This window comes from Bos taurus, chromosome 20, assembly GCF_002263795.3.
Source record: "Bos taurus isolate L1 Dominette 01449 registration number 42190680 breed Hereford chromosome 20, ARS-UCD2.0, whole genome shotgun sequence".
NCBI classification, from domain to species: Eukaryota; Metazoa; Chordata; class Mammalia; order Artiodactyla; family Bovidae; genus Bos; species Bos taurus.
The window spans coordinates 22,465,759-22,527,336 of NC_037347.1; the positions used below are offsets into that span (position 1 = coordinate 22,465,759).

At 41.1% G+C, this 61,578-nt stretch overlaps 1 non-coding gene across 1 annotated transcript; it reads left to right on the plus strand.

Annotated features, from left to right (window-relative positions):
- The first annotated feature begins 44,756 nt into the window (after positions 1 to 44,756).
- TRNAC-GCA (transfer RNA cysteine (anticodon GCA)) lies at positions 44,757 to 44,828 on the plus strand. Its single transcript has one exon. It is a non-coding gene; the product is annotated as a tRNA-Cys (tRNA).
- Positions 44,829 to 61,578: the final 16,750 nt, after the last annotated feature.

Consider the following 61,578-nt stretch of genomic DNA (forward strand, 5'->3'; position numbering starts at 1 on the left):
CCTTTGCCTCAATAAGCTCAGTTCTGTAACGGTACCTCCTACCTTGGTCAACCCTGGCCTACAAGGGGAGCCACCTCTAAGTTTTCACCCCTCTTGCTAGTGTATCCTTGTTCAGTCGCTAAGTCACGTTTGACTCTTTTGCAACCCTATGAACTGTAGCCCACCAGGTTCTTCTGTCCATGGATTTTCCAGGCAAGGATACTGGAGTGGAATGCCATTTCCTACTCCAGGGAATCTTCCCGACCCAGTGATCCAACCCAAATCTCCTGCATCGGTAGGCAGATTCTTTACCACCACAGCTTGACAGATGGTGTGTTCTTTGGGCCATCCTGTGGTAATCTTCTAATGAGTCTTCTGGTTGTGTTTAATATATCCATTCCAGCATGGCCACTTCCCTGGGCTTCTTAATCCCTTCCTCCATCAACCACCATGGTAATTCTGGATTCAGCTTTACTTAGCATGTCCAACCACCTTTTCCAAACTTCTGGGAGCCAAGATACTAGTAAGTTTACACTATCTCCTGGTTCACTCAAGGTGTTGAATCCTGTTTCTCAGAAAAATAATCCCAAGTAAGCGTACCATTCACTATCCAATTTTATGTCTCAGCCCTCTCGATCAAGGACCTCAGAATCCAGTCCTGCATATCCTCCCACGGACCTGCCAGCAGACGCAGGTTAAGTTTTGGTGCTTCTTTGTGGTACTGTTCCTGTTAGTCCCTTTCCTCCCTTATCATCTTAGCACCGAATGATCTTTGGGTGACATGACTCCAGGTCTCCCACAATCTTTCTCCCAGTTTTTTATTTATTCTAAGCATCAAACAGTAATTTCCTGAAGAAAAACATTGCTGGTATTTGCTAAGTTTGCTGAGAGTCCTGGAACTTCCTCCAAGGGACGAAGTCAGTCAGGATAGATCAAACAGTGCTTTGGTAATATAACTCCCCAAATCTCACTGGCTTCATGGAACAAAGATTTATTTCTTGCTCAGGCTGGGGTTTAACTCAGGTCAGGAGGCTTTACTCAGCATGTCCTCTCCAGTGAAAGACTCAAGGATTCAGACTTCTTTCCTTGTTTGATTATGGTATCTGAACGTGGGGTTTCCAAGACCTCCATGAAGGAGAAAGAGCAGGCTGGAGGATGGAAGTAAATGTTTTTACTGACCAGAGTAACAAATGGCTTAATTATTTTCATCCATATTCCCTCAGTTCTCAACTTGTCTGCAGAAGAAGCCAGACAATGCATTCTTTCTGTGTGTTCAGAAAGATAAATTAGTATAGTGAACATATGATATTTTCTTTGTAACAGAAACCAAGCTCAAAAATTCCCTATCTTCCTAAAAAAAAAACTTCCCCATTCCATATTTGCATAAACTTCTCATCTTCCCCAATTCCATATTTGCATAAACTTCTCTTATTTATAATTGAAGTTCCAAAGAAATGAATGCCCTTATTAATGACTGAGATTTGGGAAACCAGGTTCAATCTGTGAGTGTGTATGTAAGTGACCATCTCTGAGCACACTCCAAAATTAAATATAAATTAGTGGAATTATTTGTGTGTCCTCTCAACACTATTGATATAGCCAGCTGAGAGTCTTTCTTTCATTATACCAAGGGGATGACTCCTTGTTCTTCAAAGTCAACTTCTAATTCCTCAAGTTCTATAGAGCCCTGGTTGATAGGGCTGTTTGAGGGCATGTGTGAGATTGCATCTCTTTTTGCAGATTCGGGAAATAATAGGGGAAGGGGCAGCCTGACACTCTCTGGGTACAGTGAAACAAAACAGGATTTGTACATTATTGATATTTCTGTGACTTCTTTTTCTATCTATGGACTGGAAAGTTGTAGGAACATTTTAGATATGTTCATTGTAATCTGGGGGGGATGTTTTACTATTTTAAGTTTTTACACTTTGTAGCATTATAGGTAATTTTAGAATCAAAGAGGCATGAATTTGAGCCATAACACAAGCACTTAAGTTTTTTTGGTAAATTGTTTACTCTTTCTGAACCTCATTTTCTTTGCGAGTAAAATGGGGTTGATAATACCTACCCAAATAGTTGGGAGGAAAATGCAATAATGTACATACAGCATTTAGAACAATATCTTTGGGATAAGTCTTGACATATAAGCTATAATTATTATTTTCTTGCATCTATTTTAGGCTTCAATAAGGCAGGGAGCAGGCCTTACACCCCCCACAATGGCTAGAATAATGTCAGGAACACTAAAAGCACTGAATCAATATTAAGATGATTTAAGATATCTTCAGGAGTGCTTTGATTTTTGCTGTTAGAAATGCCCTGTACAAATTCAAGACAGAATAAGAATCACATATTCTTTTGAGGGTATGCTGTTGATTCCCTGTCAATAGATTAAGCATTTGGAAGTGGTTTGATAGCAGTGTGGGTTGTTTTTTTTTTTAATTGAGTCAACTCTGCTTGCTGTCTGCCCTTTGTGAACCTATGAAGGGCAGGATGCAAGATGGCAGGCTGGGGCGAGTGAAGAGAAACCGCTATCAACAGACACAACTGTGTTACAATGTCCTAATAAAGGGCTAATTAGTTGCTATTGATAATTCAGGTATCTATAAGGAGCTAAATGCCTGGGTGAGAGATGGAAGTGCAATGACAAAAGCAGAAATATAGGCAGCAGAAAGCATCACTGTTCCAAAAATATTCCACCCAGTATGAATGCTATCTGCACTGCAGGAAGGTTAATTTTATTTCTACCTTTAATTGAATGAAGCCTTAAGAACACTGGGGCTTCGGCTTAGTTCTGTCAGGGTATATTTAGTACTATAAATCAAAATCCAACAGAAGCTCTTTTTATAGAACAAAGATAGGGTGAACAAAGCCACTGGGTTCACAGATCAATTCAAAGTAGCATGTTTTATATCCTGGCTATTGTAAATACTGCTGTAATTAACATTGAGGGTACATGTGTCTTTTAGATGGAGAAGGCAATGGCACCCCACTCCAGTACTCTTGCCTGGAAAATCCCATGGATGGAGGAGCCTGGTGGGCTCCAATCCATGGGGTTGCTAAGAGTCGGGCACGCCTGAGCGACTTCACTTTCACTTTTCAGTTTCATGCATTGGAGAAGGAAATGGAAACCCACTCCAGTGTTCTTGCCTGGAGAATCCCAGGGACAGAGGAGCCTAGTGGGCTGCCCTCTATGGGGTCGCACAGAGTCCGACATGACTGAGGAGACTTTGCAGCAGCAGCAGCAATGTCTTTTAGAATTATGGTTTTCTTAGGGTATAAACCCATGGGATTGCTGGACCATGATAGATTTCTTCCTTTCTTTTTTTTTTTGAAGAATCTCTCTACTGCTCTCCATAATGGCGCTATCAGCTTACATTCCCACCAGCAGTACAAGAGGATTCCCGTTTCTCCACACCCTCTCCAGAATTTAATGTTTGTAGATTTTTTTGATAATGGCCATTCTGACCAGTGTGAGGTGATACCTCATTCTAGTTTTGATTTGCAGTTCTCTAATAATAAACGATGTTGAACATCTTTGCCTGTGTTTATTGGCCATCTGTATGTCTTCTTTGGAGAAATGTCTGTTTAGGTCTTCTGCTCATTTTTTGATTGGGTTGTTTGTTTTTCTGATATCAAGCCATATGAGCTGATATATTTTGGACATTAATCCTTTGTCAGTTGCTTCTTTTGCAATCATTTTCTCCCATTCTGAGGGTTGTGTTTTCATTTTGCTTATAGTTTACTTTGCTGTGCAAAAACTTTTAAGTTTAAATTAGGTCCAACGTGTTTATTTTTGTTTTTACCATTATACCTGGAGGTAGGTCAGAGAGGCTTTTGCTGCAATGTCAGAGAATGTACCACCTATGTTTTCCCCTAAGAGCTTATAGTTTCTGGCCTTACATTCAAGTCTTTAATCCATTTGAGTTTATTTTTTAGGACACATATACTTTTTAAAACAATTTTTTTAAGCTTTTTTTTTTACCATAGAAAACCTTTTCTTGTAAACTTTTATTTCCTTTCTTGTGGCTAACAGATACTTAGTGTTCCCTGTCATTATTACTCTCCTAATTAATACTTCAGATATAATCAACAATATGTATAAAAAATCGGGCTGAATTTTTTTGGGGGGTATAACCACTGACGTAGGAGAGAAAACATTGGGCTGATAGTATTCACATCTATATCTTATCCACTGATTTATCCAAGTCATCTAAGCCCTGGGTGCCTCAATTTCTCCATCTATAAAGTGGAAATTGCTTACAGATGTTAAAAATATAAGAAGAATTGCTTATGGATAAAATTATGTAGCACTGGTAAAATAACTTTTCACAGTGCCCCTTAAGTATTTTCTGTTCACAAAAGACATTGTATACACCCATTCCCTCAACTGTTTCTTCTTGTTACCCAAATGAAAATCTCATCAGAACCCATAGAGAGAGAGATGCCACTTTTGAATAATAAGATTACAAGTTTTAAAAACACAACATTACAAAGGAAGTGATTCACATCAGAAACAGATATTTTAAACCGGAATTCTTGGATTCTAACCTCAAGATAGAATCCAAGAATGTCCAACCTCAAGATGTCTGTTCAGATAATGGGTTCCCAGTTTGGGGTACAAGGAGGCAAGCAGCTACTTTGTTCCTCTCTTGAAACTTCATTGTCCATTTGGGACTGGAGCGTGGAGGTGTGTGTTGAAAGGGATCTAGAAGGGTAATGAACAAAGAAGTCCCACCAACTAAGCCACAATGATGGGAAGGGGCCCCAGGGCTTAACAACGTCCTCTTTGGAAATGCCCAGCACACAGATGCAGCAATCTCCATGCCAGCTCTCTCTTGCCTGAGGCCCTTTGGAATGCCAGATGCCAGGCTCTCTTCCTTCCCAGAGGCTCCCAGCATTGCTATGGCCTGCCGGATGTGGGGCTGAGGCCCCGGCTCTGAATCAACTAGGTTAGGTCTGTCGTTGAGATTGCTACGTTCTTCCAATCTCATCTCCCTGACTCCCTGCTGCAGTTTGCCTCTCCCCACATTCATGGTTACTGTCATCGATCTCTTAGACAATGACATAGAAGCACAGTGACAATTTTTCAAATGAAAGTGGCACTGCAGCATAAAACATTTGGTCCTCATCACGAGTCTTCTTCCTTGTAGAACATCTGCTCAGTAACCACATGCTACAGGACTGCAGAGTCATTATCCCTAAAGAACACACATTCAAGCAAGACAAGTATTTATGTGGGCTGGAGTCCACTCTGGTGGTTCTCAAAGTGTGACTCTGGAACCCCTAGGGGTGTTCCTGAGAACTCTGCAGGGAGTCTGCAAGTTCAGAGCAATGTTTTATTAAAAACTTGCCTTTTCAACCACATTGACATTGGCACTGATGACACAAAAGCTGTGGTGGGTAAAGGTGAGAGTGCCTTAACAGGAATCAGAGCAGTGGCACCAAACTGCACTAGCTGTGTTCATTTTTCACCATCATACAGTTAGTATGACTTTTTCATATTCTGTGTGATGATATGGGAAGCCTGCTTTATGAAGCACTTCTGTCATCAATGACAGCATGTTGTCTTGGAAAAAAAAAAGAATGTATGCAATTGTTTGAATTAGAACTTTATTTTGGAACACTATTTTTACTTGAAGGAATGACTGACAGACAAATCATGGATATTCAAATCCGGGTATTTGGCTGACATTATTTTCCAAAGTAAACAAAGGGAAAATGCCACTTTCAGGAAAACAAATAGTATTTTGCTAATGATAAAATCTGAGCTTTGCCAATTAAAAATAAGTTTTAAATACTCTGAGATTTGAAGCAAAAATTGTAAGTCTAATACTGTGTCCATCACTAAGCTTGATAGCGTCCCAACATCTAGATTTTATGAGAACAGTGTTACTATATATTAATATGTACATTTTTGTTATCGCATAAAGAAATGTCTAATAATTTGGAAGATTTGCATAATTTTAGTGAACTAACACTTCCTAAACAATGTGTAGTGTTACATTATAACATAGGTAAAAGATCCATGAAAGTGCATAAAATCAATGAATTTTAATGTACCAGTATGAAAAGTTTATTCATGCAGCTTTAAATTCCACATTGCAACTAATCTTCAGATGCTATAATATCAAAAAAGGAATATCTACAATTACCAGCAAAAGCTACTGATGTTCCTCTTTTCCAGTTGTATCTGTGAATGAGTGTGGAACTTTTTCATTACTTCAACCAAAAAGTGTCAGAACAGTTGTTCTGAACTCAGCTGTATTATATTAAGCCAGACATTAACACTGACAAAAATGTGAAACGAAGCCACTCTTCTCACTGATTTTTTTGTTTGTTTTGGAAAATAGTTTTTTTTTTTTTTTACTATAAGAGTATTTATATTAACATATAATGGGTTTATTTTTAATGAATAAATATTAAACATTTTTCTGTTTTAATTTTTACATGGTAAATATTGACAGATATAACTTGCCTAAAAACAAGCTCTTTGGGGTTTACAGTAATTTAAGAGTGCGAAAAGATTCCAAGACCAAAATTTTTGACAAGTCTATTAGAATAATAGACTATTAGAGTAATAGTCTATTAGAATAATCTATTATATCTAATAATCTAATAATACTAATAATATTCTAATAATACTAATAATATTCTAATAATACTACTAATAATACTATTAATCCAATAGTCTATTGGAATAATAGTCTATTAGAATAATCAGTTGAATTTTACAAGGTGATCATGAAGTTTGGAAATATGGTGAGTATAATAATAAATGATCTTTGTTTTACAATATCTGTGTTTCCTATGTTTCCTCATCAGTTAAGCACTGGCCAGTGCTCTGTGCAAAACTGCCATGAGCCTGTACATTAACCCAGTATTTCCATCAATCTCTGCTCACGCATCTGTGGTGAGTGGCCTCGAGATGATTTCTGACTCTGCTTTTCATTAAATAAACCAGTGCCTTTAGCATAACCCCAAAGAAGTAATTAAGGTAGCTCAATCTGTAAATAAACTAAAAAATATAGTATGTTCCATATCTCATGGCCTTGCTGTAGCTTTGACTCTTCTCAGGATGCAATTTTTGTCTGCCATTTTCTCTCCATATTTGTGAGGTTAAAGAAAATTAACGGAAATGTACTTTAGGCCAACAAAGGTCCGTCTAGTCAAGGCTATGGTTTTTCCAGTGGTCATGTGAGGATGTGAGAGTTGGACTGTGAAGAAAGCTGAGTGCCGAAGATTGATGCTTTTGAACTGTGGTGTTGGAGAAGACTCTTGAGAGTCCCTTGGACTGCAAGGAGATCCAACCAGTCCATTCTGAAGGACATCAGCCCTGGGATTTCTTTGGAGGAAATGATGCTGAAGCTGAAACTCCAGTCCTTTGGCCACCTCATGCGAAGAGTTGACTCATTGGAAAAGACTCTGATGCTGGGAGGGATTGGGGGCAGGAGGAGAAGGGGACGACAGAGGATGAGATGGCTGGATGGCATCACTGAGTCGATGGACGTGAGTCTGAGTGAACTCCAGGAGTTGGTGATGGACAGGGAGGCCTGGCGTGCTGCGATTCATGGGGTCACAAAGAGTCGGACACGACTGAGCGACTGAACTGAACTGAACTGAGCTGAACTTTAGGCCCTGTAATTGCTTTTCTTCTGTTTGATATTTTTTGGTCATGTTTGTAATTGCTAATTTGAAAAGAATGATCACTCATTTTCCTGTATTGTTAGGAAGCCTCCTGGTCCCCTAATCTTAAGATAAATACATCTTTCGAGCCTTCAGATCCTGAGAAATATGTGCTCTGTGAATCCAGAAGAGTCGGCCATTAGCCTCTGACAAGCAAATTGCCCCTGAATTATGTTTAATTGAGGAATGTCTTTTTGAAATAGTGACTCCATCAGTAAAACCTATAATTTAAGACTACAATGGGATTGAAATATATTGGGCTTTATGTTTTCTGACTTGATACTATCAATATTTTTGAGCTCTTTCCTCCGTTAACCTACCCAGTGTGTGAGCTCTCTGACACTCACACGGCAGGTGGATAGATGATTCTTGATTCAGCATGACCTCCTTTTGAACTATTAATATTTCCCATGTATATAGAGTTCTTCTACTTGCCAATGAAGTATCAAGCCCAGGAAGGAAGAACCTAGTTTTTGTGCAGAAAGTAAGTCATTTGGAAGGGAATTCAATTGCCTTAGAAACAAAAACATGCTGATACCATCCAAGCCCCAGCTTTTTATTTCCCGGCCCACACTATAGCCAGCCATTCTTCAGAAAGAAACTTCAGCACACCCTTAGATTTTAGCCCTCCTAATATTAACTACCTTGAGTGGCTAAACTGAGCTGAGTAATTCAATTGAGGTTCTAGTGAACTTTTACTTAAATATTGCAGACTCTGCCAAATATCAAAAAAATTTTGACAGCAATTAGTAGCAGGCCCATATGTTTCTAATGACTGCTCCAAATGAGCATGAATAAAGACAGGAGGAGAATGACTGCTGTAAGAAAGGGGCATGCTTCCAACTTACTGGAGTTCTACTTAGTATTTTGGTGCAGCCCTGTTTGACACCATTCATGACTGGGATTCGCAATTACAATTAACACTAGCAATTGAGCATCACGGTGGAAAGAAACTGCTACTTACTTTGTGGCTTTGGATATATATTTTTTATTTTCTGAATCTGTGTTTTCTGTGGGTTTTTTTTTTTTTTTTAAAGGTAGAGTTGAGGTTGTTGTTCAGTCGCTAAGCTGTGACCTCACGGACTGCAGCACGCCAGGCTCCTCTGTCCTCCACTATCTCCTGGAGTTTGCTCAAATTCATGTTGGTACAATATTATAAGTTTCAGGTGTACCACATAGTGATTTGAGTCCGTTTTCTTAACTGTGAGTTGATGATAGTCATACCTGTCTCACAGGGTTGTTATAAGGATTTAATGAGAGAACTCATGTGAAGCGGGTAGAACAAGCCTTGGCACAGAGGAAGGGCACCATAAAAGTTAGCTGTACATATGTATTATTATAATTATTCTGTTTGGAAGAGCCAACAACCATTGACCTAGGATATTTGTCAACATTTTCAGTTTGGACTAAAGACAATTCATGCCTCCAAAAGCACAGGCTGATGAAATATTAGTGAATGTTACACATAGCCTTACGTTATTTAAAACTTTCCTGGATTTGAAAAGAAAACAAGCTCATAGTGGGATGATTATGCTTGAATTTGCTTACTCTTAATCAACTACACTCACTCAGAGAATCTCACCATTTGATTCTGGGGGTTCCCAGGTGGTGCTAGTGGAAAAGACACCGACTGCCAGTGCGGGAGACATGGGAGGTAAGGAGAATTTGATCCCTGGGTCAGGAAGACTCTCTGGAGGAGGGCATGGCAACCTACTCCAGTATTCTTGCCTGGAGAATCCCATGGACAGAAGAGTCTGGTGGGCTACTGTCCATAGGGTCGCAAAGAGCTGGACATGACTGATGTGATTTGGCACACACGCATGCACCACTTGGTTCTTAAGAGGAGTCCAGGAGGCCAATGGTTAACTGGAGGATACAAAGGATCTCTTTTTGGCAATGGGGTGGATCACATTTAAGCCCATTCTGGGAGTATTATCTCCTGAAGCTTTAATTCACTTAACTAGATTAGCACCTAGCAGCCCACCAGACAGAACAGATCCTAAACAATTCTGGCAAGAAATCTTCTTTTGGGGTTTTTTTCAGTTCTGGACAGTTAATCAGTCTTCTTATGGTAGGTGAAATTATTAGCTCTCAACCTAGGATTATCCTGGAATTTACAAAATAAAGAGCCGGTTTAAGGACCATATAATTAAGTGAAGTAACTTGCCATCAGTGGAAATGTATGCTAAAGCAATTCCTATTTCACAACTCGTTTGGGGAAGACGGATTAGTATGTCCTAAAGTATGCATTTATTATAGATTTTGACAGCTGAGTCAAAGTTTCCAGTTTAGGATTTTTAAACATGTAGTCCTTGTGAAGTATCTTCAATAATTGTTAGGGTTTGTTTACTTTTGCTTTACAGTAATCTATCAAACAAATTATAAGATGACAAATTTTTCACCTAAGAATAATCAAATCTAGCTTCAATTGTCTATCTAGAAGTACATAATTAAGAAAACTTTTAAATGGAAGATAATATATGTAGAATGTTATCATTCTTTCTGTCCTTGCTACTCGAAATGTATCTGAGGACCAGCAGAACTGGCATCACCTGCGAGCTTTTTAGAAATGGAAACTTACCTCAGCCCAACTAAATCAGAATTTGCATTTTGGCACTAGTGGTAAAGAACCTGCCCGCCAGTGAAGGAGACTTAAGAGACAGGGTTTGATTCCTGGGTCAGGAAGATCCCCTGGAGTAGGAAATGGCAACCCTGTCCAGTATTCTTGCTTGGAAAACTCTATGGACAGAGGAGCCTGGCAGGCTACAGCCCACTGGATCGTAAGAAGTCAGATATGACTGAAGTGATTTAGCACACGACCCAGACCAACTGAATCAGAATTTGCATTTTAATAAGATCTCTAGGTAATTTGTATGCATGCTAAATTTGAGAAGCATTGTTTTAGATCACAGGAATCTAATCAAGTAATTAGAGAGCCAACCTTCAGCCTCTCGTACCTTATTATATATTCTCATCATTCTACCTGCAAGTGAGGGTCAGAATAATTTTTTTTAATTTAATTTTATTTAACGTTACAATATTGTATTGGTTTTGCCATATATCAAAATGAATCCGCCACAGGTATACATGTGTTCCCCATCCTGAACCCTCCTCCCTCCTCCCTCCCCATACCATCCCACATGTATACCTGTGGCAGATTCATTTTGATATATGGCAAAACCAATACAATATTGTAAAGTTAAAGAAAACTGTTATTTTGAAGTTTATAAAAATTAACAGCTGAGACAATTCAAATACACATAAAAGTACAGAAACTAATGTAATAGACCATCGTTAGATCTACTGAGTTTTAAAAAGATTTTAACTTTAGCATTTTGCCATATTTGATTCATCTCTCTCCCACACTAGAAAAAAATTATTGTGATAAGTATACATAACACAAAAATGATAGGTTTAACCCTTTTGAGTGCATAGTTAGCGACATTAAGTACCTTTACATTGTTATGTAACAGCACTTTCCATATCCAGAATTTTTCCTCTCAAACTGAAATTCTGAACCCATTAAACAACAATTCCCCCAGCCTTTGGTAACCACTATCCAAACCTACTATGCTGTACACCTGGAGAAGGAAATGGCAACCCACTCCAGTATTCTTGCCTAGAGAATCCTGTGGATGGAGGAGCCTGGTGGGCTGCTGTCCATAGGGTCGCACAGAGTCGGATACGACTGAAGCGACTTAGCAGCAGTAGCAGCAGCATCCGAACCTAGACAGCACATCACTTTGCCAATAAAGGTCCATATCGTCAAAGCTATGGTCTTTCCAGTAGTCATGTGCAGATGTGAGAGGTGGCCCATGGAAAAGGCTGAGGGCAGAAGAACTCATGCTTTTGAACTGTGGTGCTGGGTATGACTCTGAGACTCTCTTGGACAGCAAGGAGATCGCACCAATCAATCCTAAGGGAAATCAATCCTGAATATTCACTGGAAAACTGAAGATAAGGCTCTAATACTTTGGCTACCTGATGCAAAGAGCTGACTCATTAGAAAAGACCCTGATACTGGGAAAGACTGAGGGCAGGAGGAGAAGGGGCGACAGAGGATGAGATGGTTGAATGGCATCACTGGTTCAATGGACATGAGTTTGAGCAAGGTCTGGGAGATGGTGAAGGACAGGGAAGCCTGGCATGCTACAGTCCATGGGGTGGCAGAGAATTGAACATGAATTAGCAAGTGATTAACAATAACATCTTCCTTTATGATTTGGTTCTTCTAGGTAACTTACATAATTGGGATCATACAACATTAGTCCTTTTGTAACTGGCTTATTTCATTTAGCATAATGTTTTCAAGAGCTACTCATGTTGCAGCATGAATCAGAATTTCATTCCTTTTTAAGGCAGAATAATATTCCATTATGTGTGTGTACACATTTTTTTAATCCATCTGTCCGTCAATCAACAATTTGGTTGTTGCCATCTCTAGGCTGTTATGAACATTAGTGTGCAAGTAACTGTTCAATCCTTGCTTTTGCTTTTTATTGAGGGATAAAAGGCAATGCCAAAGAATGCTCAAACTGCTGCACAATTGCACTCATCTCACATGCTAGTAAAGTAATGCTCAAAATTCTCCAAGCCAAGCTTCAGCAATACGTGAACCGTGAACTTCCAGATGTTCAAGCTGGTTTTAGAAAAGGCAGAGGAACCAGAGATCAAATTGCCAACATCCGCTGGATCGTGGAAAAAGCAAGAGAGTTCCAGAAAAACATCCATTTTTGCTCTATTGACTATGCCAAAGCCATTGACTGTGTGGATCACAATAAACTGTGGAAAATTCTGACAGAGATGGGAATACCAGACTGCCTGACCTGCCTCTTGAGAAACCTGTATGCAGGTCAGGAAGCAACAGTTAGAACTGGACATGGAACAACAGACTGGTTCCAAATAGGAAAAGGAAGACGTCAAGGCTGTATATTGTCACCCTGCTTATTTAACTTCTATGCAGAGTACATCATGAGAAATGCTAGGCTGGAAGAAGCACAAGCTGGAATCAAGACTGCCAGGAGAAATATCAATAACCTCAGATATGCAGATGACACCACCCTTATGGCAGAAAGTGAAGAAGAACTAAAGAGCCTCTAGATGAAAGTGAAAGAGGAGAGTGAAAAAGTTGGCTTAAAGCTCAACATTCAGAAAATGAAGATCATGGCATCTGGTCCCATTACTTCATGGGAAATAGATGGGGAAACAGTGGCTGACTTTATTTTTGCGGGCTCCAACATAACTGAAGATGGTGATTGCAGCCATGAAATTGAAAGACACTTACTCCTTGGAAGGAAAGTTATGACCAACCTAGACAGCATATTAAAAAGCAGAGACATTACTTTGTCAACAAAGATTCGTCTAGTCAAGGCTATGGTTTTTCCAGTAGTTATGTATGGATGTGAGAGTTGGACTAAAAGAAAGCTGAGTGCCGAAGAATTGATGCTTTTGAACTGTGGTGTTGGACAACTCTTGAGAGTCCCTTGGACTGCAAGGAGATCCAACCAGTCCATCCTAAAGGAGATCAGTCCTGGGTGTTCATTGGAAGGACTGATGTTGAAGCTGAAACTCCAATACTTTGGCCACCTGATGTGAAGGGCTGACTCATTGAAAAGACTCTGATGCTGGGAAAGATTGAGGGCAGAAGGAGAACTGGACCACAGAGGATGAGATAGTTGGATGGCATCACCGACTCAATGGACATGGGTTTGGGTGGACTCTGGGAGTTGGTGATGGACAGGGAGGCCTGGCGTGCTGCAGTTCATGGGGTTGCAAAGAGTCAGACACGACTGAGCGACTGAACTGAACTGATAGAAGTGGAATTGTTGGATTATTTGACAATTCTAAGTTTAATTTTTTGAGGAGCCAACATGTGGCCTTTCACAGTGGCTGCACCATCCTACATTTCTACCAGGAATGCATCAGGTTCCAGTTTCTCTGCATTTTTCCTAATATTTACAGTTTTGTCTTATTTTTTAAAATAACCATCCTGATGGATTTGAAGTGGTATCTCATTTGTCTCATTTGCAGTCCCCTATGAAGCGACTTAGCATGCATACATACATTGGAGAAGGAAACGGCAACCCACTCCAGTGTTCTTGCCTGGAGAATCCCAGGGATGGGGGAGCCTGGTGGACTGCCGGCTACGGGGTCGCACAGAGTCGGACACGACTGAAGCGACTTAGCAGCAACAGCAGCAGCAATGATTAGTGATGTTGAATATGTTTTTATGTGCTTGTTGCTCATTAGTATATCTTCTTTGGAATACTATCTATTCAAGTCCTTTGCCCATTTTAAAATTGGATTTGTTGTTGACTTGTAAGCATTCATTATATTTTATAGGTATTTATCTCTTATCAAGTATATGAGTTATAAATATTTTCTCCCATTCTGTGAGTTGCCTTTGCACTTTGTTGATAGTGCTATTTGATACACAAAATTTTAAATTTTGATGAAGAATAATTTATCTTTTCTTTAGTTGCCTATGCTTTTGATGTCATATCCAAGGAGTCATTGCTAAATTTGATGCCATGAAGCTTTCCCCCACACTTTCTTCTGAGAGTTTTGTAGTTTTCATTCTTGTGTTTAGGTCTTTAATCCATTTGGAGTTAATCTTATATAGTTAGCTTTATATATAGTATAAAGTATAAATCCAACATCATTCTTTTGCACATAAATATCCAGTTTTCCCTTTTCTTTCATTGAAAAGACTATCCTTTCCCCTCATTGAGTGGTTTTGGCAACTGTATTAAAAATTATTTAACCAAATAGGCAGAGATGTTTATTTCTGGGCTTCCTTTTCCAATCTACTGGTTGATATGCCTGTCTTTATGCCAGTAGCATACTGTTTGGATTACTGTGAAAAGAATTTTAAATCTATCTAAAGATGAAAAGAAGTATAAGTAAAGCTCTCCTCATCTCTTTCACCCTTCCCCAGAGATAAGCATTTGTGATGTCGATGTGTGTAATTTCTATGAATGCTTTGATACATTTATTTCATGTTTGTAGGTACTCATAGCTTATTTTTTATGCTTTAAGTTTTTGCTTAGATAGTAGTGCTGTGATCTGAGTACTTGCGAGACACTTCCCTCAAATGCACATGGAAATCTTAATCTCCCAGGATGATGGTATTAGAAGGTGGAGGCTTTAGGAAGTGATTTCATCTAGAGGGCAGAGCCCTCACAAATAGAATTAAAGTGGCTCCAGAGAGGTCCCTGGTCCCTTCCATGTGAGATCACAGTGAAAGTTTGGAAATCTGGCACCTGGAAGAGGTCTTTACCAGAACCTGGTCATGCAGGCAGAATAATCTTGGACTTTCCAGCCTCCAGAACTGTAAGAAATACATTTTGGCTGTTTGTAAGCTACCCAGTCTGTGGTTATATTGTTGTAGCAGCCTGAATGAATTACAACAATTAGCACACTCAACATAGTCTTTTTCAGTTTGCTTCTCTTCATTCAACAATATTCTGAGATTTATCCATGGTGAAATGTGTACATCAGTCCATTCACTGTATTCATTATCATTCTTCTGTATTCACCCTGAGTCAAAACACTTAAATCCATTTCTCTCATGAGGGCCAGTTAGGTTGTTTCTAACTTTAAAAAAAAAAAAAACAAAAAAACGGTACTGCCATGAACATTTTTGCATGCATCTCATAAAAACGAGAATTTTTCTAGGTTAAAGAACTAGAAGTGGAACTGGTATCATAGAGTAGGTTGGGAAATGATATTTTTAAATAACGTAATCTGGACACGCAGGACTGAAGATAAGCAGGAAGGCTCTACTTATGGGAACTATCACTTGTTACTTGGTTAGATTGTATGTGTCATTTATACTAGATTTATTCTAAGGGCTGATGCTTTTATTGTAAAGATCTGATGATAGATGAGTCTGACCATCTGTCATCGTCGTTTGGTTTCACGGCTGAAATCTTTGAGGAAGCAGGCCTTCTAACGGATCACTGCCATCCTTGACCTTACAACGTCCCAAAGTAGATCGGTACTTGTTAGACAACTTGAGATAACGATATTCTATATCCACTCAAATGGGTTTCAGACTCTTTAAAGGCTAAAGAGGCATCTTCAATTTTGAAAAATACTTTTTTAATCAGCAATCTGAATTAAGATAGAGAGGATGTTATAGAAACGGACAACTCGGAGACTGTTGTCAACTGATATCAGTTATCATCTTACTTCTCCAAAAATGTGTTTGGCAGAGGAACTGACTGAAGGATCTTAATCTTAGCCTTTAACATGAAGTTACTGTTCTGGATGCTGAGCTGGCACACGCGACTGTGCTCTCACTTGGATGGTTGGTCAAATAAGAAGTGATCAACTATGCACCCACCTTTAGAATCAGCCTCAGCCATGGGTTCCCTGCAAGACTCATTTTAAACTTCATTAAACACCTTTCTGTTAAAATCACCTCACACTGGTCAGAATGGCCATCATCAGAAAGTCTACAAATTATAAATGCTGGAGAGGGTATGGAGAAAGGGAATCCTCCTACACTCTTGGTGGGACTGTAAATTGGTACAACCATTATGGAGAACAGTATGGAGGTTCCTTAAAAAGCTTAAGAATAGAATTACTATATAATCCAGCAACTCCACTCCTGGGCATATATCCAGAGAAAACCATAATCCAAAAGGATACATGTACCCCAGTCTTCATAGTAACTCTATTTATAGTAGCCAAGCCATGGGAACAACCTAAATGTCCATTGACAGAGGAATGGATAAAGAAGATGTGGCATGCATGTGCATGGAATATTACTCAGCCAAAAAAGAATGAAATAATGCTGTGTGCAGCAACTTGGATGGACCTAGAGATTATCATACTATGTGAAGTGTCAGACAGAGAAAGATATATATCATATGATATCACTTATATGTGGAATCTGATTAAAAAATAAAACAAACTTATTTGGGATCATTGCTGATCCCATTCCACATCAGGCTGTTTTTCATCCCACAAATAGGTAGACCTGTCCATGATGCAGAAGACCATCTTCAGAGACAATGCCTCTGTTTGAACTAGAAAGCATATTACCAAGGTTGCTTGTTTGAGCCAGAAGGCCTGGAATTGAAGCCTGGCCTGTCATTCACTATTTGGATGGTCTTGGGCAAGTCTCTCAGCTTGTATGAACTCTCAGTTTCCTCATCTACCAAAAGGTGATGACAAACCATGCGTACTTCAGAGGACTGTTACAAGGATTTGACAAGATGGTGCATGGATAGTGGTTGAGGAGCTATAAAATCTGTAAAGTGTCACCATCAATGTTTCCCTAGTGGTCACTGAATGCTCTGAGTGAGAATAGTGCACTGCTACATACCGATTATGTTATAGGTATGAAATGTCACGTTCTGTTTCTTCTCTTCTCTATTTTCTATGAGATTTTAATTTTAATTTTTGCCCACTTCAGTTTTCCTAACCATGATGCAATTCATGGACCTAACCCAGACAGATTTGATAAGGAATTATATTACAAATTGGGGCGATGACCTTGGGAAAGCAATCTGTCTGAGGAGTGGAGGTTTTTGTATTTTTGTTTGGCTGAAGTTTAACCAGTTGTTTCAATAAGACATTCAAGGGTTTTGAGATCAAGGCTGTAAAGAGTCCCCAACTGTTCATCCTGTGAAATCCAAGTATTTTTAGGTCTTGGCTGAGGGCTGTGCTCGGATTATAACCAGTTACAGCAATTTTTGCCTAGGCATGGATTGTGATCCTGACAAATATAAATTGTATTAATCCTTGATGTTATTCATTAGATGTGATGAACGCAAAGCTCTCGTGAGATGAATGATACATGTATCATATAAAACATGACAGAGGATAAAAAGCTCCACTGGCACATTTTGATATAGCTAGTTTGGAGAAATCAAATTTGCCAACCATCCTCCCCCACCCACACTCACCAGCAAAGATCTATGATTCAAAACAGGATTTCCTGTATGCTACCAGAAGCATCAGTGACTTTTTTTTTTTTTTGGTTGGTTTTTCCTTTGGGCCTTGCAGTCTCTTGCACACATTTTTCCTGAGCACCACATATATTATACACAGGTCCTGCCTTTCAGAAGGGCACCTGGCCAAACCAGCCCGCTCTCACAGGTCTATGGGCGCTCAGCAAAAGGGGCACCTCCTAATTTGCATCAAGTTGTATGGCTTGCAGAGGCTCTATCTTCTCAATGTCTGTTTTATCTGCATTCTCCCCATCCCCTAGTTTCCAACCTCAGGCTTTTAAGCTCCCTCAACATCCTTCTAGTAACCCTCTTACCTTCTGTGCCTCTCCAGCAGTCCCCAGGCCATTCCGAAGCTCCATCGCCCTCTTCTAAAACCAATACCTCTTATAAGATATATTCAAGTGTATTTTTAATAGCATCATTCAAAGCACATGAGATATAACCAATTTTGTTGGTTCGGTGTGTTGATTTTCATTACTACAAAAACAAAAAGAGGAAAGCTAGGTTGAGTTGAAATGTAAAATCATCAAAAGCAAAACAGGAAACAAATGTTTGCTCAGCCAACCATTTCCTGCTGAGGACGCTGTGCAGAACGTGGCCTGTGAAGGGTTCACTGTGCAGCCTTAAACAGATTGAAGTGATTCATGGGGGGAAGTAGCACCCAAGCCAAGGCCTCGTGGAAGGTATGTGGAGCTCCAGACCTCTGAGCTCCTGCGGAAGGGCAGGCTCTGAAGGCCCCTGTGTCTGTGTGGAGGGGTTGTCTTTGGAAGCTATCTTTTTAACAGGATGAATGTGAAAGCCACTGGGAAGGGAGACAAAAAAAAAAAGGCAGCACAAACTGCCACTTGAGCTTTGCTTCCTGCCCATGTCGCTCTAGCTCGTTGCTGATGGTTATTCTTAGGCCTCCTTTGCTTTCAAAGGTTTCCTCTTTTCTATTTTTGGTAGCAGAATATGGATTTAGATCTGCGTTACTCCTCTCAACTACTAATCCATGCCCCAAAGAGAGTAGGGCTGCTGCTTCTTGTTAGCGATCAGTTCTCTTCTTTTCAGCACCTCTAAATGATTTTTAATATTAAGGACACAGATTTATGGGAAGGAGTCACTGAGTTTTCAAACTGATTTGTAGTCTCCTAATTTGCACATTCCTTTCTCCAGCAGGGGCATCTCAGAGATCATCTCCGGTAACGGGGGCTTGACTTCGTGATGAGTGAAAGAATCCAGGTTGGTAAAACAGATAGCCATCCAGTGACGAAAAAGTAAGCAAGGATGCTTTGCCTGGGAGTAACACGTAACTGATGAAGCACAATCCCACTATGGAAGGAAATAATTGATGCCTATGCAATATAAGATTGGCCTAATCTATATGGACTGCGACAAAAAGCTACAAGTTTTTGGAATGCTCCGGAAAGCTGAGGACCTTGCCCTGTGCAAAGAAAGACACGTTGGGTCAGAGCAACATTTCTAGTATCACAGGTGTTTAATTTCGTGCTCTCTGATTCTAATTTTTGAATCACTTCAGTTTCTCCTGATTTCACGACCACCTAACTTTGCTCGAACATGAATAATAATCTTGCCTGGGTTGTCTTTTATAGCCAGATAACTCAACTTTTCTATTTTTAAAAGAAAAGAAACATCAAGCCCTTGAGTCCTCTCCTAAAAGTATGGGTCCGCCTCCTTGGCTGAAGGCAGAGCTGGGGCCCAGGAATGCTGCCCCCTGAGTCCAGCTGCCTCTGCCCACGTGGTCTTCCTCAGGGTGTCCCTCAGGGCTTTAAAAGGGTGACAATCTTCTGCTTGAGGAGGATTACCACGGCAAGCTGTAAACCGAAGCATCAAGCCGGCTGCTCCACCACCCCAAGGTTATCCACACACGTCTGGTTTGACCTTCACAACCCTTTAGAAACCAGGAACCCACACTCCACGAATATTCTACTTGTGCCATAGATTTTATTTTGTTTTGCATAGAGCAAAATGAACAGAAACATGTTGGGGTTGGGGGCAGGGGTGGAATTTTGAGAATTAATTCTAGGCACTTTACAGATGGATAATTTGACAAGGAAAAAAAAAATTCTAGGTCACATAGTGCGTTTCCAGCACCAAAGATGGTATTTTAAAATATATTTTACATAATGGGTTCAAGCAGCAGGCAGCATTATCTGCTAAGCGGCTGTGCTGACAGCGAGCTAAAAAGCTACATAATAGAGTTAAAAAGAAAGCCTTCCCTGAGTTTTCTCCAGAGCATTTTTACCCTGAGGAATTTTTTTAGGGGTTATTTTAAATGTGTCCCAATGTCAGACTTGTTCAGAAAGAGAGCATTGTGTATCCCAAGAGAATGATGCTTTGCTGTCCTTTTTTTTTTTTTTTTAAAGTAGAGCAAAATGCTAACTTTTAATAGATCATCTAGTCTTTTCTGTACAGAGTATGTCCTCCCTCAGAATTCCTATGCAAATATTCAAACTCCCGGACCGGGAAAAGGTTAAAAGGAACTGAAAAAGTCTATAGTGCCTCTTTCTGAGACGTACTCCAACACTTGGCAGGATGAGGTGTTCATAGCAGGTGCTGGATTTGCTATAAATGGACAATTTATAAACAGAGCTGACAACTGGGAAAACAGAGCAGTGGGGAATGCTGGCATTCCAGGGGCCAGCGGTTGATTTCCTATCAGATGGTCCTCAGCATGGAATTATTGATAGCCGCTGCTCTGAAAGAAAGCCAGTTGGCTGACGCATAAAAGGGTTGTGCCTCAATGCCTGCCTGATCTGCTGCTAGATATTTTAAATAGGTCAGTGCAAATTAGCTTCTTCAGGTTGGTAGTTCCTTAATTAGCAATTTAATTGCAAAGTCTCCCCCCACCCCACCTTGAGTGAATCTAACGCTCTTCCCTCTCTGTAAGGCCTGATCACTGGGACCCGGGAGAAGTCGGACTGAAACAAAAGAGGAGCCTGAGGGCGGCGGCGGAGGACTCAGAACAGTCTAGCACCCAAGGCCAACACAGAAGCTGGCTGAGGCAGGCCCTCTGTGCCTGCGAGGGCAGTGTCCTTGGCCATGTGTCCTGGGAGAGAAAAAAGCGGGTCTTAGAGTGGGCCTTAGAGTCTTAGGAGCTCTTAGACTTCCCTGCTGGCTCAGACGGTAAAGCGTCTGTCTACAATGCAGGAGACCTGGGTTCGATCCCTGGGTCGGGAAGTTCCCTGGAAAAGGAAAATGCAACCCACTCCAGTACTCTTGCCTAGAAAATCCCATGGACAGAGGAGCCTGGTGTCCATGGGATTGCAAAGAGTCGGACACGACTGAGCTACTTCACATTCTTTAGAGCTCTGAGCCCTGCCATTTCTCTTTTGCTGTTTGTCAAGGGCTGCCAGTACGCTGGGGCATTCCTGAGACCTCTTAGCAAGGTTCTGCTTTCCAAGGATTCCCATGGTACATTCCAAGAATCACATGGTAATTTCCAGTGTTGTTTTTTCTTTTTTTAGGAAAAGTTTCCCCCCATTGAAAAGTTTGGTGGTGGTTCCAGGCTAGTCGGCACTGGCTGGTGTTCCTCTTGCACCGGGGCAGAGTTCTGCTCAGGGCTAGTGGAGCGGCCATACCTGTTCGTTCTAGCTGTGTGAGTGGTTTTTCTCCGAGACGGTTGTTTGGCAGGGTCTCTACTTTTCTGCCAACCACACCCTATTTTTTCTGTCCAGAGGAAAGGAGCCAAGGGCCTGATCCTGCAAAGACCTTTGACTTCTTTACAAAGAGTGAAAATCATGTAGGCCCGAGGTTCCGTTTTTGAGCTGAGTGAACATTCTAGCACGAGGGTTGGCCTGGACTGGACGGGCTGGATTGAAGCACAGGGCCCTGGGGGAATGTAGGGGAAGGATGGTTTGGTGCTACCTCGTGGTGAACACACCTGGATTCAGAGGCATCTGAGGCAGTGAGGCGGCTGAGGCTTTTCTTAGTGGTGGGAAGGCTTGTCTGTCAGTGTACACGACCGAGAATCTGGCCTCCGGGAACCTCAGCTTCATCCCTGTGGTGAGCTCTCTGTAAACAGGTGACAAATCTTACTGAGCATCTGTTTACAACTGCCCCAGGGACAGGAGGTACAAAAAAGTACAGACATTGTGCTGCCGGCCAGATTCTGATGAGCTGAAGGAGAAACGCCATATTCTTGTGAAAAGATAGTAAGTTGGGAGCAGCAGGGCATGTATTAATGGAAGCTGTAGCTGGCAAGGGAAGGTTCTAGAAGTGTCCAGGAAGGTGTAGGGGCTGGTAGCTGAGGGTAGGATTGACAAGAAAGATAGGACTGAAGCAGGACCTTGGAAGTTAGGAGTGTTTTGGCCACTGGAAATGTGAAAGGGAGACTTTCCAGGTGGGGGATTCCATCCTGAGAGCTCTGGTGGAGCAGACAGCTCCCCCTGGCTTGGGAGGAGAAACAAGAATATCCTGGGAGGTAAGGCTGAAGGATCACACAGACCTGGAGGTCAGACAGGGTTTGCAGTTTCTCTCGCTCAATGTGTCTGATCAGGGAGGTATGTGAGGAGAACAGGAGGTCAGGAAGGTGAAGGCGGAGGAGATAGCGGTACCCACTGCAGGAGGACCTCACCGGGTCCCCTCTCAAAGGGGCCAAGGCTTAGTCCGCAGAGGTCTGTGGACTGTGAAGGGAGCCCTGCCAAGCTGCCATGCATCAAGCGGGCCCTCTTCCTCCCTCTCAGCCCCTGCTCACCATCTGACGGGGTGAGGGCCACACAAGCTTCTGCTCATGGAGTTTCCCCACAAGCCCAGAGCCAGAGTGAAACAAAGGCAGATTCATTTTTTTGTTGTTGTTTAAAGTTCACTGCTTGACTCCTGGATTCCCATTAGTGTTGCCTTGATTGATTTCAGGCCTTCCTGGGCATTTGGATAATTGCTTACTTTCATAGCTAACTCAGAAGGTCATCTTTGAGATCTGGGAGCATCTGCTCAACTTGGCAGACAGTTCAAGAAAAAGCCACAGATCTGGGGTGGAGATGGAGTCTGCTTTGCTCAGGAAGAGTTCGCCTACCTACCCCCCTACCCCTGGGAGGAAATGAGGGTGAAACCCTTTTTTCTGACCCTATCCCCCATTTTCTGACATGTCAATATATGGCCTATAGAAAAAACAGCTTGGGCATCACCTGGGTAATACTTAAAGATACAGAATCCGAAGCTCCACCTTAGACCTACTGGGTTGGGATCTGTGAGTTTTGAAAGATCCTGAGGGATTCAGCCGCACGTTAATAGTTTGAGAAGGGCTAAGGTTCACCTGAAGAGCTTTTGAAACATTCCCTGGCATATTGCCTACCCCAGACACACTAAATCAGAATCTCTAGGGGTGAAGCCCTGATACTGATGATTTATTTTTAAGTTTCCAGATGATTCCATGAGCAGCCTGAAAAACATTGTTCTGAGCAAGCTGCTCTGTTTGCAAGAAACCAAATTCCCCTGAAGTTTTAAAACAAAACGCCACTAACCTTTTAGTCACTGACCCAGACGGAGTGAAAATAATGTTAACTAAGCTCAATATTCAGAAAACGAAGATCATGGCATCTGGTCCCATCACTTCATGGGAAATAGATGGGGAAACAGTGGAAACAGTGGCTGACTTTATTTTTTTGGGCTCCAAAATCACTGCAGATTGTGACTGCAGCCATGAAATTAAAAGATGCTTACTCCTTGGAAGGAAAGTTATGACCAACCTAGATAGCATGTTGAAAAGCAGAGACATTACTTTGCCAACAAAGGCCCATCTAGTCAAGGCTATGGTTTTTCCAGTGGTCATGTAAGGATGCGAGAGTTGGACTGTGAAGAAAGCTGAGCACTGAAGAATTGATGCTTTTGAATTGTGGTGTTGGAGAAGACTCTTGAGAGTCCTTTGGACTGCAAGGAGATCCAGCCAGTCCATTCTAAAGAAAATCAGCCCGGGTGTTCTTTGGAAGGAATGATGCTAAAGCTGAAACTCCAGTACTTTGGCCACCTCATGCGAAGAGTTGACTCATTGGAAAAGACTCTGATGCTGGGAGGGATTGGGGGCAGGAGGAGAAGGGGACAACAGAGGATGAGATGGCTGGATGGAATCACCGACTCAATGGACATGAGTCTGAGTGAACTCCGGGAGATGGTGATGGACAGGGAGGCCTGGCGTGCTGTGATTCATGGGGTTGCAAAGAGTCAGACACAACCGAGCGACTGAACTGAACTGAAGCATTTATCCAGAAGCTGGTTAGGAAATTCCTTGCCAAGATCAGATGTAACCACTGGGTTCCCTGAAAGTGTCAAGACTGGAGCTTGATAAAATTCCTAGTCTTGAGTATTCTCTCCTGGCTTTGGAGGGTGGTTCCATGTAGAACCTGGAAGACAGTTGTCCCTGTTGCTAAACTTGATATCTAAGGAGACAGTTCCCAGGCCTGTGCCCCAAGGAGCCATGTTCCCTGTCTACTGATAGTGGAAACACACTGATGAATTCAGAGGTATTGATTTTTCATGCACATGCTCACTTTCAGGAAGCACAAAGATTTAAAAGCAGTTTTCTACTAACCGTCAGTGCTAGGGTAGATGCCAAATGTTAACAACCATGGTACTTATCTCAATACATTTGCTTTCCCATTGGGGCTTTTCAATTACTTAATGCCGGGGAGCTGAGAACCTTCACTGGTAAATTTCAATGAATCTCAGGGCAGTCCCTCATTTCCCTATTTCACACTCCCCCCGCACATTTGTTATAATATCAAGGATCTTCCACTGATAAATTCCAATCCAGAGCCATCTTGATCAAGGCGTGGAGGGTATTAGCAATTCTGTTTCCTCTTCCTGACTTACACCTGGCTCCCCCTGATCATGGGATGGTAGTGGGTCTGAGCATTGTGGTAAGAGCTGTGGTCTTTCTCCTCATGCTTACTTTTCAACCTTGGAATTAGGTTTGAAGTGTAACTTGATTAACTGGAGACAATATGTACTCCTTAACCCTTTCCAGATTTTTTTTTTTTTCTGAGCTAGATCCTGCTTTGCACCAGGACATCCTAAATTGGTGTGCTGGTACTTGTTTGTCTGGGGTCTCTAGGTGCTATGTCCACTCAGCATCAGAGCATTATGCATACTGGTATGTGCTGAGTTTGAGGTCATCTTGCCCCTTTGCACAATATAGTTCTGGCTGCTGGCTGCTACCCTTGAGGGCTCACTTTCTGCCCAGCCATGTTCCCTTATCTTAGGCTCCTCCCTCCCTTGGTTTTCCCTGGGCATTAGGATCTCAGCATAGCTCACTGCTCCTGCACCACTCAAGATACCACAGTAGCAGCACCTTCTCAAACAAGACTGTGGGGACAATGCCACCAGGACCATCATCCTCAACAACAACAGTAACATTATTTTTTGCTGATGAAAGTGAAAAGTGAAAGTGAAGTCGCTCAGTTGTGTCCTACTCTTTGCCACCCCATGGACTGTAGCCGCAGGCTCCTCCGTCCATGGGATTTTCCAGGCAAGAGCACTGAAGTGGGTTGCCATTTCCTTCTCCAGGGGATCTTCCCGACCCAGGGATCAAACCCGGTTCTCCCACATTGTAGGCAGATGCTTTACTGTCTGAGCCACCAGGGAATTTTTGCTGATAAGGAAACAGATTTGGAGATGAACCAGATAGGGGTGGTGAGACGATTCGAACTGTCTCACTTCTAGTCTGAAACATTTAAGGTTTCTCTGTTGTAACACTGCAAGTCAGAATGACCGTGGAAAAAACTTGAATAAATTGAAATCCAGCATTGGTGTACACCAAAGTGGCATTTATGTTTGGCTTTGTGCTTAGTTCATTATATATATTTAATATATATGCATGTGAGTGTGTATATATCAATATATTTATAGAAACATACTGAAATACATGCATATGTATACACATATCTTAGAGAAGGGAATGGCAACCCACTTCAGTATTCTTGCCTGGAGAATCCCATGGATGGAGGAGCCTGGTGGGCTACGGTCCAGAGGGTCGCAAAGAGTCAGACATGACTGAAGCAACTTAGTACATACATATACACAGATATATATATATATATATATATATGGATGTACATACATATACACAAATATATATATATGGGTGTACACACATATGCACAAATATGTGTGTGTGTGTGTGTAAGTGATAGTCGGTCAGTCATGTCTGACTCTTTACAACCTGTGGATTGCAGTCTGCCAGGCTCTTCTCTGTCTATAGAATTCTCTAGGCAAGAGGAGCCTGGTAGGCTGCAGTCCATGGCATCGCTAAGAGTCGGACACAACTGAGCGACTTCACTTTCACTTTTCACTTTCAGGCATTGGAGAAGGAAATGGCAACCCACTCCAGTGTTCTTGCCTGGAGAATCCCAGGGACGGGGGAGCCTGGTGGGCTGCTGTCTATGGGGTTGCACAGAGTTGGACACGACTGAAGTGACTTAGCAGCAGCAGCAGCAGCAGCAGCAGGCAAGAATACTAGAGTGGGTTGCCATTCCCTTCTCTAGAGGATCTTCCTGACCCAGGGATCAAATCTGGGTCTCCTGCATTGCAGGCAGATTCTTTACTCTCTGAGTCACCAGGGAAGCCCATGTCTGTGTGTGTGTGTGTGTGTGTGTATACACTGAGAGCAGAGTAGGTTGTTTGTGAAGTGGGCACCAAGTCCAGGAATAGGCCCTGTGGCTTCTACTAAAGGTAAAGAACTGCTTGCTAACTGCCCTGTGAAGCTCCTAGGCTGCCAGTCCAGGTGGCTCCTTCAGGGACAGCAGAACACTTATTCCTCTCAGGGAGCATATTCATGAGGAAGATCAGAGGATCTGAGACATCATTGCTGTCTATAAAAAATTTCATAATTTGCGCCTTGCTGTGCTCCTAGGCAGTCTCGTTCTGGTGCTTAAAGATGGTATGCCTTCTGTCCAGACAAGTAGCTTCATGGACTATTAATTATGGAATTAAAAGTCTAAGCCTTCTCATTTTAAAAGATAATAAAATGTTTTAAGGTATGTTGCTTATAAACCTCTTTTATTTTCTATCTTTCCATTTATTCCCATTTTATTGCCTTTTACTGTGGGCTGGCTGACTGGCCAAGCCAAGCTAATTACTGCCCTATTGTTTTTGAAAGACTAGGTAACACCAAGACTATTAATGAGTCCATAAACTGTGGCTACAGAAGAGCCTGGCTGCTTTCTTCTTGCCCTGTCTCTCTTGTTAGATGTGTTGTTCTGCTATGGCAGATCTGAAGGAGTGGGCACCGAGATGCTGGCTGTCAACATGACTGAGGGCCCTGGTGGATAAAGAAAATATCAGAAGGGCAGAGACTCCAGGGACCAGGAGAGTGAGACGGTCAAGGGGAGCACCATAATGGGAGAAAGGAAAGGGGGAGAATTCCAAACGGAGAATTCCACCCTATATTCATTAGAAAAGTGTCCTGGCTCTGATCAAGACTCATGGCCTACCCCAAAGTTGAGTCAGTGTTAAGTTGACTCTTACACACGCCTGAATTAGAATGAAAACTGGCAGTTACACAGTGTCTATGGAAAATACACATGCTTCAGGGTCAGGGTAGGTCTCTCTTCCTATCTTCTCATTAAATCTAACCCATTTTTTAAAGTGAAATAAAATCTTGTAATCATTGACTCGTTGTTTTTAAACTTTATACAGACTGATCATCTGTTTTTTGTTTTTTGTTTTTTTAGAGGAATAATATAGTGCTTAACACATTGTCGTCATCATTGTTCGTTGCTCAGTTGTGTCTGACTCTTTGCAAACCCGTGGACTGCAGCATTCCAGGCTCCCCCGTCCTTCACCATCTCCTGGAGCTTGCTCAAACTCACGTCCATTGAGTCAGTGATATCATCCAACCATCTCGTCTTCTGTCATCCCCTTCTCCTCCTGCCTTCAATCTTTCCCAGCATCAGGGTCTTCTCCAATGAGTCAGTTCTTCACATCAGGTGACCAAAGTATTGGAGTTTCAGCATCAGTCCTTGCAAGGATTGATTTCCTTTAGGATTGATGGTTTGATCTCCTTGCTGTCCAAGGGACTCCCAAGAGTCTTCTTCAACTCCACAGTTCGAAAGTGTCAGTTCTTTGGCACTCAGCTTTCTTTATGGTTTAGCTCTCACATCCATACATGATTACTGGAAAAACCATAGCTTTGACTATGAGTACTTTTGTCAACAAAGTAATGTCTCTGCTTTTTAATATGGTGTCTAGGTTTGTCATAGCTTTTCTTCCAAGGAGCAAGCATCTTTTAATTTCACAGCTGCAGTCACCATCTGCAGTGATTTTGGAGCCCAAGAAAATAAAGTCTGTCACTGTTTCCATTGTTTCCCCATCTATTTGCCATGAAATGGTGGGACCGGATGCCTTTATCTTGATTTTTTTGAATGTTGGGTTTTAAGCCAGCTTTTTCACTCTCCTCTTTCACTTTCAATTGAAGAGGTTCTTCAGTTCCTCTTTGCTTTCTGCCATAAGAGTGGTGTCATCTGCACATCTGAGGTTATTGATATTTCTCCCAGCAATCTTGATTGCAGCTTGTGCTTCATCCAGCCCAGAATTTTGCATGATGTACTGTGCATATGGTTAAATAAGCAGGGTGACAATATACGACCTTGATGTACTCTTTTCCCAATTTGGAACCAGTTCCTTGTTCCATGTCCGGTTCTAACTATTGCTTCTTGACTAACACATAATGGTATTTAAACAATAATAGAACAAATGAATTGTTGCTTTCTTGATAAGAATTGCTTTCCCTTGTTGCTTTCCCTAAGAGTTATGTTGGCTGTATCTTTATTTTTAGATTTATTTTTAAAATAAAGTGTATTTTTTCATTATAAAAGTAATATAGTACGTACAGAGTAAAAAATTTTTTTTAATTATCCCAGGTCTCACAAACCACCTCTGTTAATATTTTTGTGTGTTTTCTTGCAGATTTTTCTGTCAATAGGTGTTCTGGGTTTGTTTTTTGGTGGTGGGGGTTAGGTAAGTGGAATGTAAGATATACACAGTTATTTTTTAATTTCATTGAAATTGGTTTGGAGGCTTTTGCCATCATTTTTGGAGTCCTTGGCACGTTGTAAATATCTGTTCTGAAAATTTAGAATAATAGAGTGAGAGCTGGAACAGAAAGAATGCTCTTTGTTAAAGAAGTGAGATGTAGAGAGATTTGATCTCTCATTAGCTGAGTGTAGAATCTCATCTAGGCCTCTCAGTCCGTCTGGGAGTCCTTCAAATAAGAATCCTCATAGTGTAGTCACAGCAAGGGAGGTAACCAGAGAAAATTAAGAATGGCCTGCAAAATATCTTGATGTGAAATAAGCTGATTCCTTAGAGAAACTGAAGTGACCTCAAATAATAGCAAAATGTTCATAAGAGTGCATGTTCAAGAGATGGAGTCCTGGATCCAAGTGCTAGGTCCACCAAATACTAGCTTAGTGGCCTTAGGTTTCTTTAATAATTTCATCACTGAACAAATATTTATTAGCCACCAACTATGGGCCTAGTACTCTTCTGTGCTGGGGATATAGCCGTGAACAAAGCAAAGCCCATGAGGCTTATAAGCAAGAACGGTAAGACAAACAAGAAAGATGTAAATGTATGATGCGTCAGGCTAGAAGTAAGTGGCAGGGAGAAGATAAAGCAAGATGAGGAGGAGATTGAAGGGAGTGCCAGGGAGGGATTTCTATTTAAGAAGGAAACACCTCACAGATGACATTTGAGGGGAGATCTGAAGGAAGTCTTAGTATCTTTCAGTCTCAGTTTTCTAATCTCTAAATGGGATAGTATCTCCCTCACAAAGTAGCACTGAGAATTAGAGAATGCATTAAAGCAAAGTGCTCTATTTAATGGCAGCCATAGTAATTTGTTTCCTCCTCTGTTAAATGGAAAAACTAAATAGATTTGTAAAGGCCTGGGTGGAAATAACACTCCTGTGATTATTGGTCTTTGACTTATGTGATAACACATGCTCTTGTTGGACCTAATTCTCATTCTCTGTTTACTTTTAGCACATCTGCCAAACTGCCCACCTGGTGGGCAGGTGGAGATCTTAACGCACAGCTGAGAACAACTAAGCCACCCATGAAGGATGAGAATACACAGTTTAATTTCCTATGCAATGCAACTTTTCATTGCAACCTTTCAACCAAGGTTCTATCTAGAGGGGGAAATTAAGATACTTCTCTTCAGATTTATAAGGAAGTTTCAGTGAGTACAGATGAACCCTTACTTGAAGGGATAACATTAAAACTGGTTAAATTTTGAGTAGACAAAGTGTATAGTGGTGTTTATGATGAAGAAACTGAAAAAAAAAAAAAAAACAACAGCTAAGGGCTTTACTGGGTTGGCATATCTAAAGTTAATGCTTTATTTAAAAACCATCATTTCAATATTTCCATGGTTCCACAAGACTCTGGAGTCTCTGTGTTTTTCAGCCAATATCTGAGTAATGATTTTATTGTATTTGAAAGTGGATTAAAGTGCTTAAATCTGTATGAAAATGTTCTTTTATCAGGATATGTGTTCTTTAAAAAGTGATAGAAAATTAATTGTCGTCTAAAGCAAGCATTTGGAGAATTCCTCCCATGACTTTTGAACTTTATTTTGAATGAGGACTGGTTTCCCTAAACCCTGTGTTATGCCTTTGGTCAGCAGCATGGGTCTAAACCTTACTGAGAGGTAGTTACATCCATGAGTGTTTTGACTTCTTCATTGATATTATGCTAGATCTTTTCATTATTACGCCAGCAAATTTGGAAAACTCAGCAGTGGCCACAGGACTGGAAAAGATCAGTTTTCATTCCAATCCCAAAGAAAGGCAATGCCAAAGAATGCTCAAACTACCGCACAATTGCACTCATCTCACACGCTGGTAAAGTAATGCTCAAAATTCTCCAAGCCAGGCTTCAGCAATATGTGAACCGTGAACTTCCGGATGTTCAAGCTGGATTTAGAAAAGGCAGAGGAACCAGAGATCAGATTGCCAACATCTGCTGGATCATGGAAAAAGCAAGAGAGTTCCAGAAAAACATCTATTTCTGCTTTATTGACCATGCTAAAGCCTTTGACTGTGTGGATCACAATAAACTGGAAAATTCTGAAAGAGATGGGAATACCAGACCACCTGACCTGCCTCTTGAGAAATTTGTATGCAGATCAGGAAGCAACAGTTAGAACTGGACATGGAACAACAGACGGGTTCCAAATAGGAAAAGGAGTACGTCAAGGCTGTATATTGTCACCCTGCTTATTTAACTTATATGCAGAGTACATCATGAGAAATGCTGGACTGGAAGAAACACAAGCTGGAATCAAGATTGCCGGGAGAAATAGCAATAACCTCAGATATGCAGATGACACCACCCTTATGGCAGAAAGTGAAGAGGAACTCAAAAGCCTCTTGATGAAAGTGAAAGTGGAGAGTGAAAAAGCTGGCTTAAAGCTCAAGATTCAGAAAACTAAGATCATGGCATCTGGTCCCAACACTTCATGGGAAATAGATGGGGCAACAGTGGAAACAGTGTCAGACTTTATTTTTCTGGGCTCCAAAATCACTGCAGATGGTGACTGCAGCCATGAAATTAGAAGACGCTTACTCCTTGGAAGGAAAGTTATGACCAACCTAGATAGCATATTCGAAAGCAGAGACATTACTTTGCCAAAAAAGTTTGTTTAGTCAAGGCTATGGTTTTTGCTGTGGTCATGTATGGATGTGACAGTTGGACTGTGAAGAAGGCTGAGCGCTGAAGAATTGATGCTTTTGAACTGTGGTGTTGGAGAAGACTCTTGAGAGTCCCTTGGACTTCAAGGAGATCCAACCAGTCCATTCCGAAGGAGATCAGCCCTGGGATTTCTTTGGAAGGAATGATGCTAAAGCTGAAACTCCAGTACTTTGGCCACCTCATGCGAAGAGCTGACTCATTGGAAAAGACTCTGATGCTGGGAGGGATTGGGGGCAGGAGGAGAAGGGGACAACAGAGGATGAGATGGCTGGATGGCATCACTGACTCGATGGACGTGAGTCTGAGTGAACTCCGGGAGTTGGTGATGGACAGGGAGGCCTGGCGTGCTGTGATTCATGGGGTCACAAAGAGTCAGACACGACTGAGCGACTGATCTGATCTGATCTGATCATTGTTGTGTGGGTGCTCAATGGCTTCAGTCATGTCCGAGTCTTTGCGGCCGCATGGACTGTAGCTCGCTAGTATCTTCTGTCCATGGAATTCTCCAGGCAAGAATACTGGAGTGGATTGCCATTTCCTTTTCCAGGGGCTCTTCCTGACCCAGGGATCAAACCCACGTTTCCTGCAACTCCTGCATCGGCAGGTGGATTCTTTACCGCTGAACCACCTGCGAAGCTAACTCATAGTCAGTGTCTGTTTGAGAACGCACCTTCCCTGACCATTTCTTTCTTGGCCTCTTCACCACGAGCCCTCCTGGAACACCACCTGGTCTTTAGTAGCTAAAAATTATTTGAACCTAAAGGTTTTTCAGCCTGTATTTGTAGAAATTTGTAACAGAAGGAGATCTCAATACATTTGGGCTACTTTTTTTTTTTTTTTAAACTTAGTGAATCTAAGGGGAAAACAAAAAAAATGCTGTTTTCTCAGTGGTACTAGAAACACCTAGTGTGCCTCTCCCGTAGCAATTAGCGAGGATCCCCAAGACAGAAAACAATATACAGCAAAGACACAAGACAGACATGAATTTTTTTGGTTGCTTGATCTTTGTATCTGGTCAATTTTATAGTTTGATGTAGGAGTAAAGGCAGGCTTGCACAGTGAGAGCCTGTGATGTTTTAACTTCTGTAGCAGCAGCAGGTTCATATGATACTTCCTGTTTTCCTTTTAAATTTATTTTATTGAAGTGTAGTTGATTTACTGATGTGTTAATTTTTGCTCTACAGCAAACTGACTCAGTTATACACATACACAGACACACACACATTCTTTTTTTTTATTCTTTTCCTTTATGGTTTATTACAGGATATTGAATATAGTTCCCTGTGCTATATGGTAGGACCTTGTTGTTTATTCATTCTATATATAGTAGTTTGTATCTGCTAATGCCAAACTCCCAATCCATCCCTCTGCCTCCCATCCCACTGCTAACAACCACAAGTCTGTTCTCAATGTCTAAGAGTCTGTTTCTGTTTTATAGATAAGTTCATATGTGTCATATTTTAGATTTTATATGAAAGTGATATCATATGATATTTGCTCTTCCTGACCTACTTCACTTAATACGATAATCTCTAGGTCCATCCAGATTGCTGCTGCAAATGGCATTATTTCATTCTTTTTTTTAGTAGCTGAATAAGATTCTATTGTACATGTATATCATATTTTTTTATCCATTAATGGCATTATTTCATTCTTTTTTTTAGTAGCTGAATAAGATTCTATTGTACATGTGTATCATATTTTTTTTATCCATTTATCTGTCAGTAGACTCTTAGGTTGCTTCCATGTCTAGGCTATTTATTGTGAATAGTGCTGGTATGAACATAGGGGTGCATGTATCCTGTTGAACTAGAGTTTTATCCAGATATATGCCCAGGAGTGAGTTTTCTGGATCAGGTGACTTTATTTTTAATCTTTTGAAGAAACTACTTCTGTTTTCCATGACACTTTCCTTCTTAATGTACACTTCAGTGTGATCTACTAGCCTTAGTCATGGACTTTGTGTACCCAGGATTTATAGTTTCACAATAATTCCAGATTGCTTTTCTAGCCTTATTAGCATAACCATTAATTACACAAAGAGGCGTGTGGCTAGGGACAGAGGTCACCAGTAATGTGATTAGGAGGCCCACAGTGCTTCAACAATTTTCATGGATTAACATATGTCTTTTTAGTGTCTGTTGACTGAGAAATAACACAATGTAAAAAAAAAAAAAGCTATTGTGGGTTCAGTTACATGGCCTCTTTTTGAAAGCACTTAAATACAACGGGTTATGAATTTCAGTTATACAGCCTCTAAAGATGGAGCCTGCTTTCCATCTCCTGACCTGAGCTCCATTTCCAGACCCCTCCCTAGAAGGAACTGCTATTAGTAGCGTAGCTTGTATCCACCCTTAACTTTTCTCTGCTCTCATATACAGATATGCATCTATAAAAAGACTTGGTACTGCTTTTTATGTGTGGTATATGCATTTTTAACAAACTACATCATTCTGTATTATGCTGCAACTCAACACTGTCTTGAAAGTTGTTTCATGTCAGTTTACGCAGAACCACAGTTTTTTTAACCCCTAAGTAATATCATAGTTGGGCTTCCCTGGTGGCTCAGACAGTAAAGCGTTTGCCTGCAGTGCGGGAGACCCGGGTTCATTTCCTGGGTCAGGACAATCCCCTGGAGAAGGAAATGGCAATCCACTCCAGCACACTTGCCTGGAAAATCCCATGGATGGAGGAGCCTGATAGGCTACAGTCCATGGGGTCGCAAAGAGTCGGACATTATTCATTGCCCTATTATTGGTCATTATGTTTTCTCTCACATTTTGCTACTATGAGAACTATTGCACAATCATCCTGTGTTATATATCTCTGTGTGTGTGTGTGTATGTATGTGTATGTGTATATACGTATATGTAATCTCCTTGGGATTATGTGGCCAATATCTCTGAATTAGGCACCAAATAGATTTACTTGGAGTTTTACTTTTAAATGAAGTTACATTTTATTACTTAAAAAATTTAGATATAATTGAAACACAATAGGATATATGTGTTAAGGCATTGTTTATTGAGCCTGAAGACAGTTTCTAGTGCCAAAAGTTACCTTTTGATTAGGAATCTCTGGTAGACTGGATCTGAGCCACAATTCCAGAATGGAAAGAACACTGGCCTAGTTGTCACCAGTCTTATTTCATCATGAATTGACTCTATGGCTTAATACATCTGAATTTCTACTCTCCTCTAAAATCGGGGAAATATGTTTACTGCCCTGTCCTGATGAGTTAATGAGAAAATTACATAAAGGTTTTTTAGATTGTTGGTTCCAGCAACATGACAGGCTATTGTAGAAGCTCTGTACACACAAAAAACACATAACAATAATGAATTTTTTTAATGAAATAATGTCATTTTCAGCAACAGGGATGGAGATTATCATACTATGTAAAGTAAGTCAGATAGAGAAAGCAAAATATACGATATTGTTTACATGCAGAATCCAAAAAAATGATACAGATGAACTTATTTACAAAACAGAAACAGACTCACAGACTTAGAATTTATGGTTACTGGGGAAGAAGGGTGGCAGGGGGGGAATAGATTGGGAGTTTGGGATTGATATGTATACACTGTTACATTTCAAATAGATAACAGCAAGTATCTACTGTACAGCACAGGGAACTCTGCTCAGTATTCTGTAATGACCTAAATGGGAAAAGAATTTGAAAAAGAATCCATACAAGTATACGTATAACTGAATCACTTTGCTGTACGCATGAAAGAAACACAACATTGTTAATCAACTGTACTTCAATATAAAATAAAAATTTTTTTAATAAAATAGAAATTTTAACATAAAATGTTAAAAATAAAAAGCTTTACTTGGAAGGAAGAAGGGGAAATCTCCAGGTATCAGAAAAAAAAAAAAAAGAGGGAATTCAAAACTAAGATGATAAGCTCCTGAGGAGCTGTCATCATGGCCCAGAAGAGAATTAGACTTTGATATATGCCCCAAATGCCTAGGGAGATGGTAGGGTTTCAATGTCTAAAGACCTGTCCTTGGGCTACTCCAGGCTGCTAAGATCCTAGCCTGAAGCCAGGGCTATGGATGCCTTCCCTTTTAGTAAAAGGTAAACTTTAAAAATTCCCCACAGGCCCAGGGAAGCTCCAAGGAAGCTCAGGAGTACCCAGGGTCCTGGTGGAAAAAATACTTCTCGTGACAAATTGAAATTCTATGTTTTTGTCGTTGTTGTTTAGTTGCTAAGTCGTAGCCAACTCTTGCAACCCCGTGGACTGTAGCACGCCAGGCTCCTATGTCCTCCACTGTCTCCCAGAGTGTGCTCAAACTCCTGTTCATTGAGTTGGTGTGCTGTCTAACCATCTCATTCTAGAAATTCAAATTTACCCTACCTGCTTCTTGGGGACCACCAAGCTGAAAAATCGATATAGGAACTTACTGTAGACTAATGAAACCCCTAGGGCTTCCTTTAGAGAAAAAAATATAAATAAGCATATTTCTACAATCCACAGCATACAGAATCCATTCACTCACATACACACACACCACATATCACAAGATGAAACAGAATAAAAATTAGGAAAATGTATATCCCGGGAACTTATTAAGGCAATATGAAAATTAGGATACTATAAAATAAGTACACTTAAAATAAAGGGAAATCATAATAATGGAACTGGATACTTTAAAATGCAGGCTCATTTGAAAGATATCATGTAACTCTTTAAAAAGAAAAATTACAGTTATTGAAAACTTGTGCTTTGTAAATACGATGAAAGTAAGGCTTATTATTTTAAAACATAATTATTAGTGACTGAATGGGGAAAGTAAAGCAATGATGCATGGTATAGCATAATAGGTCATACCAATATGCTATAAATGCATTGACTTGTTACAATTTTACACTCATCTAATTTTAAGGATAATTTTTAAAAAAGAAAGAACAAGTTCTCCTTATCCACAATAACCTAATCCACATAGATAATAACCCCAAGGCACAAAATAGAAATCGAATCCAAAGTCTTTCAGAAATCTTTGGACCTGAAGTCTTTGAACTCGTTATACTTTGACTTTTTGTTCCAGTTTTAGCAAATAAATTTGCCTGTGGGAATGAAGGAACTGTACCTTGTGAATATAGAGTAATTCTGAAGGCCAAGGGAAGTGCTGTAAAAGCTGAACTGTAAGCCTTAGAGACATCTTACATCCCACCATAAGAAGGAAGGCAATCTTGTTTTGCCTCCGGGATTTGGCATGGCTATAGCCTGAGGAGCTAGACCCTGCTTGTCTTCAGCAATAAAGTTGTCCAGTGTGCTTAGGGTGCGAAGAAGCACCCTCACTGAGGGTAGTGCTAATAAAGCTGTTGCTTATTTGCCATGCTTAGGGGACAGTGGGGACAGGAAGAAACCCAAGGAATTTTTTTCTATATACTAGGCAGTCCAAAGACTCTTCTGAAATGTCTGTTTTTGTTGATGTTGGTGCTGGTAGGAACTTCACACTCCTCATTCACTGTTGAAAGGTTTGCATGGTTTTTTCTTTTCTGCATGGTTGTCAAGTGTTTTCCTGCTTTTCAAAAATAAGACTTTCCCTGGAATGCTCATGTTTTTGTTTCTACAACATTTGTAATGTTGAGTTCTAAACTGAAAAGAAATATGAACTTTGCTAAGTATCAGAGAATATTTATTAAGATATAAATTCCTGTCTGATCTTTCTAGTCCATCTCCTTCCCTTAGGAATGGGTTTTGTTGTTGTTGTTAATATTATCTATTAGTGAGAATAATGCTAAGTGATTTATTAAAATAAGATGCTATGCTAGGCTAAGTCGCTTCAGTTGTGTCTGACTCTTTGTGACCCAATGGACTGTAGCCCTCCAGGCTCCTTTGTTCATGGGATTCTCCAGACAAGAATACTGGACTGGGTTGCCATGATCTTCTCCAGGGGATCTTCCCGATCCAGGGATTGAACTGTCTCTTAGCTCTCCTGCATTGGTGAGTGGGTTCTTTACTACTAATGCCACTTGGGAAGCCCCAAAATAAGATGAGAAAGCTCTAAATTATCATAGGAAAGATAACTTTCCTAGAGATTAGGAAAGACTCTCCTAAGGGAGAGACCCTACAACTTCGATTTTTTAGAAGGCTTTAAAACAAATTAGCTTAAAATGTTAAACTGATATACCTAGCTATTTAGAGTTTGGTTATGTCCCAGGTTGAATAAAAAGTCCTGTTCACATAAGAACAACTGAAAGTAAGACATACATGATCCATTTTGAAAATAGTTGAGTTCATGTTTAAATCACAACTTGTTTGCAGAATTAAAGACTGTAGACTCAAGTGGGATCTTGGAACAAAATTCAGTTTGACAGTGCAGGATGACCAGGGAGGGAGGAACCAATGCCCGGATGGAAACATTTAACTGTAAGTAATTTTTTCTGAGCTTCTTTTGATAGGAACCGAAACATATCATGGTGCCGTAAACATGATGCCAAATCAGAATACAGCCCCATCAACAGATGCATACCTTAATTTCATTCCATGTGTAGGAATGGTCTTTGGAATGGTAGCCCCATTGTAAGCAGGGATAGGGAATGGCAGACAGGAACAGAGAGCCATTTCCCCTTCCCAGCTGACACTCTCCGGGGCTTCCTTCTGTCCTCCAACTTGCTCTTCTTGGCGTCACTCCTGCTAAGAGCTTCATCCTCTTCCTGCTTCTCTTTGTTTCTAACTTAACCTCCTTGAGGCTCAGTTTCCTCATTTGTAAAAGCCCCAGTGCCTGGACAGTGGTAGGAATTTAGGAAACGTTGATTTCCCTGTTTACTATCCACTTAAGTGGTGATATTATAATAGCAAAATGGAGGAAAATAAGACAGGAAGCTGATTCTCCAATAGATTTCTCCTTTAATATTCCTGAGGTCCCTCATGGAAGAAGCCTAGTCTCTACTTCACCCTTTCACTCTTCCTTCTTGCTCTCCAGCGGCCCTGATATTCAGGAGGGTCACTGGAATGGAGTGTTCCTCTGAAATGTAGATGCATGTTTTCCTCTAGATCTCTGTATTCTCTAATCCCACTTTGTATCCTCACCGCCGCTGCCCTCCTTGTCTTTCTATAGAATGCTAAAATTGTGGTTGGACTTGGCAGGGAAGCTTTCACTTTTTCTTAGTATTCTTGGAAGCACCAACTCCTAGGCTAACTTCAAAAAAGATTTTAAATTTTTTAGAGGAAAAGTAAGGCTTAAAATTTTTGGAAAGAGGGCAAGTGTAGGGAGTCAAGCTTGAGGAATGTCCACAGATGGTAATGGCAGAAAGTTGAAGCAGGTAGATCACCCTGAGGTGCTCAGAGCAGAGGGTCTGGAAGGTGAACCTCACTGAGAAGGCTCTGAGGAGCAGACACACTTCCCTGGAGCCCGTGGGCCTTTTTTTTTTTTTTTTTTTTCCCAGGACTTTGCTTCTTTGAATGTTCTGAGATTGCTCTCTGGAATCCTTACTGCTGCCGCTGGGTAGTTGGGGTGAAAAGTGAGAAAAAAGTCAGTGGTCCCACTAAAGTACTCTGAATTAATGTTCTCCCAGTGTGCTTATTTGGAGAAGGAAATGGCAACCCACTCCAGTGTTCTTGCCTGGAGAATCCCAGGGACGGGGGAGCCTGGTGGGCCGCCATCTATGGGGTCGCACAGAGTTGGACACGACTGAAACAACTTAGCAGCAGTGTGATTATTACACTGTTATATGGTACCCCTTGGCAAACCACTTCAATATTCATGCTTGAGAGCCCCATCAACAGTATGATAAGGCAAAAAGATATGACACGAAAGATGAACTCCCCAGGTCGGTAGGTGCCCAATATGCTACTGGAGAAGAGTGGATAAATAGCTCCAGAAAGAATGAAGAGATGGAGCCAAAGCAAAAACAATGCCCAGTTGTGGATACGACTGGTGATGGAAGTAAAGTCCGATACTGTAAAGAATATTGCATAAGAACCTGGAATGTTAGGTCCATGAATTAAGGGAAATTGAAAGTGGTCAAAAAGGAGATGTCAAGACTGAACATCGACATTTTAGGAATCAGTGAACTAAAATGGACTGGAATGGGCAAATTTAATTCAGATGACCACTATATCTACTACTGTGGGCAAGAATCCCTCAGAAGAAATGGAGTAGCCCTCAGAGTCAACAAAAGAGCCTGAAATGCAGTACTTCGGTGCAATCTCAAAAATGACAGAATGATCTCTGTTCATTTCCAAGGCAAACCATTCAGTATCCCAGTAATCCAAGTCCATGCCCCAACCAGTAATGCTGAAGAAGCTGAAGTTGAACGCTTCTTTGAAGACCTACAAGACCTTCTAGAACTAACACCAAAAAAAGATGTCCTTTTCATCACAGGGGACTGGAATACAAAGGTAGGAAGTCAAGAGATACCTGGAGTAACGGGAAAGTTTGGCCTTGGAGTACAAAATGAAGCAGGGCAAAGACTAACAGTTTTGCCAAGAGAATGAACTATTCATAGCAAACACACACTTCCAACAACACAAGAGAAGACTTTACACATGGACATCACCAGATGGTCAATAATGAAATCAGATTGGTTATATTCTTTGCAACCAAAGATGGAGAAGCTCTATACAGTCAGCAAAAACAAGACCAGGAGCTGACTGTGGCTCAGATCATGAACACCTTATTGCCAAATTCAGGCTTAAATTGAAGAAAAGTAGGGAAAACCACTAGACCATTCAGATATGATCTAAATCAAATCCCTTATGATTATACAGTGGAAGTGAGAAATAGATTCAAGGGATTAGATCTGATAGATAGAGTGCCTGAAGAAATATGGATGGAGGTTTGTGACATTGTACAGGAGGCAGTGATCAAGACCATCCCCAAGAAAAATCAATGCAAAAAGACAAAATGGTTGTCTGAGGAGGCCTTACAAACAGCTGAGAAAAGAAGAGAAGCTAAAGGCAAAGGAGAAAAGGAAAAATATACTCGTCTGAATGCAGAGTTCCAAAGAATATCAAGGAGAGATAAGAAAGCCTTCCTCAGCAATCAATGCAAAGAAATAGAGGAAAACAACAGAATGGGAAAGACTAGAGATCTCTTCAAGAAAATTAGAGATACCAAGGGATATTTCATGCAAAGATGGGCTCAATAAAGAACAGAAATGGTATGGACCTAAAAAAAGCAGAAGATATTAAGATGAGGTGGCAAGAATACACAGAAGAACTGTACAAAAAAGATCTTCATGACCCAGATAACCATGATGGTTGATTACTCACCTAGAGCCAGACATCCTGGAATGTGAAGTCAAGTGGGTCTTATGAAGCATCACTATGAACAAAGTTAGTGGAGGTGATGGAATTCCAGTTGAACTATTTCAAATCCTAAAAGATGTGTGAAAGTGCTGCACTCAATATGCCAGCAAATTTGGAAAACTCAGCAATGGCCACTGGACTGGAAAAGGTCAGTTTTTATTCCAATCACAAAGAAAGGCAATGCCAAAATGTTCAAATTGCTGCACAATTGCATTCATCTCACATGCTAGCAAAGTAATGATCAAAATTCTTCTAACCAGGCTTCAACAACAGTACATGAAGCATGAACTTCCACATGTTCATGGTGGATTTAGAAAAGGCAGAGGGATGAGAGATCAAATCGCCAACATCTGTTGGTTCATAGAAAAACAAGAGAGTTCCAGAAAAACATCTACTTCTGCTTTACTGACTATGCCAAAGCCTTTGACTGTATGGATCACAACAAACTATGGAAAATTATCAAGAGATGGGAGTACCAGACCACCTGGCCTGCCTCCTGAGAAATCTGTATGCAGATGAAGAAACAACAGTTAGAACTGGACATGGAACAATAGACTGGTTCCAAACTGGGAAAGGAGTACGTCAAGAATATATATTGTCACCCTGCTTATTCAACTTATATGCAGAGTACATCATGTGAAATGCTGAGCTGGATGAAGCACAAGCTGGAATCAAGATTGCCAGGGGAAATATCAATAACCTCAGATACACAGATGACACCACTCTTATGGCAGAAAGTGAAGAGTAACTAAAGAGCTTCTTGATGAAGGTGAAAGAAGAGAGTGAGAGAGTTGGCTTAAAACTCAACATTCAAAAATTAAAGATCATGGTATCTGGTCCCATCATGGCAAATAGATGGGGAAACAATGGAAACAGGACAGACTTTATTTTGGGGGGCTCCAAAATCACTGCAGATGGTGACTGCAGCCATGAAATTAAAAGACGCTTATTCCTTGGAAGAAAAGCTATGACCAATCTAGATAACATATTAAAAAGTAGAGACATTACTTTGCCAACAAAGGTCCATCTAGTCAAAGCTGTGGTTTTTCTAGTAGTCATGTATGGTTGTGAGAGTTGGATTATAAAGGAAGTTGAGTGCTGATGAATTGATATTTTTGAACTGTGGTGTTAGAGAAGACTCTTGAGAGTTCCTTAGACTGCAGGAAGATCCAACCAGTCAATCCTAAAGGAAATCAGTCCTGAATATTCACTGGAATTACTGATGCTGAAGCCAAAACTCCAATACTTTGGCCACCTGATGCAACGAGCTGACTCATTTGAAAAGACCTGGATGCTGGGAAAGATTGAAGGCAGGAGGAGACGGGGACGACAGAGGATGAGATGGCTGGATGGCATCACTGACTCGATGGACATGAGTTTGAGCAAGCTCCAGGAGTTGGTGATGGACAGGGAAGCCTGGTGTGCTGCAGTCCATGGGTCACAAGGAGTCAGACACGAGTGAGCGACTAAACTGAACTGAGTGTGGCATGTTATGCCTCTGGTTCCTTGTCAGCTACCACTTAGAGCCTATTTCTCTGGGAGAATGTTTCATGTGCGCTCCAAACAACCAGGTTGAAGCCAAACACAAGGAATCAAACATTGGGAATAAAAGCTGTTCAAAAGTTAAGTCCTACTGATAATGCAGTCAATTATCCAGATTTTTCTAGATGACCAGATGGTGTCATGCTAACAAGTAACATCTAATGGGATAAAAGGTTTCAGATGTTTGCAAGTCAACATCCAATAGCTAGCAAAGTGCCATCCCAGGTCATGACTTGACTAAGTCAGCCTACTGTAATATCTAAAATCATAAAAAATAAGTTATCTCTTATTTAAAGGAGATAAACTTTATTTGATTGTAGATATGGCTGTTTTGAGAAATATAGCTGGCTTAGGCTTCCTTGGTAGTTTATACCAGCAATAAATCTTTCCTGATGTTCTCAGTCTTAGTATTTTCAATTTAATTGGCTGCACTTAAATTGTCTGATCTTGAAAAACAATAGGAAAGTGCATTAAGATGAGTGCAATCAAATACAAATGGTTCAAAGTTACATTAAAAAGGGGGAGCAATCCATATATCACTCCATTTAATGTACTGTGCTCAATGTCAATGGCTGAATAGAAAGAGTAATTATAGTCATTAAAAAAAATGTGTTTCCAGAGAATATTTAATGACTTGAGAATAGGCTGCCATCATATTGAGTGGAAAAAAGCAGATCACAAAACTGTACCTTGGAGTGATCCCAATTTTATAAAATAACTGACTATATGTACAAACATTTGCACAATATAAGTATGTGCATATATACATACAAACAAAGAAAATTAAAAGAGTTGATGTATGGCAAAACCAATACAATATTGTAAAGTAATTAACCTCCAATTAAAATAAATAAATTTATATTAAAAAAAGACGAATTCAATAAAGACAAAGATTAGCAGTGGTAATCAGGTGGTGGGATTAGGTATAATTTTAATTTTCTTCTTTGTGTTTTTTTTCCTGTATATTCTATAATAGACAACTTTTATTTTTATAGAAATGTTTTTAAAGAAAAAACACTGTAGGACAAATGAAAATGAATGTAATCTAACCCTAAGATGAAAATCCCATTGCAAAGGAAAAAAATACTTTCACGGAAGGAGAAAGGCTACTGAACAGGCAGGGGAGAAAAGAATTAAAAAGATGGTCACAGGGTCGGAAACATACACAACTTTCACGGCATCCAACCTCTGCAGAGCTGATTTTCTCTGATTTCCGGAAGGCAAGTTTCTGAACTAATCGAAAGAAAGATGGCATTTGCTCCTGAGAGGTGGCCCATCCGGCATTACATTTGTGAGCAATATTTGTTTCAGGGTTGCTGACTGTACAGGCTGCCTATGGACCACTTTTTGGGCAGCTCTCCTGAGCTGGTTTTGTGAGGTGCTGCCCTAGGCTTTCCTGGTTTCCTCGGTGCACCAACAGGCACGCTGGAAGACCCGAGTCTGATTCTGTCCGGATCCACGGCCGTCAACCTCCTTTCAGCCTGGACTGGCCTCCAGACTTGATAGTTGTTCCACATTAACCTGCAGTCAGGTCTCCCTTTTTTGTTCGCAGATATTTCCTTTTTCAGCTTATTTAGATTCTCAGCTTTCACCCTGAGATCCAGACGCTAGCCACACGGTGACATTGCTCTGAAGTTGCCCCAAATGCTGATCCCTAAAAAGAAATGTGCACCTCTCCTGTCTGGGCCTGCCAGTCACACCCAGTAAAGTCGTACTTTTATGTCAAGTCTGGCTTTTCAAACAAGAGCAAGAAATTGAGACAAGGACAGTTTCAAGGTTGGGTTTAGAGGACTGTGCTATGCTTTTTTGGCTTGTTTCTGAGCCAAGATCTTAAAGAAAAAAAAAAAAAAAAACCAGTGTTTGCAAAGCAGCTGATAAAGTAACTACAATTATTTTGGTGAAATAATTTCTTTGAACATAATCTCTAGCATAGATTCTGTGCTCTAGGCATGAAAGTAAATCTTTGTTCCAAACACGATTTTTCAAAAGAGATAATGCATGTAGGTGCTTAGCCTGTATAGTTAGCACTTAATAATTATTAACTCCTTGTGGTTAGCTGAAACACTAGGGCTGTAAGTTGGCAGCACTGGGCTGTGGTTCCTCTGTGTTAGAGAACAATTTTAATTATGGCAGTGGTGCTTTTGATCCTAGACTAGAAATCTGTCTCAGCTGTAAGGTTTTTTTATGCTATTCACATTTTAAGCTCCTTACAGAAAGCATTTTCTCTTGGGTTGCTGTCAGTTTCTTCTTGCTTTATGTCTGTTAATATTTGCTTATATATTTAGTTGCTCCTATGTTGAGTGTATATATATATTCATATTCTTCTCTGATTAATCTTTTAATCATTATTAATGTCTTCTTTGTCTCTTGCAATTCTTTACTTTAAAATCTATTTTGTCTGATATAAGTACTGCCCTGGCTTTCTTTTGATTTCCATTTGCATGGGATAACTTTTCCCATCCCTTCACTTTCAGTTTCTGTGTGTCTTTAGATCTAAAGTGAATCTCTTGTAGGCAGCATATATACAGATCTTGTTTTTGTATCCATTCAGCCACTTGGTGTCTTTTGGTTGGATTATTTAGTCAATTTACATTAAATTGTTAATTAAAGTATTAGTAACTATTGATAAGGCTTCCCTGGTGGCTCAGAGGTTAAAGCGTCTGCCTGCAATGCAGGAGACCTGGGTTCGATCCCTGGGTGGGGAAGATCCACTGGAGAAGGCAACGGCACCCCACTCCAGTACTCTTGCCTGGAGAATCCCATGGACGGAGGAGCCTGGTGGGCTACAGTCCATGGGGTCACAAAGAGTCGGACACAACTGAGCAACTTCACTTTCACTTTCAACTATTGATATGTATGTTTTTATTGCCATTTTATTCATGTTTTGGTGTTTTATAAATAACATTTTCTCTCCAGAATATCATTTAAAAAGTTCTTGTAAGTGGGAGAGAAAGTATGATGGAGACTGTTTTTTTAGAACTGGAATTCTGTTTTTGTTTTGTTGAAGTACAGTTGATTTACATTGTCGTGCCAGTTTCTGCTATATAGCAAATTGACTCAGTTATACACATATATACTCTTTTTTTTTTTTTGCAGTATAATTGCTTTACAATGTTGTGTTAGTTTCTTCTGTACAACAAAGTGATCAGCTGTATGTATACATACATCCCCTCCCTCTTAAGCGTCCCTCCCACTCGCCCCAATTCCACTCCTCTAGGTTGTCCCAACGGAGAAGGCAATGGCACCCCACTCCAGTACTATTGCCCGGAAAATCCCATGGATGGAGGAGCCTGGTAGGCTGTATTCCATGGGGTTACTAAGAGTCGGACACAACTGAGCAACTTCCCTTTCACTTTTCACTTTCATGCATTAGAGAAGGAAATGGCAACCCACTCCAGTGTTCTTGCCTGGAGAATCTCAGGGATGGGGGAGCCTGGTGGGCTGCCGTCTGTGGGGTCGAACAGAGTCGGACATGACTGAAGCGACTTAGCAGCAGCAGAAGCAGGTTGTTCCAAAGCACCAGGCTGAGCTTCCTGTGCTATACATTAGCTTTCCACTAGCTATCTATTTTACACATGGCAGTGTACATATATCAGTACTTCACACAAATGAAGGAAGATACTGAAGTCTTCTTAATTCTGAGCCCCAATTTTTTCTTTACAAAGCAAGTCTTTGTTAGACCAGAAAATTATCTTTAAAGGATTTGGGGGAGGGGTCAAAAACCTTGCTTCTTCATCTCATTTCCCGTGTTCTTTATAGGTCCATGCATTATGGCACTAATTGTATTTCATTGTTCTATACTTAGAAGGGGCATTTTCTTCTATCTCCTGCCACTAGACGTGAAGGAAGGCAAAGCCAGATACTAACCCAGGACATGGTTTCTGGAGGGTGTATATATGTGTTTGTTTTGGTATACAAATGAAAGAAAACTGTAAATATAACTTTATTACACTGTTTTCTTTAATCATTTATTTTACATAGGCCTCTGAATCTTCTTAAATATCTTGGTCACTAGGATTATCATACCAGCTTGGTCACTAGGAATATCATACCATCTTTTAATAACTTGGTGGGTTGTTTATATAAGTTGGCTTGATCAGCACACATGTGCTTCCCTAAAACACAATTTCCCAGCTACTGAGGACCAGCTGTACAGGGCTATGGAGTTAGTGTCAGAGTTCAGCTATCAGGTTCTGCTATCTAAAACCTCATACTTTTATGGAAATAAATGCATTTTGGTACAGGATTTGATAATATTTTGACTGGTGACATATTTAAAACCTGGGCTTCCGTGGTGGCTCAGTGGTAAAGAGTCCACCTGTCAATTGATCCCTGGCTTGGGAAGATCCCCTAGAGAAGGAATGGCAACCCACTCCACTATTCTTGCCTGGGAAGTCCCATGGACAGAGGAGCCTGGTGGGCTACAGTACTGGGGTTGGATACAAAAGAGTTGGATACAACTTAGTGGCTGAACAAAAACAAAAAGAATATTTAAAACTTAGGTACCCAAGGCAAAGCAGCAACAAACAAAACTACACTACTTATAAGTCCCTAGTAGGATTGCAAACAGTCAAGGAATGATCCTTTGATCTCTATGTTTCTGTGGATAGCACCAGTTGACTTTTGAGTAGAAGGCTCCCAGAGCAAGGCCACATAACATAGATACTCGGGGATATAAAGCTTCCTTCAGGGGCGAAGTTGAAGAAGTTAGCAACTGTGAAATCTCTTTCCTGGCAAGCTCTAATCTGGGGCTAACAGCAGAGTCCCTAGTCATATTATTTTTAAAACACAGAGCAGTTAACAAAATTTAGAGTAGGTAAAGTGCACAACTGTGTGATTTTGCCTAATTCAAATGTTAACCTCTAATCTGGGTCTTGAGGGGAAAGCAGAAACATGATGAATGTTGATAATCTGTCTCCCCAAGAGTCTCTTTTTTTAAACTCAACAGGAATCAGCTAGCTTTGCCTATCTGCTCTCAGAAAGGAAAGATGGAGTTGTTAATTTGCTAAATACTTTTGGATAAATTCCCAACTTTGTTTTAGACAACTGGACCAATTATGAACTACTTGGAGAGCACTTCACAGAACAAACTGGTAGAATAAAACATCAGAGTTTTCCATTCTCATTTAGGGATTTTGGAATAGGCCCAGGAGTTAGGAGGCCTGGTGTCAATTTCCTGCAGTGTAGGGGTGGGTGTGACTTTAACAGGAAGTGTTTGAATTAGACCCAGCTTTGTAGAATACCTGTCACTTTCTAGTTGGGTGAACTTGAACTTACTTAGCTTTTGAAGCTGCAGATTTTTCATCTAGGAGGGTGCTTGGGAAGTATCAGTTGTGATTGAATCCTTACTTCACTAGGTGGTTAAGAGAACTAAAGGAATGAATTCATGAGTGGCATTTAGGACAGTGCACGGCTCAAATGTAGCATATGGTCAATAAGGGGTAATTATTTTTCCTATTACTAGCTGACGGCTTTGCACAAGTCATTTTATCTGTATTAATCTCTCTTTCCTCTACCTGAAACACATTTCATGGAGTTTTGGGGATGAGAATTAATGGAAAGAATTTATGAAAGTGCCTGGCTCATAGTAGGTCCTTAATATAATGAAGAAAAAAGACAAATGGAATTTGCCCCTGGGTATCTGGGGTGCTCAGATCTTCTAAACAAGGAGTTTTGGATCGTTCACTCTTTGTTCAGTCCTTCGGTTATCACTACTCAAAAGTGGAGATGGAATGCAAAGATTCGACCAAGAAAAGGAAGATCCACCACATGTGTGGACAGTAAGTGAAGCCACTCAGAGTGAGTGGATTAGGAAGCTGGCCTTAAAGGCTTTAGTTTAGTTATTTAGCAGGGCCTAGCAGAAGTAGCTTTCAGTCTAAACATGTCAAATAAGTAGGAGAAAAGAAAATATCATTGTTCTTTTGGTAGTTTCTACAGTTTCATTAGGAGCACAGGCTGAGCATATAGCAGGCAACAAATGAATGTTTGTTGATGACACACACTATTGGTCGTACACCCAGTGGTTATTCTTTTTTTCCCCTTGGTGATAGAAACCTGGTTTTGATCAGGCAACAAAAGGCCCAGCCTGAGAAAAGTGACTCATGGTTAGTCTAAATCAATCACAGCAATTGTATTCTTTCCCAGTGATTGGTCTAGAAGTGGTCATGTGACACAGTTCTGGCCAATAAGACATAAAGAAGACATCTATTGACTATTTCTGGGAGATGTTTTTTCTTCTGAAAAGATAAATATTCATCAGGAGATGAATATTTTTTTAAAAAATTTTGCCCTCATCCTATTGAGGCAGCAGTAGAGGCAGACTTTGAGGGGAAATTTTGCCAATACAGTGAGAATGGCAATGCAGAAAGATGGGAGGAGCCTGACTGCTTCATGGTATCTTTGAGTTAAAAACCAGCCCCAAGGCCAACACACTTCTTAAGTAAATATTAATAACATGTGTTCTTATGGTTTTGTTGTTGTTGTTCAGTCACCTAGTTGTGTCTGACTCTTAGCGGCTCCGTGGACTATAGCATGGTCTCCCTGTCCTTCACCATCTCCAGGAATTTTCCCAAGTTCATGTTCATTGCATCAGTGATGCTGTCCAGCCATCTCATCCTCTGATGTCCTCTTCTCATTCTGCCCTTGATCTTTCCCAGCATCAGTGACTTGTCCAATGAGTCGTCTGTTAGCATCAGATGACCAAAATCCTGGAGCTTTAGCTTCAGCATCAGTCCTTCCAGTGAATATTCAGGGTTGATCTCCCTTAAGATTGACTGGTTTGATCTCCTTGCTGTCCAAGGGACTTTCAGGAGTCTTCTCCAGCACCACAGTTTGAAGGCATCAGTTCTTTGGTGTTCTGCCTTTTTCACGGTCCAGCGCTCACAACTGTTCATGACCATTGGGAAGACCACAGCCTTGACTATATGGACCTTTGCCGGCAGAGTAATGTCTTTGCTTTTCAATACACTGTCTAGGTTTGTCATTGCTTTCCTGCCAAGAAGCAATCATCCTCTTTTTTCATGGCTGTAGTCATCATCCACAGTGATTTTGGAGCCCAAGAAGAGGAAATCTGTCACTACTTCCACCTTTTCCCCTTCTATTTGCCATGTAGTAATGGGGCCAAATGCCATGATCTTAGTTTTTTTAAATATTTAGTCTTAAGCTGGCCCTTTAACTCTCCTCCTTCACCCTCATCAAGAGGCTCTTTAGTTCCTCTTCACTTTCTGCCATTAGAGTGGTGTTATCTGCTCAGTTGGTAAAGAATCTCATGGTTTAAGCCACTGTTAACCAAGTTGTCTGTTAATTAGGATTAACCCTGGTAATAATAATAATGAGAACACTTAGGGTCCTTACTATGTGCTAGGAACTTACTAAGTGCTTTGTATGTATTCCTTTAATCCTCACGATAACCCTAAAAGATAGTTATTATTATTATTATCATCCCTATTTTATATCTGAGGAAATAGAGGCACAAAAATATTAACTTGCCCAGTGCTACAAATAGAGTAAATTGCAGAGTTAGCATTTACATCTAGTTATTTGGTTCTACCGACTACTATATTAAGCTGTGTCAATGTAGTTCAAATATTTATATAAAACATATAAAAGTTGTCAGATTGAATTGCCTTTTGTTGGCCAGAGAGCAAAAAGAAAACACATGAATAATAATTTATTAATATAATATTAGGAATGTAATAGCCAAGAGCCTATATAATGGCTATTACATACATCTACTAAATAAACATACTTTTTCCTATATCTTCAAAAATATGTACAAATGTAACCAATGTACGATGTATCAGGAAGCATGTCGTGAAAATGTTATTGTATGGGGGAATGGTTCACTAATGAACAAATAATTTGAAATGGTCCAAAAATTAAAATCATAAAAATTAAAAGACTGGATTTCACTCAGTAACTATGCAGAGTCCTGAGATGAAAAATTGAGGAATCTATCATTGCTTCAGCAAGTGATACTCCTAAGTGAAATAGTACAAGCTTGGAAAGAGCTATTTATACATCTTTTTGAAAGGATTTGTACTGAAAATGTACTTCAAATTCATTTACTTACAAGGTGATTTTTCATGAATAAAGCTAATAATAAGGTATCCTAATAATAAATCTTGGGCTTCCCTGGTGGTTCAGTGGTGAAGAATCTGCCTGTAATGCAGGAGATAAAGAGAATGTGGATTCGATCCCTGGTTCGGGAATATGCCCTATAGGACGGCATGGCAACTCACTCCAGTATTCTTGGCTGCAAAATCCCATGGATAGAGGAGCCTGGCAGGATACAATCCATAAGGTCACAAATAGTCATTCATGACTGAAGCAACTGAGCTTGCACACACACACGATAATAAATCTAACATGAAAATGAGACTTTTTCTCCTCTGCCTCCTCTTTTTCACTCAAAGTAATGATATAGAGACTTCCTGGTGGTCCAGTGGTTAAAACTTTGCCTTCCAATGCAGGGGGTGCAGGTTCAATCCCTGGTCAGGGAGTTAAGATCCCACATGCCTTGTAGCCAAAAAACCAAAACCAGAAACAATATTGGAACAAATTCAATAAAGACTTTAAAAATGTTCCACATTAAAAAAATCTGAAAAAACGCTTATAGGAATTAGGAAGGAAAGAATTGCCGTTTGCTATCTTTGTATACATGTTGAAATGGGATTCTAAAGAGAAGAGAACAAATGAATTGGAGTATTAGTTCCAATGTTTGTTGTGACAAGTAATAGAAAATCCAAATCAAAATGACTTAAACCATGAAGAAAACTAATTATCTCACTAAAAGACATGATGTAGGGACAAATATAGACCTTATATTATAGAATTGTATTGAAAGAAAAAAGAATGAGTTCCTGTAAAATCCTTGGAGGAGGGCACATAGCTATCATTCAATAAATATTAGTTACCATTATCTCATTGGCTAGATTACACAAGAACATGTCTGTACCAATCACTGAAAAAGGGAATGGCATTTTCATGATTATCTTAAATTCATCTTTTTTTTTTTTTTCTTGAGCTGGTGAGCTAGGGATGGGGTCACCTTGTTGACAGAACCCTGAATAATCAGGATTCTGTCAACAAAGAAGTAGGAAAATGGCTGCTGTTTGAGAACAAATAGTGCCAATACAACTGTGTTTAATGCTACTGGGTAGAAGACCTTTTAAAATGCTGTATTATGTTTAGGTGTATTGACTGTCTGAGGGGTCCAGGAAACCAATAAGACCAGTGTAAAATTAGAAGAGGCCCTATTGACTTAGGTACTGTGCATGTGTGTGGGGTGGTCAGTTGCTCATTTACATCTGACCCCTGGCGACCCCCATGGACTGTAATCCACCAGACGCCTCCATCCTTGGAATTTTCCAGGCAAGAATACTGGAGTGGGTTGCCATTTCCTGCTCCAGACTTAAGTACTGACCCACCCCTAAAATATGGGAGTTCACATTGTGAAAATTCATATGAGAGTTCAATTTGTGAAAATTCATGTTCACAAATTAGGCTCCTTTGTTAATTTGGTTTGGAATGACCAGAGTAAGTCTAGATTTGGAAGCGGGCAGAAAATGCACCACTCAAAACCTATATATTTGTCATATCAAGGGACTGCCCCTAAACTGACTTAACAAGTTGGAGATCTTAGCCTCTTTCCCCCAACAATGACAGTCTCTAACCACATGTGGCATTTGGCTAAACTTAGTCTCTTGCATCGGAGAAGGCAACGGCAACCCACTCCAGTACTCCTGCCTGGAAAATTCCATGGATGGAGGAGCCTGGTAGGCTGCAGTCCATGGGGTCGATAAGAGTCGGACACAACTGAGTGACTTCACTTTCACTTTTATGCTTTGGAGGAGGAAATGGCAACCCACTCCACTGTTCTTGCCTGGAGAATCCCAGGGACGGCAGGGCCTGGTGGGCTGCTGTCTATGGGGTCACACAGTAGACACGACTGAAGCGACTTAGCAGCAGCAGCAGCAGTCTCTTGCATTATTCCAGTCCTTTGTGCTGATCCCAAAGGCCATTCTTATTATCCCATTATTCAACACTCACCTTTATAGTTGCTTAGTTTAGAAGCAAAAAGAGGGAAGAGCCTTCTACTCAGGGACTTTTGTTACAAGGAAGGGAAATCTACTTAAGTTGGTTCAAGTAAGCTCATTGAGGGATATTACCTTAAAATACAAATAACCTTCATGAAGTCCAAATGTCACCAGACTCCACAAAAACTTTGGGAAAGTGAAACTCAGGCTACTCTCTATCCTTTTGGGACCCTGTGGTAACTTACACTAATCTTTTTGTATAGGCCCAAAATGGCACCTGGTGTTAACTGTATACTATTTAGCATAGTCTCTCAGTTCAGTTTCTCTCCGCTGACTCAGTCTCTGGTCCTAATTTTAAATTCCTGAGACATAAATTTGATTAGTTTAATTTACCAAACCAGGTGCTGATTATCATGGAGATGAATTTGTGACTCCATATGTAAATATACTCTATTGTAAATGGATGGAAAGTGAATTATTCAGGATATGTGACAGATTATGATAGATTAAGCACTGAATTGAGAGCTTAGAAACCCAAGTTCTAATTCTGATTAAGTCACTAACTGTTTGTATCATCTTACTTCTGCAAAAGATGAAATCGAAATAGGTGTTCTCTGATGTTCTTCTTACCCTAATATTCTGTAAGCTGTCATCTCATAATCTGTGACATAAATCCTGAAGTTATCAATTTTTTACATTGACTATGTTGTACCGGGGCTTCCCTGGTGGCTCAGAAGGTAAAGAATCTGCCTGCATTGCAGAAGACCTGGGTTTGATCCCTGGGTTGGGAAGATCCCCTGGAGAAGGAAACAGCAACCCACTTCAGTATTATTGCCTAGAAAATCCCATGGACAGAGGAGCCTGGTGGGCTACAGTCCATCAGGTCACAAAGAGTTAGATACAACTGAGCGACTAACACACACACACACACACACACACACACACACACACACACTGTATCTAGATTGATTCCTTATACCTAGATTGATTCCAGTTCAAGAACTTTAAACTTATTAAAGATGTTTTACACAACCTGCTCTGAAGTGCTTACTTCTAGGAGTACTTTCAATTCAGTTCATCTCTGAGACCTGAATTTTTATTTACAGCCAATTTAGAAGATGCTAGAGAAGTTATCGGAGAAGGCAATGGCAACCCACTCCAGTACTCTTGCCTGGCAAATCCCATGGACAGAGGAGCCTGCTGGGCTGCAGTCCGTGGGGTCGCTAGGAGTCGAACATGACTGAGCGACTTCACTTTCACTTTTCACTTTCATGCATTGAAGAAGGAAATGGCAACCCACTCTAGTGTTCTTGCCTGGAGAATCCCAGGGACGGGGTAGCCTGGTGGGCTGCCGTCTATGGGGTCACTCAGAGTCGGACACGACTGAAGCGACTTAGCAGCAGAGCAGCAGAGAAGTTATATCAGAAGAAAATCCAGGACTTCTGGATGAGGGTACATTGAGTAAGATGCACCGTAGGAGTCTATTAGAGTGTTCATTGTTATTTTGTTAATGAATAAATAGTAAATGTTCAATATTTATATCTTGCTAAATCTATAAGAACTTATGAACATACTCATTACTGGTATTGCCATATTTAATAAGATTCATTGTAACCAGTTCAACATTGTGCCTACCTGGATGCTATTTTGAACATAGAAATAGTTCTTTTTTTTTTTTTGAACAATAGAAATAGTTTGAACATAGAAATAGTTTTTTTCATATTAAAATAGGGTTAAAATTGAATGGCTTACTAGAATTCTCTGCTTCTACAATAACACAGGATTAAGAAACATGTGGATGGAATTATAAAAGGTTTAAAGCAGAAAAAAATTCATATGTTTAATTGTAAGTGGAGAATTTCAAGCTAGACAGGGTGCCTCATGAGGGGGTGATGCGCATGGAAACCACGTTTGTAACAGTCACAGGAGAAAGGTTAAGAGCTGCTTGGACTGTCTTCATGTAGGAGAAGATGGCATTTCTTTCTCCAGTGGGAAGTCTGGGTGGGAAAGCAGTATAGGCTAGTGGAGACACGTGAGGGCCCAGGAGTGAGACATCATCCTGGGCGTGTCCCTACATCTCTGTGCTTTGGCTCCCTGTCTTCATTAGGCTGTCCAGAAGTAGACCCAGTTTCAATGCAAATATTGGTAGGTGATCTTCAGAAAACACTGGTAGGGTGATGAGGAAGTGAGCAGATGAAGGGAAGATGGCCAAGGAAAACGGAGTTATCAAGTGTGTTACTACTGTGGGACCAGAGCTTCGCCCCACTGGGGAACTCTGAGAACCAATGTAGACCACCCACTGCAGAGCCAAGCCACTTGAGGAGTGGTCCTCTTGACCATTGGTTGAAAGATACTTCTAAGGCGGTGTTAATTCTCTGGCACTTCTGGCCAAATATAGTCCAGGAAACTCAGCTCTGGCCCAGAGATGCAGGTGTGGGGACAAGGGAGTCTGCCAGCTTGCACCAAAATGAGGAGTCTGGAGTGGATGGGCAAGCACAGGCAGCATCTGCTACAGTCTTCACCTAGAAGACAGAAGTGATGATTGTATTTACCAGAGAAGGTACTTATGAAGATTAAATAGTTCATGCCAAGCTCTTAGTATAGTCAGTTCAGTTCAGTACTCAGTCATGTCCGACTCTTTGCGACCCCATGAATCACAGCACACCAAGCCTCCCTGTCCATCAGCAACTCCCGGAGTTCACTCAAACTCATGTCCATCAAGTCAGTGATGCTATCCAGCCATCCCATCCTCTGTCATCCCCTTCTCCTCCTACCCCCAATCCCTCCCAGCATCAGGGTCTTTTCCAATGAGTCAACTCTTCGCATGAGGTGGCCAAAGTATTGGAGTTTCAACTTCAGCATCAGTCCTTCCAATGAACACCCAGGACTGATCTCCTTTAGGATGGACTGGTTGGATCTCCTTGCAGTCCAAGGGACCCTCAAGAGTCTTCTCCAACACCACAGTTCAAAAACATCAATTCTTCAGCGCTCAGCTTTCTTCACAGTCCAACTCTCACATCCCTACATGATCACTGGAAAAACCATAGCCTTGACTAGACAGACCTTGTTGGCAAAATAATATCTCTGCTTTTAAATATGCTATCTAGGTTGGTCATAACTTTCCTTCCAAGGAGTAAGCGTCATTTAATTTCATGGCTGCAATCACCATCTGCAGTGATTTTGGAGCCCAAAAAAGTAAAGTCTGACACGGTTTCCACTGTGTTCCCATCTATTTCCCATGAAGTGATGGGACCAGATGCCATGATCTTCGTTTTCTGACTGTTGAGCTTTAAGCCAACTTTTTCACTCTCCACTTTCACTTTCATCAAGAGGCTTTTGAGTTCCTCTTCACTTTCTGCCATAAGGGTGGTATCATCTGCATATCTGAGGTTATTAATATTTCTCCTGGCAGTCTTGATTCTGGCATGTGCTTCTTGCAGCCCAGCGTTTCTCCTGATGTACTCTGCATATAAGTTAAATAAGCAGGGTGACAATATATAGCCTTGACGTACTCCTTTTCCTATTTGGAACCATCCTGTTGTTCCATGTCCAGTTCTGACTTTCCTATTTGGAACCAGTCTGTTGTTGCATGTCCAGTTCTGACTGTTGCTTCCTGACCTGCACATAGGTTTCTCAAGAGGCAGGTCAGGTGGTCTGGTATTCCCATCTCTTGAAGAATTTTCCACAGTTTATTGTGATCCACACAGTCAAAGGCTTTGGCATAGTCAATAAAGCAGAAATAGATGTTTTTCTGAAACTCTCTTGCTTTTTCAATGATCCAGCGGATTTTGGCAATTTTATCTCTGGTTCCTCTGCCTTTTCTGAAACCAGCTTGAACATCTGAAGTTCACGGTTCACGTACTGCTGAAGCCTGGCTTGGAGACTTTTGAGCATTACTTTACTAGTGTGTGAGATGAGTATAGTACTTGGCATATACTAAGCATTCAAGGTTTCCCAGGTGGCGCTAGTAGTAAAGAACCTGCCAGCCAATGCAAGACATGTAAGAGACATAGGTTCGATCCCTGGGTCGGGAAGATCCCCTGGAGAGGGAAATGGCAACCCACTTCCCTGTTCTTGCCTGGAGAATCCCATGGACAGAAGAGCCTGGTGGGCTATAGTTCAGTGGATCACAAAGAGCTGGACATGACTGAAGCAACTTAGCATGCACGCAATGTTACTTTATTTAATTTTTAAATATTATTAAAATCAGATCAATTTGTTTGATGAAAAGTGATGAAGAATCTGCCTGCCAATGCAGGAGATGTGGGTTTGATCCCTGGGTGGGGAAGATTCCCTGGAGAAGGAAATGGCAACCCACTCCAGTATTTTTGCCTGGGAAATCCCATGGACAGAAAGGAGTCTGGTGGGCTACAGTCCAAGGGGTCGCAAAGAGTCAGACACCACTTAGTGAATGGGCAGGCAGGCAGAGATGCCAAGCAGCAAGCTGTCTGGTGATAACACTTTGCTAGGTCAAGGGAGGAGAGGAGCAGAAGCTGCCCATTGTCAGTGATCTGGGAAAGCAAAGCATCCTTGCCCTACGTGAGAGGCCGGGCCCAGGGCCTCTGTGGTGTTCTCCTACTCTGAGTTTCCGTGGTTACTCAGATCTGAGCGGCTGCAGCAAACATATCTTACGCCCTTGGCGTGCACCCTCAGCTCACACAATTTCTGCTGTAGCTGTGCTGGACAGGCCCCGTTGTTGCTCCTGGGGGCCCATCCTGAGCACCTGTTACAGCACCTCTCAGCTCCCAGTCTTGGGGTTTCTTCAAGACAGGGTAGATTGGATGTGGAGGGGAGTTAGTGCCCCTGAGGGAGGGGATTTTAAAGGAAGACCCAGTTTTTACCTTCTGTCGGATGGTGGGACCCGGGGAGAGGTGGTAGAACAAATGAAGTTAAAATATACTTGCTAAGTTAGAGCTCCGTTTGAGGTGCTCTGAGTGGAGCTGGGGTGGAGTGGGGATGTTTGAGAGAGGGGAGCTGAACTGTGAAGGAATTCAGGCATCAGCGAAACAGGCAGAGAGAAGGTGGGGGTGGGTTGCATTTGGAGAGGCCAGGAGGAGCACAGGTGAGGTGGAGGGAGGGTAGGGCCTGGAGTACAGGGAGCAGGGAACCACAGGACATGGAAGAGAAATATAACCCAGGTCCTATGACAAGGAGATGTCCTGCAGGCACGGGACGCCTCTGAGACTTTTAATTAGGAGAGGGACTGGACCAGGTCCGTGCTTTGCTGCGTTTGCTCTAGGGGCAGTAGGAAGAGTAGACCTGAGAGAGGAGATGTTAGACAGGCAGTTCCAGCAACGGGGAAGACAGATAAGGACAGCTTGACCCAGGGCCACGGAGCAAGTGCGGGCTGAAGCGATTTGCATCATCAGTCCTTTTAAAGGACAGAAATAAGGAGGCGAAGGAAGTGAACAGAGGGAAGCAGCAGAGGGTTAGAGGCCACAGGAAAGCGTTTAAGAATAACTGCCATGTCAGTTGCTTCCTCAGATGGTTTGCAGATGAAACAAGCCTTTCCCCCAACCACCGCCCTTGACATGGGCCCTGGAAGGACAGCTCTGCATCTTCCTTCTAAATCCGCTACTAACTTACACCTGGATTCATTTCTGGAAGCTTTTAGTTCAAATAAACCAACATCAGTATCTTGTTCAAAGGTCTTTGGATTGAGTATCAGATTCCTTGGTTGTTTCTTGGCGTGTGGGGCCCTTTCCTACATGGTACGGAAAGATGCCTTGGGACAACATGTGTTGGAATGTGAGGGAAATAATGTGCACTGACGCCAGCATTTGCAAGCATGATGAATGGGTTGACGAAAGACTCTTTCCAAGTTCATCCTTCTCCTTGGAGATTGGGTAAAATACCAGGTGCAGTATAAATAGAGTCCTTTAGGGAAAAGGGCTTCCCTGCTGGCTTAGAGGGTAAAGCGTCTGCCTGCAATGCGAGAGACCTGAGTTCAGTCCCTGAGTTGGGAAGATCTTCTGGAGAAAGAAAGGGCAACCCACTCCAGTACTCTTGCCTGGAAAATCCCATAGATGGAGGAGCCTGGGAGGCTGCAGTCCATGGGGTCGCAAAGAGCGACTTCACTTCACTTTAGGGAAAAGTCAGGGAAGGGGGTCTCTCCATTACAGATGAGCTAAAAATTGATAAGTACTCCCTGCAATTATGCAAAGACTAAAGGACAAGGCAAGGGAGAGTTCTTTGCATGTGTGATCCATAGAACCCCAGAAACCCATATGTAACAGTTTATGATTAGAAGAGAGCAGAGACATCAACCCTTGGCAGCATCTTTGTGATACATTCCAGAGCAATACCGTTGCATTTTATTCTTAATGAAAAATGACATTATGCAGTAAAGGGAAACTTGTCTCAGTAATCCACTGATTTGTGTTTAATGATAGTAACTTCATTCTTGGATCTTGCCATCCCCAGTTTTCTTAGATTGCACTATTTTATCTCCAGATGTGCTCAACATCTTGAAAATTACAGCAAGTAAACTGAACGTGTAATACTTGAATACCACTTTGTAATACGTGCTTGCTTATTATGATGTAAAAAATATTATTTTTATGTATCTTAAAAATTGTGCATTTGATGTAGAATATTATGGTCTGTTGCCCTGGTGGGTCTTCAAGTCACTGCTGGCTCTGGTTCTGCTAGTTAATTCTGCAGGGCTTCTGGCCCTGTTTTCTAAACTGGGGTACTCAGTGCATTTGGGGGTTGGTATATGGTAACTCAGTGGTAAAGAATCTGCCTGCAGTACAAGGGCCTCAGGAGACGTGAGTTTGATCCCTGGGTTGGAAAGATCCCTTGCAGGAGGGCATGGCAACCCACTCCAGTATTCTTGCTTGGAGAATCCCATGGACAGAGGAACCCTGGTGGGCTACAGTCCATGAGGTTGCAAAATTGTCGGACACAACTGAAGTGACTTAGCACACACACAGGCAAAATTAAGCAGTAAAAATGACACATTGGTTCTCTATGAGGACGTAGATGGAGGATGGGGGTGGGTAGGTGGGAGGCGGGTCCAAGAGGGAGGGGATATGTGTATAATATAGCTTGTTCACTTCATTGTACAGCAGAAAGTAACATAGCATTGTAAAGCAATTATAGTAGTACTAGTTAGTTGCTTAATCATGTCTGACTCTGAGACCCCATGGACTGTAGCCCACCAGGCTCCTTTGTCCATGGGATTTTCCAGGCAAGAATACTGGAGTGGGCTGCCACTTCTTTCTCCAGGGGATTTCCCCACCCAGGAATCAGACTGGTTATACTCCAATTTAAAAAAAGCAAAAGCCAAAGCCAAAACAAAACAAAACAGCACATCTTCTTGAAGTATGTTTATTTGACCCAAATTGAAAGAATACAGATACATTAAGGAACAGATGTAAAATGCGTTTCTGTTTCAAAAATGGCATGAGATCATGAAGAAACTTCGTATCTAGAACTAATGCTCAAAAACACCTTCTGGCCCTCTAAACTCTGTACTGCCTCACTTCCGCCCCCATGTTTGCTCACACTCTGCTCTTGTTACAGGTGCTGCAGAGGAGGAACAGTATTAAAGGTCTAGTCTTGGAAAGATGCTGGGACTGGAGTCAGATTAGCCTTGTCTTGTCTACTTAGTAACCATGTTGCCAAAAGCAGGGGCTTTTATTAACTGTTCTGTCTTACTTTTCTATTATAGAATGGAGGTATCTTTCCCTATTCCATAAGGTTGCTAAGATTGAAAAGTAATTTGATTACTAGTATCAAACTGAATTTTTGTCTTTAGTGAACTGAATATAAACTTAAAAATCATTTCATTTAGAAAGCAGGCTTTTTGAAAACTGGGCCTCAGGTTTTCTGTGTGCTGCTCTGTAATTTTTACCTTGGTTTATTTCATAATAATGTTGTGGGCTCTTTTGACACAAAAACCCTTTGCATATTAAATACAGTGAAAGATTTTTTTTTCCCTTCCACAAAGAAATACATCTCAATGCTCACTCCTTCAGTTCATTCTGCTGTCTGTTCAAACGTCACCTCATTGGAGCAGCCTTCTGTGACGAACATATCTGTCCCTACACACCCCCCCGCCTTGCCCCCGCCACTGACCCTCCACCAGTACCCTATCCTTGCTTTTTTATCTTCTCATATTGTGTACCACCCTCTGAAGTGCAATTATATTTCTGATGCTTGTCTCTCACAAAAATAAACAGCTTGACACAGAAGGAACATGTTCCCACCACCTACCCCTATACCTTTAGTGTTTAAAACAGTACCTGGCTCACAATAGGTCCTCTAAAAATAATTGTAGAATGAAGCAAATGATATTTGGGGTTTTTTTCCCCCTTGATACATACTCCTTCAGGTCTGTTATGTCCCCATATTTGACAGTGATATTAAAAGAAGATATTTCTTTGCTATAAAATACCAGTGTTGTAACTCTCATAAGAAATGGCAGCTGATGGATGACTTCAGAGTAGATGATGCTGCAGGAAGTGGAGGGGACTGTGTGTGGGGAAGGCAAGGCCTGCCTACCCTGGATGGTGAGGTGGAGGTCAGAAATTTAAGCTCTGGACTCAAATTTCCATGGTTCAGGCCTAGGGTTGTCATATCTTCTAGTTTCTTTTAAAGAGGACAGAAATCTCCATTGATTTTTTTCTTTTTTAAAAAATTAATTTATTTTAATTGGAGGCCTATTACTTTACAATATTGTAATGTACATGTGTCCCCCATCCTGTTTTTACATTTTTTAAATTTTAGTGCCACAGGTACTTTGTTTTAGTTACCATTGTTTTTTATTTTAAAAATTAATTTTTATCTCCATTGATTTTGAAATGTTGATTCAAAAAAAAGAAAAAGAAACTTTGCAGGGCAAACACAATACTTCTTTGAGGTTGCTTTTGACCCCTGAGGTACATACTTTTCAGCCTCTAGGAAGCCTCAGAGATGGAATAGGACACATACATGTGGTTAAAAGGGTCCTGATGGGCTCTGGCCCTCAGTGATGGCCTGTTGGGCCAGGCAGGAATTTATACAGCGAGGCAGGGACCTGGGATGCCAGCCCTAAACCTCCAATTCAAAGTTAGCCAATCCCAAACTACCCGCCTGGGTTGATCTCATCTTACCATGCTCCCTTCTGCAACTCTTCACCCACTTTCCAACTGGTACCCATTTGGTTTTCTCTGTAAGTTTATTAGTCTCAGACCACTTCACATGCATATTCAACCTCTTTTGCGCTCTGACAGTATCCTTTAAAGCTCCCAACATGGCATTGGTATCTCCCTTGCTAGAGGGTAAAACACCTGAGGATTATTAACAGCTGTGCATTAATACTGATCTTTCTGCCTCAGCGATGCCTAGTGAAGAAAACTGCCTGTGCATCTGAGTAAGAAATGTTGGTTTGAGCTCTACCAGGGTAGGCATCTGGTCTAGTTAGTTCCTAGAA